The 72,089-nt window shown below is 40.3% G+C and overlaps 1 long non-coding RNA gene and 1 pseudogene across 2 annotated transcripts; both read left to right on the top strand.

The window, feature by feature from the left end:
• The first annotated feature begins 25,938 nt into the window (after positions 1–25,938).
• Positions 25,939–44,565, top strand: LOC122682913. 2 transcript variants are annotated; one of them, XR_006337567.1, is made up of 3 exons: positions 25,939–25,950; positions 39,821–39,823; positions 44,211–44,565. It is a non-coding gene; the product is annotated as an uncharacterized LOC122682913 (long non-coding RNA). The 2 variants fall into 2 exon arrangements; XR_006337568.1 differs by lacking the exon at positions 39,821–39,823 and adding an exon at positions 41,947–41,948.
• LOC122682912 lies at positions 43,558–44,565 on the top strand (annotated as a pseudogene).
• Positions 44,566–72,089: the final 27,524 nt, after the last annotated feature.

Here is a 72,089-nt window from a genome sequence, read left to right on the forward strand (position 1 = left end):
AATTAACATACAGACACTGACAGGTCACTTCTGGGATATTCCTGCCCAAGAGGCAGAGCCTGAACTCATTCACAGGGGACACCAGACCAATTCAAACTAACGGGCTGCCAAGGCCCCAAGGTCTAGAAGGACAAAGAAGGCTGAAGAACTGTTTCAGGGTAAGGGAGATGAAAGAGATTTGAGTCCTATATGAAACGTGTGATCCTAAATTGGGTCCCGGTCCAGGAGAAAAAAATAACTGTCAAAGATGGTGATACACTTAAATAAAATTTTTGATTATAAATTATGGATTAGATACTAGTGTTGTTTCAATATTAAATTTCCTGATTTTGACCTTTGTACTATATATGAGAGAACATATCTAAGTTAGGATTAGGGAACATACACTGAAATATTTAGGAGGAAAGAGCGGCCATTTTTACAACTGGATCTCAAATGTTACAGAAAACCAAGCAGAGAGGGAAAGTGGAAGAAAGCTGTGTATAGGGTGCACACAGTTTCCTTAAACTACCTTGTAATTTTTCTGAGTTTGAAATTGCATTACAAATGAACAAGTGAAATATTTCTACCACTTGAAAGGGGATAGTTCCCTGTGAAAGAAGAAAAAAAGTAAATGGCTTTGAAAATGGAAAGAACTGGGTAATATAAAAGCAAAGTAGAAACTAACATTTTTTTATTACCAAAATAACATAACCCTTTGTGGCGTAGCTATGACCAAAAGGGTTATTTAAACTTCTACTAAAGGTAAGGAGCCTGTCTGGAACTTCAAAACCCAGTCTTCAAATTCATATCTTCACAGGAAAACTGGAAATCCGTTAAAAGCAGCAGTATTTTCAGGCTAGTGAGAATTCCTAGGGCTCAGTATTTTCGTTGTGATAAACACTAGATAAAACCCAAGTAGCCTGTGGCAGTAATAATTGAGGAAGCCTTATCTTTGCCTTGTGTTAATGGGTGCCCTCATTTAGCGTAGTTGATGGGCAGGAGTTAGTCTTGTAGTAGATCAGCAAGAGAGGCCCTGCAATGGGAAGGATGGTCATTAGGCTCCTTCCACAAATAAAGTTCTGCTGCCAGAATTCTTCTCTTCATTTCTTGGAGTCTGACTTTTGTAATAATTTGCTTTCTTTTCTTGGTAAGTGAAAGGGGGCTAAGATTATTAAGCATGCCTCTTTTAGGCATTGATTCACTTAATCCCTGTAAGAATGCTGGGAGCTAGTTATTGGCACCCAGTTTTATAGATAAAGAAAGCAAGATTCCAAGTGTCTTTCCAGTAATCACACATAAAATAAACGACAACATATCTAAATCAAAATCCCTGCTCTTTCCACTGGATTGCCCTGCCTCTGTATAAAGACATTCTCCTTCTGAAGAGTCAATCAGGTTAAGTCAAGCCTCAGGAGCACCTTCTCTATTAGGAAGAGGGAATTATAGAGTGATGAGAAGGTGCTGGCCATGTGTGCACTAGAAGGGCTAGAAGTGGTAATTGAAGAGAACCAAAGATATAAATAAAAGTTCTGAAGTTTTTGTTTCATCAGCTGTATCAGTTTTCTTGCCACCCACTTAAAATTTCTTAATCACCCAGTTGCTCATTCGTTTTGCTTTTATGCTTTGAAATACCATCATGGATCTGAGAAGTGGGATGAAAAATCTTTGTTCCTAGTAAATATACATTTGGAAACTACCCAGCTGGGAAGTAATCCCATGAAAGCAGTTAGAGCTCTGCTGTGTGCTTAGTCACTCAGTTGTGTCCGACTCTTTGCGACCCCATGGACTGTAGCCCGCCAGGCTTCTCTGTCCATGGGGATTCTCTAGGTAAGAATACTGGAGTGGGTTCCCATGCCCTCCTCTAGGGGATCTTCACAACCCAGGGATCGAACCCAGGTCTCCTGTATTGCAGGCAGATTCAGTACCGTCTGAGCCACCAGGAAAGCCCAGTTATTAGGGCAGCCCACAGCAGATGGGCTAAAAGGGATGTTAGTTCCACGTTCCCTGGGTTTGATTTTGAATGTAAGAAATAGAGACTGTCTCTCTACATACCCCATACCCATAATGCACCCCCCGCCCCGTGCACACAAACACACACACACACACACACACACACACACACACACACACATGAGTAAAAATAACATACAGAAACTGACAGAACACAAATTCTAGAGTTTGATAGAAATAAATACAACTCTTGGCTTTTTACTCATAATGATTGTAACCCTAAGGAAATGACAGGAATTTCAGATGAGTCAAGAAATGAGAAATTATCTTCAGAAGGATAACAGGTGAGGCTTCTCTTCTGTCAAATGGGAATGAAATACCATTCTTGCTATATCAAGGATTATTGTTAAAAAAAAAAAAGAAGAATTATTGTGATATTAAAATCGAACACTGGATATTAAAGTGCTTGGGATACTATTAAAACCCATTAAAATATCAAGGGTGGTTTTCTAAGCAATATTTTCTCCAGTGTCAGTGAACCACTTGATGTTGAACAAAGGGCCAGCCTTTATAAGATGTAAAATAATTCACAGTGGCTCTCTATAATAATTCTCCCATTAGACTAATTCCCACAGGCAAGAACCATGTCTGGCATATCATATGCACTCAACAATAATAAATGTCTGGAGACAAAAGCAGAAGTGGAGACCAAAAGATTTTACTATACTGTATTGGTTCCTCAAAGTTATCTTTAAAACACCCACCCCTAACACAGTTCCTGACAAACAACTATGATCCTTAATTTTATGTGTTAATTTGGCTCATCATGGTGCTCAGATATTTGGCCAGACATTATTCTGAGTGTTTCTATGAGAGATATTTGGGGGTAAGATTAACAGTTAAATCAGCAGACATTAAGTAAAGCAGATTTCTCTCCATAATGTGGTGGCACCTCATCCAATAGATTGAAGGGCTTAAGAACAGAGCTTGACCTCCTTATGCAAGAAGGAATTCTGCCAGCAGACTGCCTTTGGACTCAAACTGCAGCTCTTCCCTGGGCCTCCAGCCTGCTGGTCTACCCTGGAGATTTTTGAATTTACCAATCCCAGAAGCCAATTCCTTAAGATAAATCTCTCTCTTTATAAATATATATCCTATTGATTCTGTTTCTCTGGAGAGCCCTAATACAGCCGTCAATGTCAATAGATATCAAGTTTTTTTAATCTCAAAACAAATTATTCTTTAGACTTCAAAGTATTCTACTCTAAAAGAATCTTTTTTGTTTTCCAAATAAAAGTGACTCCAAGAATGTTTCTGTATTCAGTTATCCATGTCTAACCAAATTGTTATTGACTCTCTTTATTTAATTGCTTACTAGTAAAAAGAAAGGAAGAAAAACTCTGCACAGAGCAAGTAGGGGTACCCCCAAATTTAGCAATGATGAGAGTCTAAAATACTGACAGATAAAAAATTTTAAAATTACCAAAAAATCAACAGAATTTTGTAGCACATCCTTATATTGTAAAGACCATTACTTGTTGAATAGAGTAACCATAAAGAAACATTTTCTCTGTAAAAATACTGGACTTAAAAAAATCAGTTGAAGTTGCATTCGTTTAATTCTACATCTAATGTAGAAAAATGGCAGTGAAATTCTGAAAGAAATGTGAAATTGCTGTACCTAAACGTGTCTATGAATAAAATAGATGAGAAGGAGAAAAATTTAACACCAAGAGTAATTTTCACCTTTCCTTCTTTGAAAAACATACCTGAAATGTCATGTGTTGTCATGGAAACAGTAAAATAAGGAATCTGTTTATGAATGCTTGAAGTTAGGTGTAAGCGTGTCAAATACAGACTGTTTGTATTGTCTCTTACAGAATAGAAAAAGACTGATAATGATAATGTAACCATCTTTCTATTGATTCCAAATCTTAGTTTGTGTTTTGTGTGTGTGCAGCTTCCTAAAGTTACTTCCTTTTCTTTCCTAGAATTTACAGAAAGAACCTTGCCCAGAACTTATTTGTAATGCCACTGGGTTAAAATCTAAAGTCTAGATTTCAAAGCTAAAGGTCAATTAAAAGAATTATTTATATTCAATAATTCTTAAAAAAAAAAAAAGAGTGAGTTAATTTCATTTTACAGTTTAGAAAACAGAAAAGTGAGGAGTTAAGTGTGTTGCCCAAGGTCACAGAGAAACAAAATGGAAGAACCAGGACTCAAACTCAGGAGAATGCAGGGGCCTTTCCAAATTCATGCACCCATACTCACAACACAAGTGAAGTTGTGAAAGACCAGTTGTTAGGGTAAGACATTCCCCTGACTTTGAGTCCTGGTTCTTCCATTTATTTACTTTGTGACCTTGGACAACATACTTAACTCCTTACTTTTCTGTTTTCTAAACTGTAAAACAAAATTAATTGACTCACTTTTTTTTTTTTTTAGAACTATTCAATATATATATTAAATAGTATAAATACCCAAAGCACAAATATTAGTCATTATTTCCTCCTTCTAGTTATTCATATTACAGAGCTTAGGTAACAGAAACTGACCTATAGTCTTCAAATCATTTCTATTGCTTTTGAGCCTATGCTTGTGTGCCTTCTCACCCTTCTTAGCCATGAACAGTGATTCCCACAAGTAGTGTAGAATTCTCTCTGACATTCAAGGATCTCTACATGTTACCAGAATGCTGCTACCCAATGCAATCTTCAATTGCATGCTACCAATCAACATACAGCCACTAAGCATTAAAGCTAGAAGAGACTTGAGTACCCCTATTTCATGGATGGGACGTAGACTCAAGGAGCAGAGTGTTCAGTTGTAGATCCCACTGTTGGTGAGGGTCAAAGCCCCATTTCCCAACTTCCTAACTCACAGCTCCAGACTTCCAGGCCCCAAATTCTGGCCTAAGAAGAGTCAGAATGTACTGCCCCTTCCATGGATACATGCGTGCTCAGTTGCTTCAGTCATGTACAGCTCTTCGCAACCGAGTGGACTGTAGCCCGCCAGGCTCCTCTGTCCATGGGATTCTTCAGGCACGAATACTGGTGTGGGTTGCCGTGCCCTCCTGCAAGGGATCTTCCCTACCCAGGGGTCAAACCCACCTCTCCTTCGTCTCCTGCATTGCAGGTGGATTCTCTACCCACTGAGTCACCTGTAAAACCCTGCCCCTTCCATACACTATGCTAATTTCTGTTCCTCTTTGCCTTGGAGAAAGTAGCTTTCTTCAAACTTAATATTAGTGTGAGTACTTTATCCTAAGGATTATAGGAGCAGGGATATTCTAAAGGAATCAGTTTCTAATTCTTCACTGTCTGTATCTTCTTTTAACTAAAACTGATCTTCCTGAGGACCTCTTCCACTTTATAAAAGAAATTTGTACCCTTCGTTCTTCCCACCATGTACTGTGATGCCTTTTCCCAGATTGAAAATCTTCCAAGCTAAGTGGAAGCCTCCTGTAGTTATTCATCAAGTCACCCCAAACCCTTTCCTGGTCTTAAGTCTATTTATAGTGACAGAGAAGAATGGAGTTTAAACAGGAGAATAGGTAACACCCAGATGTTCTTGAGAGGGGAGGAAGAAGCTTCCACTACCCTGTTTTCAGCTCTGACAGCTTTCCTCCTTTCTGTCTGTAATCCCTACTTTGCAGCTCTCTTGGATCACACTCTTTCCCGCTTTTGTCATAGCATTGCAGCAACCACTTCCATAACACTCTAGGCTTCACTGTTATTTCACATCCTTTGTCAGCAGATCCTTAGAGTAAATGACCCAGGGTCAGGTTCTCCATCTTCAATACAAACAACTTCTGGTCTTTTCCACCTTCTCCACCCCTCAACCCTGGAATCCTGCTTGCCTCTGCATTTTGGTCATGGCCAGAACTCAAACTGTGGGAGTGGCTGGAAGAGAGAAAAAAAAAAAATATATATATATATATATATATATATATATATGTCTACGGGGAGCCTGTGGGGTAAAGACATGATCATTCTGATCTTGGGGAGTCAAAAGAAACTGTCACTAATTAGACTTTTGGATCTTGAGGAGAAAAACTTAGAGGATATTCTTCCCTTAGGCAATCTTTACCTCTTGAGAGTATTTCTTTGAAGGCTAACTTATGGTCAATATCTAGAGGATAACTACACGGTCTGCACCATCAGCAGTTTTTCCTCTTGAAGTCCAGCAACGTTCTCCTTCAATGTTACCAGCCGCTAACAACTTAGGGGGAGAAACCACAGCCACGCAGAAAACCTGCACATTTAACAAACTTATCAGCAGAAACTATCCTAACTATGAACTTCCTGAAGTGAAAACATATGGCCGGGATAGGAGGGGACTCAGACGTTCGAGGCTAGGAGATTCTGGTTCAAGATGGTGAAGCAGGAGGCTGCTCAACTCACCTCCTCACAGGACACACAGGAGGTACAGCTGTGTATGGAGCAGCTTCCTCTGAGAGAAACGTGAAAAGCAGCTGAGTGGTTCCTATATGTCAGGTAAGCAAGAGAAACCCACTCTGAAGTCAGTAAGGTTGCGACACCATCTCACCACAAACCCTGTCCCCAGTGCAGCAGCTTGTAACTGGGAGGGAACTCATAACTCAGAGCTTCTCCCTGAGAAGGAAAGGACTTGCACCCCATATCTAGCACCCCAACTTTTGAGACCTGCACCTTAAAGACAGGACCCCAAAATGTCTAGCTGTGAAAGTCAATGGTGCTCGCATCCACGAGACTTACAAGGCTATAGAGAACTGAGAAAGGTTCTTTTTTTTTTAATTGATGTATAGTTGATTTACAATGTTGTGTTAATTTCTTCTCTATAGCAAAGTGATTCGGTTATATATATACATATATATAAGTACATATATATTTCACAGTCTTTTCCATTATGGTTTGTCACAGTATACTGAATATAATTCCCTGTGTTATGCATTATTTATCCATCCTATATATACTAGTTTGCCTCTGCTAATCTCAGACTCCCAACCCTTCACTCCTGTACTTCTCCACCCCCTTGAGAGCCCTAAGTATCTTCTCTACATCTGTGAATCTGTTTTTGTTTTACAGATGTGTTGATTTGTATCATATTTTAGATTCCACATATGAGTGATTATTTTGTTCAGTCACTAAGTCATGTCTGACTGTTTGCGACCCCATGAACTGCAGCACACCAGGCCTCCCTGTCCTTTACTATCTCCCAAAGCTTGCTCAAACTCATGTCCATTGAGTCAGTGATGCCATCCAACCATCTCATTTTCTGTGGCCTGCTTCTCCTCTTGCCCTCAATCTTTCCCAACACCAAGGTCTAGATTGAACCTGGGTCTCCTGCATTACAGGCAGATTCTTTACCATCTGATCCACCAGGGAAGCCCATATGAGTGATATATTTGTCTCTGTCTGACTTGCTTCACATAATATGATAATCTCTAGATCCATCCATGTTGCTGCAAATGGCATTATTTGATTCATTTTTATGGCAGAGTAATAGTCCATTGTATATATGTACCACATCTTCTCTATCCATTCGTCTGTTGATTGGCGTCTAGGTTGCTTCTGTGTCTTGGCTATTGTAAATAGTGCTACCATGAACATTGGGGTAGATGTATCTTTTTGAGGACTTCCCTGGTGGCTCAGATGGTAAAGCGTTATGGTTTTCTCCAGATGTATGCCCAGGAGTGGGATTGCTGGATCATATGACAACTCTATTTTTATTTTTTTGAAGAACCACCATATTATCTTCCACAGTAGCTGCATCAATTTACATTCCCACAAATAGTGTAGGAGGGTTCTTTTTTCTTCAGACCCTCTCTAAAATTTGTCATTTGTAGACTTTTTGATGATAACCATTCTGACTGGTTTAAGGTGTTTTGATTTGCATTTCTCTAATAATGAGCGATGTTGAGCATCTTTTCATGTGCCTATTGGCCATCTGTGTATCTCTTTGGAGAAATGTCTATTTAGGTCTTCTGTTCATTTTTTGATTGGGTTGTTCATTTTTGTTTTTGTTTGAGTTATATGAGCTGTTAGTATATTTTGGAAATTAAACCCCATTGGTCACATCATTTGCAAATATTTTCTCCCATTCCATAGGTGGCCTTTTTGTTTTGTTTATGGTTTTCTTTGCAAAAGCTTATAAGCTTGATTAGGTCCCATTTGTGAGAAATGATTCTTAAAGAGCTCATACAGACTTACCTGCCTATACCCAGGGCCCTGCACAGAGGTGAACACTTGAAATTTGCTATTCTTTCTATAAAAGAGGATTATTTGTTTAGCTTAGCAATTTTGGCCTGGGCAGGGGAGTAGGGGACAGGCATCTAATTTAAACACACATCTGGGGCTGACTGAAAAACCAAAGACCATGGAGGCCACTGGCTGCCTTCTTTATACTCTCCTGCCTAAAGGAGGTTGTGCATGTGTGCACCCCTGCTTTTTCTGCTGCCACTCAGGGTGATCCCTGGTGAGACCGAGTCTACGATGCGTCTTAGACTTAGTCTGAATCTAGTCACAGTCTAAGTCTAGGACCAGGCTGGGCCAAACTCCAGTCTAGAATGACATGAGCATTATGCTGGTCATGACAGCATTTAATAGTTACAACCTATGCATGAGTAATGAGTAATAAGTAACTAACCCAACATAAAGTCTTTGTAGTTTGTTGTGTATGTGTGCAAAGTAAACTGTATGTGTCCATCACTAAAGGAGGCCCCACCATTCCTGACATGTCTTATTATTGCCATCCACAAGTGTTTTGTTAAAATTATTACTGTATTTGACAATCTTGGCTATAGGAGTCCTAACGGGACACTGAAGTCAAAAGTCTGGTGCCCAGAGTGAGCAAACAAGGAACGAAATACAGTTTTTTAAAATTATACTTCGGTGAGGCTTCTCTGGTAGTCCACTGGCTAAGACGCTGCACTCCCAATGCAGGAGTACTGGGTTCAATCCCTGGTCAGGGAACTAGATCCCACATGTCGCAACTAAAGATTCAGCATGCTGCAACTAAAGATCCCACATGCCGCAGCTAAGACCTGGTGCGGCCAAATAAATACATATTTTAAAAACATGAATAGAAAATAAAATTGTGTTTTGGTGAATTCCAAGTAACATCACTAAAAACTTAAGACTCTTTTTTTCTTTCTAGTTGATTATCTTTGATCAGTTTAGATTATAAAGCTGCATTTCATTCCCACAGCATTGCCTTACTGATGCCCCTGGCACCAGTGGTGGCCCCAGTGATGCTCTGCATTCATTTCAGACCTGGCAGGAAATTCCGTCCGTGACATCTCCTAGTATTTACTGCCCATTTCCCTTTTTCACCTTCCCGTCTTTCCTATGCCTGAATACCACTCTGTATCATCATGTGGTATCTTTTCCCTTTATCTCATGCTTATTCATATTGAAATTTCACTTTTTGATCTTGAAGCTGGTATCAGAATTATCTAGGGTTGTTTTAGTCTTGAAATTTTAAAAATATATATTAGAGATAAAATAATAATTCCCAGGTTGAATATTACTCTGGTAGACCCTAATTCTTTGAAGTCTGGTTTGATGTTCAGCCTTACTAAGAAATATCTCCCCAACTGAAAAACTATTGAGCTATTTTTCAACATCATTTTAAATGTTGCCAGTGTCTTTTACTCTATAATAAAAGGGTAAAGCACATTGAGGGAAGAGTAATATTAGAATTCATATACACTGAAGAATAATCAATATGAAATTATTATCTACATGTATAATACTTATATACATGTATAATAATATTATATACATGTGTAATACTTACATATTACATGTATAAGTCATTGAGATCAGATTCATTTCTGTTCTTTGGGGAATGATGGGTAAATATAAATACAGAACATCTCAAAGAGGTTAAAAGATCCTATCAGATGAATATGTAGATATTGAAGTTGGTTTTACTAACATCATGATTTGCTTTCTCTTTAAATTTTCATTAAACTGGCAGACGTTCTTAATGAGGTTTTTTTGTACCATAGAATATTTTTTTACTTTATTTAAGCCTGCTGTTTAGTTCATTTAAGCCCTTTCTCAGAATACATTTTTAAAATTACTTACTTATTTTATTTTTGATTGTCCTGGGCCTTCATAGCTGCACGCAGTCTTTCTCTAGATGTGGGTAGTGGGGGCTACTCTTTAGTTGCAGTGCATGGGCTTGTCATTGCAGTGGCATCTCTTCTTTTGGAGCACAGGCTCTAGGCACACAAGCTCAATAGTTGCATTTCATGGTCTCTAGGGGGCAGGCTAAGTAGTGGGGTGCATGGACTTAGTTGCCTTTCTGCATGTGGAATTTTCCCGGACCAGGGATCAAACTCGTGTCTCCTTCAGTGGCAGGCACTTTCTAGACTACCAGAGGAGTCCTCAGAATAAATTTTTTAAATACATAGAACAAAATACATAGGATTACCAAGGAAAGAATACTGAAATAGTGATATAGTTGCCATTTATTGATGTGTATAATAAGACCTAATTGAAGATCTAATAAATAACATGCTTAGGAATGGTGTTGAGCATAAAAAATACTTTGAAATATCTTTAACAGTTGGATATATATAACAGATACATATTTCATTACAGAAAATCTTTATTCCAAAAGATTCTTTAAGTATCTGTCTATTCCACAGAGATACTTCCACATTTTTGTGTATTTGTTGAATGAACAAATGAGTGAATGAATAGGGTATATTTAAGGGTATATTGGAACCTTATAGTGGTGCAGGTAATGTTGTACCTAACAGTTCTCATAGGAACCACCAGATGGCAGATATTAAGTCTAAAAATGGCTATTTAACTATGAGGAAAACTCCAATGATGAAATGCATAATAGCTTTTGTTTTCTTGGTCCTTACTGCCTGAGTTTATGCCTGAGTTTATTAAATTCAAAGGGATTTTGTGAGTAAAAGAACTGGGGGATATTTTTAGGTCCTTTTGGCCTAGAAAAATAACTGTTTAGTGAATTGGTTTATAAAATTGAATTGGAAAGAGACAATAAACAATACTCTTCTCTCAGGAAGGAAAAATAATAATAGAAAAAGGATTTTCCAGGCTAAGTCATCCCCTTTTAGGGATTTCTACTCCTCAATCTCCAAATCAGTAAGAGAATGATTACAATCATGGAAGTCATTATATTTTACATATTATTGAAAGAAATAAAATGCATAAGAATCACACAGCACAATAGTTGCCTTTCTGTTTTTGCCACATGGAGATTAAACCTCAGTTGTCACCATAAGACAAGTCCCACAGTCATAGCAAAAAGGAGGTTTCTGATATCATGGCATCCCAACCACATATTGGATGGATCCATATGCCCTCAATACAATTGGTTGCATTTAATTCTGGGTGTAATGCCTTAAATAAAACACTGAGAAAGAGAGAGACAGGTCACCCAAAGGAGATTATCCAGAATAGAAACTAGGTCATACAGGGAACAGCTTCAGGAAGTGAAGGTGCTCAGTTGAGACGTGTGACGTAGGTGCCACCGAGGGCTCACGTGGGGAAGTCACACAAGCTACTTTTGCTCAGAATTAGGACAGTTGGGTTACAGAGAGTTGGAATTCTGCTTTTAAAAGTTTTTCTCAAAACTGAGGCAGACCACCTAGGGGATCTCTGAGGTTTCCTCAGTGGACTATTCCAGTAGAGGATCAGGTGTAATTCAGTGTATGAAAATCCACATAATCTACCTCCAGAGACCACATTCTCAGAAATAAGTAGAAACACATGAAAGCACGCTGCACGGGGCCTGGGTCATTGTACATGTTCAATAAATAGTACTTTTCTGTCTGTACATTTCCTTTTAGTTACTACCTTAGGTTTCTCATATAACCTCTTTTTGCCTGAAAAATAAGTCTTAGTTTATTTATCCATATAGCTGTTTATATAAGCTTATAACATTTCTTTGTTTATTGTCTGTGCTGAGTCTCTGTTTTGTGGCCTTTTCTCTAGTTGTGGTGAGCGGGGGCTGCTCTCTTGTTGTGGAGCACACAGGCTCTAGCGCATGTAGGGTCAGTAGTTGTGATTCCTGGGCTCTAAAGCACTGGCTCAGTCGTTGTGGCACACAGGAGTGGTTGCTCCATGGTATGTGGGATCCTCCCGAACTGGGATCAGACCCACGTCTCCTACATTGGCAGGCGGACGCTTTACCCCTGAGCCACCAGGGAAGTCCCATACATGCGTATAATAAAGATTATAGTACTTAATATTCACATATTACCTTTTAGTCTAACACACTTGTGTATATTTTATCAATTTATTTTATATAATGACCAGAGTGTAATTCTTGACACAAAATAAATACTCATCATGACTTTGTGAGTCATCAGTGATTATCCCCATTTTATACAAACTGAGTCTTAATGTGTAAGTCTCTACAGTTTATAAGTTGCAGAAACAGGAGTTAAATTTATAAATTTAATTTATAAATTGTTTTCCCCCCCACATTCCTTTTCACAATGCTGTATTAGCATATGTAAGAAAATGATAGCTATTCACAAATCCAAAAAAACTCCAACAGCACATATGTGTGTGCCTATGTGTGTATGAGAGAAAGAGAGAGAGAAAGATCCAGGAAAATCCAAATATACTGGGAAACAGTCCCAATTTAACATAAATTACATTGATCTGCCAGAGCTAATATATATGCATCCCTTGGGTTTAGACTAAAAATGTTCCTGATGATGAGTTTTGCTACTCATCAGAGAAGACCAATTTAGTTTCATAGCATAGATTTCTGTTGCTCCTGCCAAATATATTCACATTACATATGGTTTACTTAAGTGATGATTCACACCATGCCTGTGTGTATGTATGTGTGTGTGTATATATACATTTCCTGTACATACATGTGCATACTCAGATGTTTCCCAGTTAATAAGCAATTGGGCAATGGTGATCTGTCTCCATGCTGGCTAGGGCTATTGTGATACATGGCAGAAACTCTCCAGATAATATACAGAGCGGCATTAAAGTCAAAGACTAGGGTAAGGTTAATTAACACTGTTCTTGGAATTGTCAAGCGATCAGCAAGAACAGCATTAAATTGGGGTCACTGGGAGTTCCCCCTGCACTCACCATGCTGAGTAGCCCATTATGTTGTTCATAAGAATCTGTGCCAGCCTGTAATGGCTTGTATATTTATAGGCTATCCAATGACTTTTACAAAGTTTTAATTCAAGCACAGCCTTTCCTTTGTTTGGTGAATTTACTTGAAGCTTTTGTTATGAGTCAAACATCATGCAGAGACATTATGCGTTATGCAATTTGCACATATCATTTCATTTAATAACTCAATAAATATTTAATTATAAACTCCATTTTATAGGTTTGTAAACTGAGTCCCAGAGAGGATAAAAAACTGGCAGTGGACCAGTCTTTGAACCAGGCAGTCTGCCTCTTGAATCATCTAACCTTGCACACTTAGACTGAGCACCACGGAGAGACAATAAGAGTAGGTACTGTTGAGGGGAGGCCCTGGCAGCCTGGGTCGGTCAGACCAGCCCTAAGAGCAGTAAATAGGTTCCTCAAGTAGGATGGCTACGGGGAAGCCATGCAGGTGGGAAGTGACACAGTTAGAGCCCAGAGGGACGCTGGGGATCAGGGTTAGTTCCTGAGCCACCACGATGACAGGGAGAGAGTTACAGAAAGACACAAGAAACACAGACTGGGGCAAGAGAAGGCCTCGGAGCTGCAGACAGACTCCCAGAAGAGCATACCTGAGGTACACGAAAGCCTGGTCCTCCCCTGGCCACAAGGGCTCCCCTGTCCGTGCTGCGGGCACACAGCTCACTTCAGCTAGTCTACCTCCCCAAACGACAGGATTGCCCATAGACAAAGGTAAATAAACAGCAGTGGTTCTAGTTTAGCACGTAGAATTTCAGGAAAATCTCCAGTGCAAGTATAAGATTCCATTACCAGTGAAGAAACTGTGTTCACCTTTTCATCCTCATCCTTTCTCCCTTCTTCCCCCCTCCTCCCTCTCCTTCCCCACTCTCCCCACCCCCTCCTCACACATGTACAACAGTCCCCGGTGATGCTGTCATATGAGACTGGGCCACCCCTCATCCAGCACACGAGATGAACGCCTCTGACAGTAAGGTAGCCTGCTGAGGGAATGCCACAGTGACACATGGCCAAAATGAAGATGCTGATTCAGCCAGGAAAGCGCTAAGGTGGCATATAAAAAAAGTTGACTGCCACCTATGATTTTTAAAGAATACACTGGAGCATGCTCAGACCCTGGAGGTGACCTTGTAGTCTGTTCTTATTAACAGGCCAGTTGAGAATTCCAGGAGTCTCCAATGTCAAACAGCCATCTTCTGAGGAAAGATGCCCTCTAGTGGCCATTGAGCCACTTTCTATTGGCAAAAAAAATTAATATGCATTTATGCATTTCATTTGACTTTTAATATTCAGGGTCTTAAAGGAATGGCGGCAGCTAAATATGAAATGCACATGAGAAAGGACAGTTATTCTGAAAGTCATTGGTGCAGACTCTGTTGTAGCAATACTCCATACCCAGTGGTGTCCAGGCACTCCGGTCAGATGACTGCCTGGGGGAAATACCAGTTAAAGGTGGGCAAAAACACAGCAGAGCACTGAGCTCAAGGTTGCATAGTGCCAAGTACAATTTTCTTCATCCACATTGAGCTGGGGACCTGGGACCCAGGAGAACTCTGTCACCGATTTTCTTTCTGCCCAACATTCATTCACCATATACATGAGCAAGTCACTCCTTTGTGTCAGTCACTTATGCAGAAATTAAAGACTTAGCGGAATGACACTGACAGGACCAGGAGAATTGCCCTTGTAGATCTTATATTCTAGTGGAGAGAAAGACAATATACATTGAATAAGGAATGTTTTCATTTTAGATGGTGGTAGATTCCACCATCAGGAAAATACAAGCAGGTACTATTTGCCTAGGAGGAGGAGCTGCTTTAGATATTGTGATGGATGGAAATATCCTAGAGAAATTATAGCTCAAATGGTATGTGGGCTCAGTAAACAATGTGAAATACTTGACCATGTAAAGATCTGGAAAGTGGGAACACACTTAAGTATGCTAACGTATTCCAGAAGCAGCAAGACGGACAGTGTCAGGAGAGTGTGTCAGGAGAGGAGCATGGCAAAAGAGAATTCATGGAGCTAGATCATGGAGAGCCTCCTAGACCCTGTCACTGAGTTTGGGGTCAACCTCTGAGCAGGTTATAGAGCAGCTGGAGGATTTTAAACAGATTTCTCCTGTAAAGAATCTGCCTGCAATGCAGGAGATCCGGGTTTAATCCCTGGGTTGGAAGATCACCTGGAGAAGGGAATGGCAACCCCCTTCGGTATTCTTGCCTGGAAAATCCCATGGACAGAGGAGCCTGGCAGGCTAGTCTATGAGGTTACAAAGAGTCAGACATGACTGAGCAACTCAGCACACACATACACATGAAAACTTTACCCTGGGCCGTGTGGAAAGTGGATGGTGGGGAGGAAAGTGAAGCAGAAAATCCCCTGAGGAGGTTCTTCTTGGAAAGGCCAAGTGATCAGCAGGCAACATTAAATTCAAATCACTGGGAGTTTCTGATATATTCAGCTTTGTGAATAACCTATTATAATATTCATATTTTTTTTCTAAACCCCAGATATGTAAGGACTTAAGTATCTTCAGGGTATTCTGAGAAAGTTTACTGAGTCAAACATTGTTCTTGTTTTTGCTGTTATTGTTGTTAGGCTTTTGCCCTAGTTTTCCTTTTGTTGACAGACAGGTTTTCAGGTGACAGAAAACTGGAAGATGAGCCTTTAACCTCCAGCTCAACTACCATTCGCTGGGGGACCTTGAGCATTATCTCTGAGCCACTTTGGGTCATAGTCTCTTTATCCAAGAATGAATGGGGTCAGTATAGGTTCATCTGGCTCTGAAATTATATCATTGTTCAGATCATAGAAGTAATTAGAGTGTGGCCTCAATTAGCTTTGTCATTTATTACTCAGAAAGAAAAGGTAATTGACCATGAGCCCAGTGACCTAAACATTGCTTGTGCATTTGTGCTGGCTTCAAATGATAGTTTCATTTCCTTTATTGCGCTTATCATTCTCTGAAACTATCTAGCGTATTTGTTTTTGACTCCTCCATTATAATGGCTGTTTCACGAGAGGAAAGACCTTGTCCATATTTTTTTTCAAGCCAGCCTCTAAAAGAGTACTTAGAATATAGTAGATGTCCAATATATACTAGTTGAATGAATGAATGATTTGCTACCTTGATAGGAATTTCTATGTACTAGTAGGTATAGCAATTCAACAGACTAACATAAAACCAAGTTTTGTTTATGGCAAAGTTATGTTGTAGACAAGTACTTTTCACAATTTTCTAAGTCTTAGAATCCTTTAATTAAAATCTTGGAAAAAAACAAAGTATGAAAGCATATGAAAACCTGGCTCTGATTAAAGGCTAGATGGAAAGCCCAGAGTTTTGCCCAAATGCCTTTGTTTCTCAGTTCCTTCACAAGCAACTACCAAGGTACCTCCATATGCAGTTTGAAAACTACAGGAGCCCTTAACTACCAAGATCTTTACAATTTCATAGAAGCTGGAGCGTATTAAACCTCTGTTGCTTGTTAGCCCAGTCCCATGCCCAGCACCCCATTCAACAGCCAAGTCTATGCCCATCATCTCCAGGGAAAGGAATTTGCACCCTTTCATATTTAAATACCTATACTAGAAAATCCTGCATTTATATGGCCAAAATCTGTCTCAACTCTCAGGCATCTAGACAATCAGTTGGTTCTGTTTTCCTCAGAACAAAATTTTAACAATTGGAAGGAAACTTTCTCTCATTCTGCCCTCCATCCTGAACATTCTCCACTTCTTTTTGTTTTAATATTGATATGCCATACTCATGGTCTCCCCAACTTCAACAATCAAAAGTTTTCATCTCTTGTTCAGCCACAGTTTGACAATGTGCTATGGAAAAGTTGGTACGCTGATTAAAACCCAGATATCCTGGTAAAAGCTGTTCAGTCAGAGTGGACAAGACCATCTTCTCCCTTTTTTCTGTTCACAGAAATTTTGTTAATACAGAATAGTCTCCACTGACTATGAGGAACATCATACTGGGATTTGCCCACAAGCTTTCTTCATTCCTGTTTCCACTATCTGCTCTGGGACTCCTTTCTCTCCAGCATAAACTGAAGTGTCCAGGAAACTATTCCACATTTTGTTCCCTTCAACACAACACAGCATTTTAAGAAATTTACTGTAGTCCTTACTGAGCAGAAAAGGAAATATAAATGCAACGAACAATAGAGAGGTAACAAAGAGTCCAAAAATCTCAGAAGGTCCTTAAGAAGGTGTCTCTGGGCTAGGATGAAGTATGGATGCCCCCATCCTTCTCAGAGTATCTCCTGATTTCCTTGTGTGTCTAGATAGCCTGAGGATTGTTGCCGTTGCTGTTCAGTCGTGTCTGACTCTGTGACCCCGTGGACTGCAGCATACCAGGCTTCCCTGTCCTTTGCTATCTCCTGGAGCTGCCCTGAGAATATATCTTTCAAAAGAGCATGGGCTTCGGAGGGATATGGACAGGGGTTTAAATGCTGCCTCTATAACGGAATCAGCTAGAAATTCTGTCAAATAACTCCTCACCAGGGGCATCATTGGAGAAGGCAATGGCACCCCACTCCAGTACCCTTGCCTGGAAGATCCCATGGACAGAGGAACCTGGAGGAGCCTGGCGGGCTGCAGTCCATGGGGTCGCAAAGAGTCAGACACAACTGAGTGACTTCACTTTCACTTGTCACTTTCATGCATTGGAGAAGGCAATGGCAATCCACTCCAGTATTCTTGCCTGGACAATCCCAGGGACGAGGGAGCCTGGTGAGCTGCGTGTATGAGGTCTCACAGAGTCGGACACGACTGAAGTGACTTAGCAGCAGCAGCAGCAGGGGCATCATTTCCTCACTTATGAAGTGAAAATACCAAGTCATACAGCGATTGTGGAGAATAACTTCCATAATGAAAGTGAAAGTCATTTACTCATGTCTGACTCTTTGTGACCCCATGGACTATACAGTCCATGGAATTCTCCAGGCCAGAATACTGGAGTGGGTAGCCTATCCCTTCACCAGGGGATCTTCCCAACCCAGGGATCAAACCCAGGTCTCCTACATTGCAGGCGGATTCTTTACCAGCTGAGCCACCAGGGAAGCCCAAAGATGTGCTTCCCTGACCAGCAATCAAAGCCGGGCCGCAGCAGAGAGAGCACCTAATCCTAACCACTAGATCACAAGGGAACTTGACCTCCATAATGGCTTAGTATAAATTAAGCAGAAGTGTCTCTCTCTTTAAATCATTTTCTGGGTATTACCTCCGTCATTGTAGTCCAGGGATGAAAACTTCTTTCATGGGACTGTACAAAAAAGAAGCCAAAATGTGGGGAATGGTAACATAGACTTTAAATGGACAGAGAGACTCAGTCTATGAAGCCTTGATTAATGGCAAAGCTTTGCTCAAATAAACATCTCAGGTAGGACTTATTACCAAGGTGTACTTTCCTTCTAAGGTTGCTGCACTGAGTCCTTGTTGCTACAGATTCTGCCAAAACAACACCAAATTGTTATGGAAATTAGACCAAAGACCTGGTTATTTTGAAATTTTTTTCTTTTACTCAAGTTCTGCATGTTAAAAAAAAAAGGTGGGTGGGGGGCAGTAGCCAACAGCTAGAAGCCATTCTAACTTTTTCTGCTGAGCTTCTAATGTATCAGAATTATCTTTTTCCTTGTGTAAATGACTACAACCCAAAATCCACCCCCATCCATCTCCCTAGGAATTTGTGGAGTGGGGGGCGTGGTATTCTAATGTTATATGGCTGATATTGGAAAAGAGATTCAAGAGTACATTTTGAAAGCAGAAGGAGTTACAGTAATAAGGTAACTCATATACCTGGAAGGAGATTCAGAGAAACATTTGAAAAGAAAAAGGGTCATAGAAGAACTGAGGGAAATGGACGTTAAAGACTGTTTTGCTTAGTTGAGATTTTTAACTTGCAGAAGAAGTAACATAAATTCCTGTTGATGATGAAACGCTGATTTCATCATCACTTGTCATAATTCTCTCCTTTTTCTCATGTATTAAGCTGTCTTTTCCCATCTGCAAACTGTGATTCACATGCCCACAATGAGCTCAGTTGCCTCATTTTCTGTGAATCCATAGGAGGCATTCACTCTCTTCCCTCAGCTCCTAAATACTAGATTCATGTATCAATTGGGTCTCTTCTGCCATATTTAGAATCTGTAATGCTCTGTCTCTCTGATCACTAGGCTATTATGTCATAAAAGGTAAGAATCACATCCCATACATCTTGATTCTTCCAAATACTTACCACTGCCTTAGAACATAGTAAATGTTCAGTAAATGTTAGGGTTTTGGGGAGAAGGGGGGTAAATGATGGAAAAAGTAATGTGTTTCCATCTGAACTCCTTCACATTTCTCTTTTTCCAGTGTTGGTTTCTAACTTTGATCTTCCTCAAGGTGTTCAATTAACATAGGTAATTTTTTCTAAACCTCAGGAATTCCTGTTTTTTTTTTTTCCTATTCACTCTAATACCGTAGCTTTCCATATATCTTTCCAGATGTTAGCATCTACCTGCTCTTTGGAATTACATTGCTTCCAAATTCCAGATATACATAACATACCTTAAACTCAGTTGTGATAAATCAGTAGCAAATGTCTGCAGTGAATTTCTAAAGCCTATGCAATGATTTTCTCTTCCAGAAATTCTCTTGTACATTTTGCTATATTTCCCTTGTGTAGCCTTTTGTGACCACCAAGAGGACATTTCATAAGTATTATTTTTCTTGGCCTAGATTTATCAAACTAATTTAGCAGCATTCTCCTGTGCCCATCTACAAAAAGGTCAAATGAAGGGACTCTGTCTATACCCCATTTCCATGTCCAGTTTGCTCAGTTTTGAGCATAGTGGTTTGTGTCTGGTGGACCTGCAAGAGACAGAATTTCCATAATTGAACCAGCAAATTCTGCCTTTCTCTTGACCTCTTTGTCTAGCTTCATGTAAATCTTCTAAAATAATGCCTTCACTCCTATGCCCAACTCAAATTTTCTAGCATGATAGTTTGTCCTTTTGAACCAGGCCACTTAAATTCTAACCTGAATTGTTTCCATAAATCCTTTTACACAATTTTGACTCATCTATAATTAATCATAATAATAAAATTGTTAAATTCCATTTATTTCTAATACCATAAATCTTTCATACCTGGTAATTTGTGGTATGCCATGACTAACAGAATAGCCTCATTAGCACAATCCAGAGACCTAGAGCATGACCTTGTTTGAATTCTGTTAGTCCTCCTTATCTTGTTTTCAGTAACTCCAATAGATTAGGAAGGCTGTTGCTCACAGGCAAGTCTTTCCTTTATGGCTCTTTTCCTGAGAGCCATATTAAAGTAGGGAGTGTCTCTCCTAATATGTCTTCTAGTTTTTCTCACTTTTTTTTTAAAGTATAATAATTTATTGAAGTATAATTACTTACAATGTTTCAGGTACACAGAAAGGTGATTCAGTTATACAAATGTGCATATATTGTTTTTGAAATTATTTTCCATCATAGGTTACAAGATACTGACTATAGTTCCCTATGCTATACAGTAAACCTTTGTTGCTTGTTGCATATCAGTTTTTTTATTAGAAATCTAGTATTCTATTCATACTAAGTCAAACAAGTGGAATCAAAATGTCATAATTATTTTAGTTAGGTAAAAATTCATAAGGTTTCTAAAGTATGTATGTTATACATATTTTTATATATATATACATATGTATATGTATACAAAAGCTTCTACTATTGAAAAGGCTTGAGAAAGAGCATCAAAAAAAAAAAAAAGAAGAGATGGAGAAATTGGAGAGCATAAACTAAATGAAATGGGAGCACTGACTATGAAATAGAAAAAGTGAAACAAACTAGGTAAAAAAGATCATCATATAGTCCAGTTGTTTTTAAACATGACTGCTCATTAGAAACATATCTGGAGCTCTGGCGAAAAATGCAGTACCTGAGCATTTGTATTTTTCAAAAAATTTCAAGATAATTCTGATATGCATCTGGATTTTAAAAAGCAACTACAGGTTTTTCTATTAGATTCTAGTTTTGATGATATAGGTTTCTATGATTTTTCTGTTGACCAACCATTATACAATGGTATTAAGTGAGTAATAGTTACACAATCACAATACTAAAATATGTTTATCAGTTTTCACAATCAATAACCAGACTAAAAATAAAAGATAGTTACAATAGCAAGCCATAATGGGAACATGATTAACTTAACAATATAAAATAATTACATACAATTTAGCAGGGGTCAAGCAGAGTGATGTGGTAAGTGAAAGGGCATACATGCACATGTTCTCATCCACCCAGCCAGTCTATGTCTTTTGGTTGGTGCATTTAATCCATTTACATTGAAGGTGATTATTGATATGTATGATCCTATTGCCATTTTCTTAATTTTGGGGGGTTTATTTTCTGTAGGTGTTTTCCTTATCTTATGTTTCAGCCTAGAGAAGTTCCTTTAGCATTTGTTGTAAAGCTAGCTTGGTGGTGCTGAAATGTCTTAACTTTTGCTTGTCTGGAAAGCTTTTGATTTCTCCATCAAATCTGAAGGAGAGTCTTGCTGGATAGAATATTCTTCGTTGTAGGTTCTTCCCTTTCATCACCTTAAATATATCATGCCATTCCCTTCTGGCTTGCAGAGTTTCTGTTAAGAAATCAGTTGTTAGCCTGATGGGAGTTCCCTTGTATGCTATTAGTGTTATTTTTCCCTGTTGCCTTTAATATTTTATCTCTGACTTTAATTTTTGTCAGTTTGATTACTGTATGTCTCAGTGTGTTCCTCCTTGGGTTTATCGTTCCCTGGATTTTCTCTGCTTCCTGGGCTTGGTTGACTATTTCCTTTCCCATGTTCAGGAAGTTTTCAGCTATTATCTCTTGAAATATTTTCACAGGTCCTTTCTCTCTCTCTTCTCCTGGGACCACTATAATATGAATGTTGGTGCATTTAATGTTGTCCCAAAGGTCTCTTCGGCTGTCTTCATTTCTTTTCATTCTTTTTGCTATATTCTGTTCTGCAGCAGGGATTTCCACCATTCTGTCCTCCACGTCATTTATTCATTCTTCTGCCTCAGTTATTCTGCTACTGATTCCTTCTAGTGTATTATTCATCTCTGTCTGTTTGTTTTTTAGTTCTTCTAAGTCTTTGGTAAACATTTCTTGCATCTTCTCAATCTTTGTCTCCTTTCTTTTCCCGAGATCCTGGATCAGCTTCACTAGCATTATCCTGAATTCTTCTTCTGCAACATAGCCCACCTCAACTTCATTTAGTTGTTTTTCTGAGATTTTATCTTGTCCCTTCATCTGGGACATTACTTTCTGGTTTTTCACCGTGGTTAACTTTGTGTAATGTGGTTTTTGTTTGAACCGCTGTGAGACTGTGCTTCTTTGTGCTTCTTCTGTCTGCCCACTGATGGATGAGACTAAGAGGCTTATGTGAGCTTCCTGATGGGAGGGACTGGCCATGGGAAAAACTGGGTCTTGTTCTGGTGGGCAGGGCCTTGCTCTGTAAAGCTTTAATCCAATTATCTGCTGATGGGTGGGATTGAACTCCCTCCTTGGTAGTTGTTTGGCCTGAGGCGAACCAACCCTGAGTCTAGGGCTCTCAGTTCAGTTCAGTCACTCACTAAGTTGTGTCTGACTCTTTCAGACCCCATGGACTGCAGCACTCCAGGCTTCCCTGTCCATCAGCAACTCCTGGAGCTTTCTCAAACTCATATTTATTGAGTCAGTGATGCCATCCAACCATCTCATCCTCTCTCGTTCCCTTAGCCTTCAGCCTTCAATCTTTACCAGCATTAGGGGCTTTTCCAATGAGTCAGTTCTTTGCATCAGGTGGCCAAAGTATTGGAGTTTCAGCTTCAGCATCAGTCCTTCCAATGAATATTCAGGACTGATTTCCTTTAGGATGTACTGGTTGGATCTCCTTGCAGTCCAAGAGACTCTCAAGAGTCTTCACCAACACCACAGTTCAAAAGCATGAATTCTTTGGTGCTCAGCTTTGTTTATATACAACTCTCACATCCATACATGACTACTGGAAAAACCATAGCTTTGACTAGATGGATCTTTGTTGGCAAAGTAATGTCTTTGTTTTTTAATATGCTGTCTAGGTTAGTCATAACTTTTCTTCCAAGGAATAAGCGTCTTTTGATTTCATGGCTGCAATCACCATCTGCAGTGATTTTGGAGCCCCAAAAAATAAAGTCTCTCACTGTTTCCACTGTCTCCCCATCTATTTGCCATGAAGCGATGGGACCAGATGCCATGATCTTAGTTTTCTGAATGTTGAGCTGTCAGCCAATTTTTTCACTCTCCTCCTTCACTTTCATCAAGAGTCTCTTTAGTTCCTCTTCACTTTCTGCTATAAGGGTGGTGTCATAGGCATATCTGAGGTTATTGATATTTCTCCCAGCAATCTGGATTCCAGCTTTGCTTCATCCATCCCAGCATTTCCCATGACGTACTCTGCATATAAGCTAAATAAGCAGGGTGACAATATACAGCCTTGACGTACTCCTTTCCCAATTTGGAACCAGTCTGTTGTTCCATGTCCAGTTCTAACTGTTGCTTCCTGACCTGCATACAGATTTCTCAAGAGGCAGGTCAGGTGATCTGGTATTCCCATTTCTTGAAGAATTTTCCACAGTTTGTTGTGATTGACACAGTGAAAGGCTTTGGCGTAGTCAATAAAGCAGAAATAAGATGTTTTTCTGGAACTCTCTTGCTTTTTCGATGATCCAGCAAATGTTGGCAATTTGATCTCTGATTCCTCTGCCTTTTCTAAAACCAGCTTGAACATCTGGAAGTTCTCAGTTCACATACTGTTGAAGCCTGGCTTGGAGAATTTTGAGCATTACTTTACTAGTGTGGGGGATGAGTACAATTGTGTGGTAGTTTGAGCATTCTTTGGCATTGCCTTTCTTCAGGATTGGAATGAAAACTGACCTTTTCGAGTCCTGTGGCCATTGCTGAGTTTTCCAAATTTGCTGGCATATTGAGTGCAGCACTTTCACAGCATCATCTTTTAGGATTTAAAATAGCTCAACTGGAATTCCATCACCTCCACTAGCTTTGTTCGTAGTGCTGCTTTCTAAGGCCCACTTGACTTCACATTCCAGGATGTCTGGCTCTAGGTGAATAATCACACCATCATGGTTATCTGGGTCATGAAGACCTTTTTTGTACAGTTCTTCTTTATGTTCTTGCCACCTCTTCTTAATATCTTCTGCTTCTGTTAGGTCCATACCATTTCTGTCCTTTATTGTGCCCATCTTTGCATGAAATGTTCCCTTGGTATCTCTAATTTTCTTGAAGAGATCTCTAGTCTTTCCCATTCTATTGTTTTCCTCTATTTCTTTGCATTGATCACTGTGGAAGGCTTTCTTTTTTTTTTTTTCATTGATATGAATCAGCCATGGATTTACATGTATTCCCAATCCCGATCCCCCCTCCCACTCTCTCCTTTTGATTCTTTGGAACTCTTCATTCAAATGGGTATATCTTTCCTCTTCTCCCTTGCCTTTCTTATCTTTTCTTTTCTCAGCTATTTGTAAGGCCTCCTTGGACAACCATTTTGCCTTTTTCCATTTTTTTTCTTGGGGATGGTCTTGATCTGTCAGGAACCTCCACCCATAATTCTTCAGGCATTCTGTCTATCAGATCTAATCCCTTTAATCTATGTGTCACTTCCACTGTATAATTGTAAAGGATTTGATTTAGGTCATACCTGAATGGTCTAATGGTTTTGCCCACTTTCTTCAATTTAAGTCTGAATTTGGCAATAAGGAGCCCTACCTAGGACTCTATGGTAGGGTTAATGGGGAACTCCAAGGTTTACTCCAAGGGGGTCTTTCCAGTGCCCTCGTCCCTTTGATGAGCCGCTGGCGACCCATGCCTTCACAGGAGGCCCTCCAAGACTAGCAGGTAGTTTTGTTTCTGTCTCCTGTGGGGTCACTGGTCCTCTCCCCTGGGTATTGGTGTACCCAAAATTTTTGTTTTTGTCCTCCAAGACTGGAGTCTCTGTTTCTCTCAGTCCTCTGAAAGCCCTATAATCAAATCCCACTGGCCCGCAAGGCCAGATTCCCTGGGGATTCCCAGTTCCTTTGTTGGATCTCCAGGCTAGGAAGCCTGACGTGGGGTTCAGAACCTTCACAATAGTGTGAGAACTTCTTTGTTATTACTGTTCTCCAGTCTTCGGGTCACCCGCCTGGTAGGTATGGGATTTGAATTTATCATGATTACGCCCCCCTACTGTCTTGCTGCAGCTTCTTCTTTGTCTTTGGATATGGGGTATATTTTTTTTGGAGGGCTCCAGCATCCTCCTGTCAATGGTTGTTCAACAGCTAGTTGCAATTTTGGTGCTCTTGCAGGAGGAGATGAGCATGCATCTTTACTCTGCCATCTTGAACCAGAAGTTCCCACTCTTTTGATTTATAGGTTTAAGTGCAATTAAGTAAAATGATAGTTGAATTTAAGTATACACAGCATTTCATAAAATGTTTTTATATATAGTTAGTACATCTGATAATTTCTTATAAAAGTCCATTATATAATCGATGCAAGCTGCTGGGTCTCAATGCAGCTAGACCTAGAAGAACACTGTCACTTTCAGTGCATTCTCTGGGTCAGAGCTATGGCCAGCTACGTGAACCTGTGACCTGTACAGACATCCCATGCTTAGAAAAAAGCTCTGTGCTTGGTTTAACGTTCTGCCATTGCCATCTTGAAATTTTTAATAACTTTTGAACAGGAGGCCCCACATTTTAATTTTGCACTGTATAATTAAACAATATGGTGTTTTGGATAAGAGAATTTCTGTTGTGAAATATTGCCCAAATACTACAGGATGTAGCATCCTTGGCCCTACAGACTAAGTGCCAGTGCTCTCCCGAGTTAGGATGACAACCAAACTGCTCCCGAACTTTTCCAAACACTCCTAAGGGAGCAGCAACTCCCACTCTTCCCCCCACTGCAAACCCACTGATTGAATCAGATCCTCTCCCCTGCTATAATCATGCTATCCTGTGTATATTTCCTTTAGAACTTTTAAAAAGCATTATCTATTCATTGATATACCTTGCACATTGAAATGTAATTTCTTAGTGTATTTGACCAGATGGCATCACAGTGCTATAAAATCATTGTTTAATCATTATAATAGTAGTAAACAACCTTACTTATTTAACACAGTGCTTAAGTTTTCTCATCTGTAACATAGAAATAATAATAGTTACTTTATTCTGAGACTTGAATAGCTTTAAATGGCTTGACTTGAATGGCTTTAAAGCTATTAACACACTGCCTGAAATTAGAAAGATTCAACCCAGTAGTAGTATTATAAAGTTACTCACTGTATAATGATGGAGGAGGTAGAAATCATCGAAGTCTAACCCCAAAATGGTTTCAGTGTTGGAGTCCTGAAGCCTCGTCAAGGGGGATGTGGCATTTACCCAGGATGGTCTGAGATCACAGTCAGGAAGAGACATATCACAGCTGAAGCACGTTCAAGTTTATATCTGGATAGTGTTCGATGCCATTCAGAGGATACAGGAAAGAATTGAGTATGCCAGCTGGCAGTCTAGAGTGAGGGCAGTTGCAGTGCTTGGGAGGGGGTGGGTTTCCTCCTTGTCCTGTGTATTCTTTGTACTCCCCCTCCCACCTTAAGGGCATCCTGGGGGGCACCAGGTGTGAAATAAGAAGGAAGGAAGCGTCTCTGAGTCAGTATAGACCCAGAGTCTCTAAACTGTTTTGCTTGACTCAAGTCCTCCCTCAGGCTTCTTAATGGAAAGGTCAAAAGAGCCAGATGTCAGTTGAGATGACAAGGAAGAGATCTCAGGGGAGAATGCCGGAGATAAAACCTCTGCTCTGATTTCTTTTAAAGTCAGTGACACAAAGACAAGGGACAGAATGAGACGAGCAGTCCCATTTTTCTTTCGGCTACAAGAATACTCGCATTAACAATAGCAGCAGCCCCAGCTATTAGCCACTCTTTGTTCAAAGAGCCATCCAACAATCATACTAAACGTCGTTTCCTCAGCTTCCTGTGTGTCAGGCTGGGGACTACTTAGTGTCACTAGGAATTCCGGCTTTGGCATTTTCTTCAGAGTGATGGGCAATACTTTATCTCATGCCTCATCCACCACACATGGGAATCTGTGTGCATGTGTTTGTGGTTGCAATAGTCATTGGAGCATAAAAAAGATACAAATGTTCATGCTGTTTAATAGCAGCATCAATGTTCCATCTGTTTAATGGTTGACAATCACTAAATGGAAGAGTAGGGAATTGAACATGAGTTTGTTGAAATCAATGTCTCTGTTGACCAGTATATTAAAATTCTGACTGCCAATGTGCTATTTTACTATTTCATTTTAAAATCGTATTTGTTATCACCTTTTAGGGAGGTTCTGATGGAATTTATAAATGGGCCAGTGTCAGAGCTCAGCATTAATGACTTTTTAACCTACTGAATTCAGTCCAAATTTCTTAGCTTTTTTCCACTAACGTCTGACTGCTCTGTGGCTCTTTTCCCACCCATTCTCTGTAGTTTATGCACCCTTCATGTTCTCCTAGGTGAGTTATTCTGTTCCTCACGAGCATCCCATGTTTCCATCCAATGAAATAGTACAGTGGAGCAGTTGAGAACCCACAGTCTGAACCCTGCCTGCTTACTTTCAAATTCCAGCTCCTGTATTTACTAGCTCTGTGACCTTGGGAAAGTATAATCACTTAACCTCTCTGTGCCCCAGTTATGCCAATTATATCCATAAAATTAGGTAATAAAAGTATTTCGCTTATAGAATGAATTTCAGAGTAAGATTAGTTAATATGTATAGATTTAGAACAAAAGTCTGGCAAGCAGTACCATACAGATGCTTGTTGTTATTTTATCAGCTGCTGTGATGGCCTCTTCATTTTTACCTACCCATGTCTTCTCATCTATCCACGCATATGCAGTGTGCCTCTCATTTGTTATGCTGTCTAGTACCTGGGATGTAATCTTTTCTGCCTTAAAACCCCCATAATATTTAGGCTTTTACTTAGCATAGAATTGTTTATTTTGCAAATTATAAGGAGTAAATGGATGTTTCTATTGAAATTATATGGGAAAGCATTTTCTTTTCAACATGCATTTGAAAAGTTTCTACAGATGTGTGTTACTTTCTAGGTGGTGGTACAGTGGGAGGACTTGCTACTCAAAGTGTGGTGCATGGACCAACAGCAACTATGTCACCTGAGGCCTAGTCAGAAATTCAGGAACGCAAGCCCCTCCCCAGACCTACTTCACGAGGATCTGCATTTTACAAGTTCCTCACACACTGAAGTACTAGTGTAAAGCTTTAGAACTTGGCCTAGATAAATTGGATCCAGCTATGTGGTTTGGTGACAAGCAAGATCTATGTAATCATGAAAGCTACATGATACTAAGAAACCTCTTTTAATATATAACAAAGTTGAAATATGAATCCAGGTCTCTGAATCCAAAACCTTAACCATTAATCCATTAATCTATAATCTATGTAATCTTGACTAGATCTATTGCTTACCCTTTCATAATAGTATGATGTTTACAGTGTTAATGTCAACATGGGGCTCAAGTCCCAGCTTTACCACATACTAGTGTTAATAGAGGAAACTCATGTTTTTAGGAGCTTCCGCTGGCTTAAGGATGCATGAAGAGTTCGCTTACTTGCTTTGGGTCAGTGACTGCTGGATCTCTGGTTTACAAGGGAAAGGCAGCAGAGAGGGAGCTGGGGAAGGATGAAGGTCGTGTCACCCACACTCGCCCTTTACTCTCTTCAAAGGTATAGATGCAGTTACTCTGTTTATTTTTTTTAATTAATTTATTTGTTTGGCTGTGCCGGATCTTCCTTGTTGCGTGGCGGACTTTCTCTAGTTGCAGTTACTCTCTAGTTGTGGTACTTGAGCTTCTTTCTGCATTGGCATTTCTTGTTGCAGAGCATGGGCTCTAGGCACATGGGCTTCAGTAGCTGTGGTTCACGGGCTTAGTTGCTCTGTGGCACGTGAAATCTTCCAGGACCAGGGATCGGACCTGTGTGCCCTGCATTGGCAGGCGGATTCTAACCACTGAGCCACCAAGGAAGTCTGCAGTTACTCTTAAGGATTGGACAACTATTTATTTTGAAGTACACCAAAGATTGAATTTCTATTAAGGTATTTTGCTTGAGAAAAAAAAAAGATTTTAATTTATTGTTTACTAAAACTTATTAATTTTGATTTCTTGCATTTTGTGAAAGTCTTAGTTTTTCTTCTGATATTTCAAAATGCTGCTGAGCTCCATAGGCTTAAATAATGTTTGTTCTTTACATTGTGTTTCATGCTGTATTTGTTGCTTTTGAAGTTGGCTTACCTAGGAGGAAAAACAAAGAGATTACTCAACATTTCCTAATTTTAATGCTCAGAATGAACCCTCTAGCACTCCAGTACACAGGAACATGAAAAAAGGCTGGCAAAGAAACATACTTTGCTTCCTTGGAGGGCAGTGGCTTAGTGAAACTGCTGGTGCTCATCAGAGTGGCCTTGGTTTAGGGGAACCGCTGGTACTAATCAGAGTGTGGCCTTGGTTTAGCGGGTGGCAGGGAGAGGGCTTAGGGGGGAATTTTCAGGGTAGGTTCAGAGTGCTCAGTCAGTCAATCATGTCTGACTCTTTGCGACCCCCTGGACTGTAGTCTACCGGGCTCCACTGTCCATGGGATTTTCCAGGCAAGAACACTGGAGTTGGTTGCCATTTCCTTCTCCAGGGATCAGAGTAGGATGTTTAAAAAGCATCACATTTCATTTTAAAGCTGGATGTGACCATGAAAATCAGGTAGACCCACCTTCTCACTTCTCCAAGGGGGCAAAGGAGGCCTAGAGAGTTTACCAAAGTCTTGGATCTAAATATGACTCCAAATTTCCTGCATGGCTGGCACTAAAGTGGATTTGAGCAACAACTGATGCCTCTGGGATCATACAGGAATCCAAGAGAGTTACTCAAGTATCTCCCATGTATATAGGAGTTATATATGTTATTAAACTTCTGTTTGTTTAAAAAGAAAATCTTGGAGCCCTCTACAAAGTCTCCCAAATGGGATAAGGACTGTTTTGTCTTGGGATCTGGAGTCTCTCAAAACCATCAAACATGTTGACACAGAGCTAAACTCAGACATGGGAATGAATCTCCTTGATACTGGAGCCCACAGACCTCGGGTAAAGCCTTTGATGGGCACCACGCACTCTATTGGGCTCCAGCCTGGGGCCCCAAAGCTGTACTATGCACAGGCCCCAAACCCAGTCCTCCCAGACTGGAGGGAAATACCCCGTCTCTCATGTCTCTTTTGCTTTATATTATCCAAACCCACACCTATGAGGGACTGCTCTGGGAGTTCAGACTTTCATAGGTAGGTGGGATGGTTAACATTCATCAGTGTCTCTGTTATACTCTGACAAAAAGCCGTGAGGTAGGAATGTTAAGGATCTGGCAACTTCCCTGAAACAGAAGAGGGAAAATACAGGAAACACAGTACACAGAGCTCTGCATTGGCCTAATGGCTCTCAATGGCAGAAAAGATAAAACCCAATTAAAATGTCAGGAAATGATTATACTGCATGGGCTAAGATTATTTCCCATTTAAACTTCACATTGAATATCTAAAATGTCATCAGTGCTAAGTTTATTCAGGCCACCTCCACAGGCTTCTCTAGGAGATGTATGGTGGATAAGTTTGAGAAGCATGCAAGTAGGCCAATGTCCTCCTTTTGTGGATGAAGGAAATGAGGCCCAGGCCTGCTCTCTGCGGTTGTGAATATCATCAGTGGCAGATCCAGGTCACAGTTGAGTGGATGAAGGCCCCAGAGTTTGCAGTGAGCTTGGGGAAACCACAGCACTTACTTCAGGGCATAAAAGGAGGCCCCTGGAGCCCAGTGTGCACCTGAACACATTGGGCTTCCCCACCCCAGCCAGAGCCTGCTGTTCATGGCTCAGTCCTTGTAGCCACATCACCTGTCCCACCAACTTCAGCAACACAAGAGACCGGGCCTGAGTCGAATGCTGCAGTTAGAACTAGTTATTTACCTTTCCCTTTGCCACCAGGACAAATCCTTTCATCCTTAAATACCCATCACCTTTCAACCACCAGGTCATCCTTTAACACTGGGACATTTCCTCATAGGGCTCTGTATGTCCGTAACCTAACAAATTCCAACTCTTTTTAAAAAAATATTTTTATTTAGTTAATTAGTTAGTTGGCTGGACTGGATCTCAGTTGCAGCCTGTGGGATCTTTTAACTGTAGCATGAGAACTCTTAGTTCTGGCATGTAGGGTCTAGTTCCCTGAACGTGGGCCCCCTGCATTGGAAGCGTAGAGTCTAAGCCACTGGACTATCAAGCAAGTTCCAACAAATTTCCACTCTTTACCAAGTTCCCAAACCTTTCTATCATGCTTTCTGGAATAGTCTATCTGACATCAACAAAAGTCCTTATCTTCTCAAACCTGTTCTTTAAGATCTCCTTAGTCTCTCAGATTCACTGGCACCCTGACCTGCTCCATGGAGATTGTTTATTTGGGACCCCTTTGAATGGCACCTACTTTTCTCTCTCACAACCTGAGTACCACAGGCTCTTGGGGAAGGCTCAATGGCATCCTTGATGCTTAGTGCTCTCTCTTTACTTTTCTCCAAGACCCACAGAAAAATATCTTTCAATGCACATGCCATCAGACCATACAATCCACTACCCTTCTGCTTAGGCCTGAATATTTATGTGTCCCAAATTTTTATCTGTTAAAATTCCAAAGGCTGAATGATGGTATTAGGAGGCAGGACCTTTGGGAGGTGCTTAGGTAGTGAGGGTGGAGCCCTCCTGAATGGCATTAGCGTCTTCATGAAAAAGACCCCACAGGGCTCCCAAGACCCTTCTGCCCAGTGAGGACACAACAAGAAACTGGCAGCCAGAAGAGGGCCTTCACCAGAACCTGAGCATGCTGACTCCCTGATCCTGGGCATCTAACCTCCAGAACTGTGAGAACGTTCCGTTGTTTAGAAGCCACTCAGTTTCTGGTACTTGTAATAGCAGCCTGAACACACTAAGACACCTTCCTGGTTTTCGTTTTTTCTGACTCCTGGCCACTGCCTTCAGTGGAAGATATTTAGGAAGTGGCACATCACCAAGTATTGCTGTCATTCTTTTTGATGGTTTTATAACCTATCAGAATAAAAGAAAATCACAAAGTAAGGGAAAGGGGAGAGGGACAGAGAAAATGGAGGATAAATAACAAGCACCTTAATTGATGGAACAGGGACGGCTAAATACAGCTTGAGCTGGTGGTGATGGCGCTGAGGTGATGGCTAGGGTATGAAGACCAAAAGAAGCAAACTCATTCCTGCCACAACCACATCCTATCTCCAAATGCAGACAATCTTGTTGCATCAGGTACTTCTGAAGTTGGGGGAGCCAGATGTCAGTAAAAACAGTGAACTTAGTTGAAAGCTTGATTAAGAAACAGTGAGAAATGTGGATCTTCCCATCTTTCCTACAAAGCTGGGTGACTTGCCTTTCCCTCTCCATGGAAGACTGGATGTTGACTCTGTCAAGATCTTAAGTTTAAAAAGACCGTGCCTTCAGAATGTGAGGCATGAACAAGGTTAGGAGTGATAATCTGGGGCTGAAAGCGAGAGACTAAGCAGCAATTTGCCTGTTAAAAAGGGAGCCCCCAGCTCCCTATCCCTGTTCAACTCCCAAACCTGTAAATCAGCTTTATATAACATACTGGTATTCCTCTCTAGGGTAACAAGCCTGCTCAAGATAAAAAAATCTCCAAGACCTATCGCCATTGACTTTCAGAGGTCCCACATGTCAGTGGCCCAGCCTCCGCCTGGTCAGTTTATAAGGAAGTGCATATGATGATAAGTGCTCCTGCTCCACCATCACCATCATCCCCTGGAAAACACAAGGTGAGTTTCCAAATAGTTTAATGTATGTTGCTAAGAACCAAAGATGGCAAAGTATTTAGGAAGACATTTAGTATGGACAGAAATAAAATTCAAAAAACAGAGAAAACAATGTAGACGAAAAAAAGACCACACTTAGAGCTGGAAAAAACAAAGAATTAATTAATGATGAAAAATGTTTTATTATTTCTGTTATTTTCCAAGTAGATGTAATAATAGAAAGACTGTGGAGAGGAAGAAATATCAGAGATAAAAATGATAATAACATAAACTTTAAATGCAGGAGACATACTTAAAGATAAGGAAGCACACAGAAGGGATTAACATTAGGAGGAAGAAATCAGAGATGTGTCTCACGTCTGTTAAGGGTAAGCACTATGGCAGTAATGCCACACACAGAAAGCACACGGTGGCTAAAGACCAAGCTCTGGATGGCAGTCACCTTATGAACATTGTTAACTCATTCATTCCTTATGCTCCTGATCACATTTAAATATGAAAAGTCAATTTGTAAGAATTTTTCTTTCTTTTTTCCAGTGACCTTTAGTCCAAGTATACTAGTTTACCACAATATTTGACATCATGTGAATTGTGTTCCTCATATCTCCATGCTGATGGTAGAATGGTCACAGTAATGGACTTAAAATTCAAATAAGTTTTTCAGTTTTCCTTTGTAAACATGTCTAATTCAGGCAAAAGTCCTTTACTAGTCAAATAATCAATATTAATAATTTTAAATCTCTGTGCTGTGTGCATTGGAGTAAATATGTGTGTTAAGTACTTTTGTCGAGATTCAATATCTTGTGTCTGCTTATGTTAGAGACAGATTGACAACTCAGAAGCAATGAAAACAATCAAATAAATTTATTCATTTAGAAATATATTTTATCTTATTCTTCTCTATTTAAAGATTAGTTGTATTTTAAAAGAAATTGTGGGTATTGCCATTTATTTAATAATAGATTAATAGAACCAAAGAGGGATTTGCAGACAAGATAAATGGGGTATTGGTGAAGTAATTGCCCCCTTGTGGCTCAATCATTAAAGACTCTAAGCCAATGAGCTGTGTGAAGGTTTACCATTGATGCTTTTCTAGGCACTAAATTTGCATGTGATATAAACATCCTATTTATAGCATATGATTACTGGAGGCTCAATGAGCCATTTGAATGGCAAACAGTTAATAGATTACTTTCTGTCCGTCTGTTTTACTCATGTGGTATTTGTTAGGAAAAGTTTAATTGCTGCAGTGTTCTTTTAAAAATTAAATTGCTTGTTTGCTGTATTTGCCCCTGATAAAAAGAATGGCTGAAAGTAATTCATTGTGAAGTTGAGTAATAGCCATGACTTTGTGTTACAGGAACATAACTACCTTGGAAATTTTTTAATATTCTATTTCAGTTCAATTCAAGTTGAGTAAATAGAGTATCAGTAGGGGGCAAACATGTTGTGCTACTATAGTTTCCCACACTATATTCTCAGTACCATCAGTTATTTCAAAGCTGAGATTCTTAAAAGTTCAGATATCTTTCTTGAACCAAAGTTTCTTCTGAGAAACAAGCCCTCCTAGACAAATATGACAGATTATGAGTGGTCTTAGGGGACAGGGAAGCCATCTGAGTCACTGCCACATCATCTCATGGTTGGGCAGAGATTTAATGAGTTCCAACAAGATGAGTAAGATGAGTGCTTTTGAAACAGAGGATGTGACAGCCCACTGGGGATCAGGACACTCATCAGAGATGTGCTCCCAGGTCATCAGAGCAGATATCAGCATCTGCTTATGTCTAATCTCCTAAAAGATTTTCTTCTCAAGTTATCATCTATCCATTATCGTGTCAAGGACGGAGCACCATCACTTTCTTCTTAGCTAGATCTTTCCAGGAATGTTGTGAGGATTAAACTCATTCGTTCATCTACACATTCATTAATATAAAATTATCATTGACTGCCCAACCTGGGCCAGTCATTATTCTAGGTGCTCGTAATTTAAACAAATGTAAATAGAGTCCCCCCACTCCACCCAATGCTAACACTCAGGGGCTCAGAGTAAGAGTACAGATGGGATATGTCTAGATAGTAAATGGTTAGACATCAAGTTAACAAATGCCTGAATATGTGTGTTTTATCATCCTCCCTGCAAATATACCTTTATGATATTCACATTCGAATTTAGAATTCTGAAACTCCCTGCTAGAACACGGCAATGCAGGGAGAGAATCCTGCCCCAGCCTCTGGCCCCACCTGGAGCCCACCTTCCCCTCCAGTCACCCCTGCCTCCCATTGCCCCACAGTGTTCTCCTGCCACTGTGTGGGATCTTCTGAGCTTGTCCAAGTTCAGTCTATACTTTCTGACAACAGCTCTTGAACATAAGGGTATAATCAGAATGACACCCATATCGGCCTTGGTAGCAAGTTCAGGATCACTTGAAAAAGGAATTCCAAGGTCCTCACGCCTGGAGAATGGTCTAGAAAGGGAGACTTGATTCTCTGGGTAAGCAGAGAACCCTTTAGCACACCAGGGGTCAGTCATCATTGGAGCCTGCAGCTCCAATAGGGCAGATCCTGAAGCTCCAATAGGGCAGATCCTGATTGAATAACCATGGGTGGGGGGACCAATTAACAAAATGGGTCTCCTACCCTAGTGGACCTTTCTTGCCAGTCTTGTAGACTTTGCCTTTTCTTCTATGCTAATGAAGCCATCTGAGCCTGGAGTTTTCCTTTTAGGGTTGTTTTTTTTTTTTTTTTGGTACTATGAGTTCAGTTTTTCCAGTAGGTACAGTTATGTTCAGGTTATCTATTTATCCTTAGTGAGTTTGGGTAGTTCATGACTTTCAAAGAATTACTCCGTTTTGTTTAATTGTTGGATTTATGTGCTTAGAATTAGTCATAATATTTTCTTGTGCTTAGTTACTCAGTCATATCCAACTCTTTTGAGATCCCATGGACTGTAGCCCGCCAGGCTCCTCTGTCCATGGGATTATTCAGGTGAGAATTCTGGAGTGGTGGCCATCTCCTCCTCCAGGGTATATTCCTGACCCAGGGGTCGAACCCACATCTTCTGTCTCCTGCATTGCAGGCGGATTCTTTACCCGTTTCTTACTATCCTTTTTAATATATTGTGAGGTCTCTAGTGATATTCTTTCTCATTGCTGATGATGGTAATTTGCATATTCTCGTTTTTGCTTTGTGAGTCTGGCTACAGGTATATCAGTTTTATTTATCTTTGCCAAAATAAGAGTTTGGTTTCATTGTTTTTCTCTGTTGTTACTGTTTTTCATTTAATTGACTTTTGCTCTTATCTATATGATTGCCTTACTTCCTCTTTTGTTTTTCTTTTTTTAGTTTCTTCATATAGAAATTTAGGTTGTTGATTTGAAATCTTCTTTTATAATACAAGCTGACATGAGTTGAAGTGTGTTCCCCCAAAATTCATATACTAAAATTCTAACCCCTGGTACCTCAGAATGTGACCTTATTTGGAAATAGGCTTTGCAGATGTAATTAGTTGAGGCAGGATGAACTCATTCTGGAGTAGGATGGGATCCCTAAGTCAATATGGTGCTGTCCTGATGGAAGGGAAGTTTGGATATATACCTGCATACAGGGAGAGCGTTGTTATGAACACAAAATTACCCATCTACTAGACAAGGAGTGAAGCCGGGAACAGATCCCTCCCTCACAGCCCTCAGGAGGAACCAATCCTGAGAACTTCTTGACTTCCTATATCCAAAAGGAAAGCCCTCAACACTGACAATGAACTTCTCTTGTTTAACCCACTCAGTTTGTGCTACTTTGTTACAATAGCCCTAGCAAACTGAACATTAACTTTTAACACTATAAACTTTCTTCTAAAGTACTATTTTAGCAAATTTTGCTATTTTTAATTTTTATTTTTGTTCTGACAAAATATTTTCTGATTTTCCTTGAGACTTCCTCTTTGGTCCCTGGATTATTTAGAAGTGTGCTTAAACAAAAAGTGTGCTTTCCAAAAAATTCTATTTTTTTTTTCAGTTAACTTTCTATTATTTATTTCATTATTCACAGTAAACTTAGAGAACAAAATTTATAAGATTTCAGTTCTTCAAAAATTTTTGATTTGTTTCATGATGCAGGATGACTCCTAGTTAAGTGTTCCATTTGAACTGAAAAAGACTATGTAGTCTGCTCTTGTTGGGTACAATGGTTTGTAAGTTTCAATTAAATTCAAGTTTGTTAAGGGTGTGCCTTTTACCTCTTGCTGATTTTTCCCTCACTTGCACTATTGATTATTTAGAAAATAAAATTTCAAAACTCTGCAACTCAAATTGTAGATCTGATCTATCCATTTTGCATTTCAGTTCTGTCAGCTTCTGCTTCATGAATTTTTGAAGCACTCTTAATAAGGGTACATGCATTTGAAAATACTATGTCTTTCTGGTGAATTGACTCTTGTCACTATGTAATATACCTCTTATTTCTGTTAACTTTCTAAGTTCTAAGCTGACATTGATATTAATATACCTACTGCAGCTTATTTATTATTAGTGTTGCTTGGTATATCTTTTTCAACCCTTTGACTTTTAATCTACTGAAACCATTCTGCTTAAAGATTTTGGAAGGGATTCTACTGCCAGTGTAATTGTTAAGTTTCTGGTATGAACCCGGTGCTTTCTCAATGCTTCAAACATAGCATGGAGACCACACATTTTTTATGAAGTCCAAAGAGAAAATTTACTTGTTACATAAAATATGTATTCTGAAGTCTACTTTAACGTCATAAAGTTACCATATATTTATGATATCTCATATTTATCTCTCCTATAAGGTGAGACTGGTGATCTGAACAGGTACTTTTTCTTCAGGGTTTGACTACAGAGGAGACCAGGGGACAGATACTAGCATCCAAAAGTTAAATGCCGATAATGAGCTTTATCTGGCTGGACCTGGCAGCCATGCAATTTTCTGCAGGAATCAAACTGTGTCTAAAGAGCTTTTCTCCCACCAGACTCTTCTTTGTTGTCATTCCATTCTGGCCAGCAGTTTCCCAATAGTAGTTTCTAACATATAACACCTTTCCATGTGTCAGTTTCCAAAATCACAGCTTGTTTTGTGATGATTACAGCTTAGAGGGTTGTTTCCTCTTTCTTAACACTGTCGGTCTGAAAATCACCCTGTAATAAAGGCTGTTTCTGTGGAGGCTCCTGCAGATGGCTAATTTTTTAGAGAGACTTATCTGTATTTTCACACTGTACCATTTCCCCAGCCTCATCCTAGACACCAGAATCCATATAGCCTATGAGAGGAAAGGTGTTGGGCAGAGAGAGAACTTGGACTGTGATGCAGTGTCAACAAAGGCCCCAGGTGATGCCGAAGGACTTCTGAGTCTGGGGTGATCCTTCCTAAGTGTCCCATGGTGAGAGAAGTGTCCACACCATTATGTCCTGGCCTCAGTCGCTAATGGCATATAAACTGCCCTGGGAACGGGGTGTGAGTATGGAAAAGGCTGCTCTGTAGAATTGAGATATTGTCTGCTGGCAGAACTCTTAGGAGCTGGGAGAATAAGTCCTTTAATCCTGCCAGCAGATCTGGATGGTCTGTCACAAAATCCACTGAGGGATATGTTGAGAACTTGGTCACAAATGTTAGGTGGAAGACCCTGCCTTAGCTGAAACTCAGCTTCAGAACTGGCCAGGGCAAAGAAAATGCCCTCTGATACTCTGTTAATCTGTGATCCTTTAACCTTTCTCCTTCAGTTTTCTGGAAGCATGATTGGTATGAGCACAGGGATGGGCAAACCCTGTGAATGGTGAGATGTGGTCTGTGGCCCTGGCTGTGGGAGTTTCAGGGCTATGAGCACAGAGTCAGAAGAAATCATTAGAGAGATTCCTCAAGACCCTGCTGTGGACAGCTGCCACCTTAATGATAGCATATAAAATGCTCTTCTGTTTAAGAATACACATGTCCTTTCACTAGATGTATTGTTAGCTAATTGTTAACTCACTAATTCATCTATTCATCATTCATGTATTCAGGACACATTTACAGAGCACTGTCTGCCTAGTACTGTATTATATGACAAAAATAAAGAAACAAAATTAGACACAGGCACCGCCTTTAAGTGTCTTACATTGCACTCAGCACATACGGACAAAGTTATCTATGGGGTTACGTGACCACACTAGGGAGAAAATGGTAAATGACACCAGGAAGATCAGAAAAGTTTTCTTAGTTGAGATACCACTTGCCTTCTAATACCTGTGTCAGAAGACAGTAAGCAAAGAATAAGAGAGGGGGATCTTTGTGCTTCTAATACTCATGCATTACATACCTGCCTTGAATGCTGGGGCAATATAAAATCCTGTAAAGATGTGGTAGCAACAGAGATCCATAAAATTTTGTGATAATTTAGGCCAAGGACTGTGCAAATGTTATATTAATACCTAAATTAATCCTCACGGTATCTAAATCTGAGAAGTGTTATTAATCCCATTAATAAAGAAGCTGAGCCTAACTAAATAGGTACCATTTATTGATACAAGGGCTTCCCTTGTGGCTCAACTGGTAAAGAATCCACCTGCAGTGAGGGAGACCTGGGTTCGATCCCTGGGTTGGGAAGCTCCCTGGGAGAAGGGAAAGGCTACCCACTCCAGTATTCTTGCCTAGAGAATTCCATGGACTGTATAGTCCATGGGGTTGCAAAGAGTCAGACACAGCTGAGTGACTTTCACTTTCACTTTTCCTTGATACAAGAACCAGGATGCAGGGGCACAGGTTATTGGAAATGAGATCACATTTAGGATACATTGGCATCTCAAGTTCTCATTTTCCTAGTCTGTTGATGTAGTTCTCGGTGTTAACAGCAGCCATAGCTTCATTTGCCCTAGAGTGAACTGTGGGCCTTGGTCTGGGAGCCTGCGGGAATCATTGCCTCACCTGCCAGCTTGGCTGACTTGGGATCTCATCATTGTGTACACAGTGTCTTGGCAAGAGTCTTCTGAATGTTTCGCATAACTGGTACTGCAAATGGAATGTCTTTTCTTTGCTCCCTCCAGGACCTATTTCTACAGTCAGATATGGCTTTTCCCCAGACAGAATACATCTAGTCTTCGCATTGTGTTATCATTCAAGAACACAGCCCACTTCTTTGGGCTTTCACTAAACAGTAGTAAGAAAAGCTACCAGAGAAATAGTTTTCTGTGTATGGTTGATTGTGAGGTTGAGCATAGAGAGGAGAGAAAAAATAGCTTTTAGGTTTTATTTTTGAGATTGAGGGAGAAATATTTGGAAATGCCTAGAGACAAAAACATCATGCAATATTTGGTAAGATGTTAGGAGGTATCATAGGTATGGCTAGAAAAATAAAATGTAAGTGGCTTTTATGGTAAAGGATGTGAAAAGAGAAGTACATTGCACTCATGTCATTAAAAACCACATGGGCAATAATAAAGACTTTCCCCTGAAGTCCACGGGAATATTTTGAAGTATTTCAAATAGAAAATCAGACTGCTCAAACCATAGAGATTGTTGGATGGAAGTGGGGCAGGACTTCTGATAGGAAGGCCGGTTAAAACATGTTGCAGCAATTCACATAAAAGAGAATTTGTGCTAAAAAGGCTTTATGAAACCTTCTAACTCTGCTTCAAACACAACACAGCTTCTGGATGAAGAATGCAGCAAAGGAGACCCTAGGATTTCTTGTATCCTTGGAAACACAGCTTTTGGTATCAAACACAAGAACTTTGAAACATTTATTTAGGATGTTCCTTCGGGTTCTCTAAGTGACAAATCATTGCTAAATTTTTGAGGGGCTTAGGAATAATTGCCTTAAAACAGCAAAATGAATTTTTCAAATGCCAAACTTAAAATGTAAACAAAGTTTGAGATATTTGAGTGAATAGGCAGTTGAGAATAATTCAGCCCCAGTTCTCACAAGACTTTGATTTCTGAAGTTTGAGGTTATGATTTTTCAAATTACCCGAAACTGTATATATTTAAAGGTGAAAGTAATATGAGATATCACCAGGCAGTCCCTGATGCAAACAGAAACACCCCCCCCACACACACACCTGGTATCTCCTGCATGGCCCACTTCTGGGTTCTGGTTCCAGACTCCAGCTCTCCCTCCAGCCAGAGGAGACATCCCGAAACACCAACCTACTCATGCCAGACACCTGCTTAAAGATCTCTGGTGCCCACTTGTTGCCCCCAGGACACAATCTCAATATGTTGATAAGGTCCTCAGAGTCCTCTCTGAACTGACCCCTGAGGCATTTGCAGCTTTAGCTCTGCCTTCCCGGTGCTGCAAAGGACCAAACCCTGGTGCCCCTCTGACTGGTGCACGCGGCCTTCTGTTGGCCCCTCACGTTCCTCACCTCTCTAAAATGATGGCGTATCCTACCACTCCATTTTTTCCCTGTCCTATTAGCCTTCTGACACTCGCCTCATGTTTCTCTAAGTGGAGAAGCTTCCAGGAGCCTCTCCTCAGACCTCCCCATCATGGAGCAGGTAGAGGAGAGAACAGTACTGAGAGTCACTCAAGGAGGGAGTGGCGCAGATCAGCCCTAACCCAGGTGGAGGCACCGGTGGGGGCTCCAGGTGACGCCACTCGGAGGAAGACTGCCCCCACATGCTCCTCAGCTCAAAGTTCAGAGGGGGCAACCACAAACAACTGAAATTGCTTTACGTTGACTCCACTGATCAGCCTGCTCAAGGATAGTGCCCAGACTGCCCTCTCCGACAGCTGCCAATGAATCAGTTTATAAAAAAAAAAAAAGGCCCAGAACCAAAGAAGTACGAACAAGGTTCATTGTGCCCTGATTGCCTGAATTTTGCCTTTTCTCGTCTCTCTGCTCTTTCTCATCAATCCTGATTTAAACTTTGTTTCTCACTCAAACTACAACTGACCTCCTCAAGTGTGAATGCAGTTCAGTTCAGTTCAGTTCAGTTCAGTCGCTCAGTCGTGTCCGACTCTTTGCGACCCCATGAACCACAGCACGCCAGGCCTCCCTGTCCATCACCAACTCCCGGAGTCCACCCAAACCCATGTCCATTCAGTCGGTCATGCCATCCAACCATCTCATCCTCTGTCATTCCTTCTTCTCCTGCCCTCAATCTTTCCCAGCATCAGGATCTTTTCAAATGAGTCAGCTCCTTACATCAGGTGGTCAAAGTATTGGAGTTTCAGCTTCAACATCAGTCCTTCCAGTGAACACCCAGGACTGATCTCCTTTAGCATGGACTGGTTGGATGCAGTAGTAGCCCCCCTGTCTGCAGGGGCTGCATCCCAAGCCCCCCAGTAGATGCCTGAAACCACACATGCTATCAAACCCTGCATGCGTGCATGCTAAGTCACTTCAGTCGTGTCTGACTCTTTGCGACCTTATAAACTGTAGCCCGCCAGGCTTCTCTGTCCATGGGAATTCTCCAGGCAAGAATACTGGAGTGGGTTGCCCTGCCCTCTTCCAGGGAATCTTTCTGACCCAGGGATAGAACCAACATCTCTTGCATCTCCTGCATTGACAGGCAGGTTCTTTACCACTAGTGCCAGCTGGAAAGCCCCAAATGCTGCAATACTGTTTTTTCTATACATATTTAACTATGATAAAGTTTAATTTATGTTAGGCACATCAAGAGATTAGCAGTAATAACGAACAATAAGATATAACAAGCATAACAATATGTGCAATATAAGTTACATGAATTGGGTCTCTCTCTTTCAAAATGTCTTATTGTACTCTACCCACCTTTCTTCTTGTAAGATGATAAAATGCCTATGATGAGATGAAGTGAGGCAACTGACACAGTGTTGGGCTACTATTAACCTCCTGACAGGAAGTCAGAAGGATCTTCTGCTTTGGATGATCCTGGCTCATGGAGCAGTGATAATGTTGATGGTTGGGTGTCAGAAGCAGATAGTGTAGTCAGTTGGGGATCCCTGGTCAGAAGGAGGCACATGGCACAAGGTTTCATCATGTAACTCAGAATGGTGGGCAGTTTAAAACTTAGGCGTTATTCATTTCTGAAGTTTTACATTTAATATTTTCAGACCACAGTTGACCACAGGTAACTGAAATTGGAAAGCAAAGTAAAACAGCAGTTCACAGGGGACAACTATAATATCCATGCAAATAGCTAAATGACATGCAAAATAGCTTTCTAAAAGTGTCTGAATAATTCTCTGATAGTAGCAAACACACAGTAGAGAGGTATTGTCAGTCCTTTTTTTAGTCAGTACTTTTAAAATAAATTAGTTAAAGCTGCAAACTCCAACTAGACACATCTTAATTAGTTAGCAAGAAACTTTTCTCTCGCCAATTCCTAAAGAATAGGAAATTTGCTTTAAGAAAATAATAACTGACTTCAGTAACTCTCTAATTTGTAATTTCTTTTAACTTGTCAAGATTTTGCTTGCTATTATGTTTCATATTTACTGGTAGGAGAGGTATTACAATGGAACAGAAGAAAATGTGAATTTAGAGTTTAAATCAAATTTTTTTGAATTGCGCTTCTGCCATCTTTCCAGCCCTCAGTCAGACGGGCGTGGAGACGCTTCTGGAAGTAACATCACGATGGCTGCCCAAGGAGAACCCCAAGTTCAGTTCAAACTTGTTTTGGTTGGTGATGATGGTACTGGAAAAAACTACATTCGTGAAGCGTCATCTGACTGGTGAATTTGAGAAGAAGTATGTAGCTACCTTGGGTGTGGAGGTCCATCCTCTTGTATTCCATACCAACAGAGGACCTATTAAGTTCAGTGTATGGGATACAGCCGGTCAGGAGAAGTTTGGTGGACTGAGAGATGGCTATGATATACAAGCTTGGTGTGCCATTATAATGTTTGACGTAACATCAGGAGTTACTTACAAGAATGTGCCTAACTGGCATAGAGATCTGGTACGAGTGTGTGAGAACATCCCAATTGTGTTGTGTGGCAACAAAGTGGATATTAAGGACAGAAAGGTTAAGGCAAGGTCAATTGTCTTCCACTGAAAGAAGAATCTTCGGTACTATGACATTTCTGCCAAAAATAACTACAACTTTGAAAAGCCCTTCCTCTGGCTTGCTAGAAAATTGATTGGAGACCCTAACTTGGAGTTTGTCGCCATGCCTGCTCTTGCCCCGCCAGAGGTGGTCATGGACCCAGCCTTGGCAGCACAGTACGAGCACGATTTAGAGGTTGCTCAGACAACTGCTCTCCCGGATGGAGATGATGACCTGTGAGAAAGTGAAGCTGGGGCCCAGCGTCAGAAGTCTAGTTTTATAGGCAACTGTCCTGTGATGTCAGTGGTGCAGCATGTTTGCCACTTTATTATATAGCTAAGCAGAACATGTGCTTAATCTTTGGATGCTGAAGGAGATGGATGGGCTTTGGAGTGAATATGGCAGTTTAAAAAAAAAATACCTTCATTTTTTGGGCCTGCATATTTAGGTGTTTTGGAACACAGTTTTTTCCTCCTTGAGTTTCAAATATAAGACTGCTATAGTCACATGACAATATTGAGAGGTGGAATCTTGTTTGTTACTGTCATTCCCATTCCTTTTCGTTTAGAATCAGAATAAAGTTGTATTTCAAATATATATAAAAAAAAAAGAGTTTAAATCAGTCTCTCATCATAAGTCTAAGTTTTCTCATAAAATGAGCATAATAATTATAACTATATAAAATTAGATCAAACCAGTTAACTCTGAATATTCATTGGAAGGACTGATGTTCAAGCTCCAATACTTTGGCCACCTGATGCAAAGAGCCAACTCATTGGAAAAGACCCTGAGGCTGGGAAAGATTGAGGGCAGGAGAAGATGAGAGTGACGGAGGCTGAGATGATTCGATGGCATCACTGACTCAATGGACATAAATTTGACTAAACTCCAGGAGACAGTGAGGGACAGGGAAGCCTGATATGCTGCAGTCCATGGGGTTGCAAAGTGTTGGACTAGACTTAGTGACTGAACAACAACAAAAAGTTATTTTGAGTGTAAAATAAAATTAGCATGTAAACTCTTTGAGAATATGATTGAGACTTCTGTTCTCTGTCTTTGGCAGGATATTCTTATTCTTTAAAGCCACCACCTTGCTTCAGTTCAGTTCAGTTTAGTAGCTCAGTCGTGTCCGACTCTTTGCGACCCCGTAGACTGCAGCACGCCAGGCCTCCCTGTCCATCACCAACTCCCAGAGTTTACTCAAACTCATGTTCATTGAGTCAGTGATGCCATCCAGCCATCTCATCCTCTGTCGTCCCCTTCTCTTTCTGCCTTCAATCTTCCCAGCATCAGGGTCTTTTCCAGTGAGTTGACTCTTTGCATCAGGTGGCCAAAATATTGGAGCTTCAGCTTCAGCATCAGTCCTTCCAATGAATATTCAGGACTGATTTCCTTTAGGATTGACTGGTTGGATCTCTTTGCTGTCCAAGGGACTCTCAAGAGTCTTCTCCAACACCACAGTTCAAAAGCATCAATTCTTCAGTGCTCAGCTTTCCTTATAGTCCAACTCTCACATCCATACATGACTCCTGGAAAAACCATAGCTTTGACCAGATGGACCTTTGTTGGCAAAGTAATGTCTCTGCTTTTTAATACGCTGTCTAGGTTGGTCATAACTTCTCTTCCAAGGAGCAAGCATCTTTTAATTTCATGGCTATAGTCACCATCCACAGTGATTTTGGAGCCCCCTAAAATAGTCTGTCACTGTTTCCATTGTTTCTCCATCTATTTGCCACGAAGTGATGGGACCAGATGCTATAATCTTAGCTTTCTGAATGTTGAGTTTTAAGCCAACTTTTTCACTCTCCTCTTTCACTTTCATCAAGAGTCTCTTTAGTTCTTCTTTGCTTTCTGCCATAAGTGTGGTATCATCTGCATATCTGAAGTTATTGATATTTCTCCCGGCAATCTTGATTCCAGCTTGTGCTTCTTCCAGCCCAGCATTTCTCATGATGTACTCTGCTGCTGCTGCTTCTGCTAAGTCCCTTCAGTCGTGTCCGACTCTGTGCGACCCCATAGACGGCAGCCCACCAGGCTCCACCGTCCCTGGGATTCTCTGGGCAAGAACACTGGAGTGGGTTGCCATTTCCTTCTCCAATGCATGAAAGTGAAAGTGAAGTCACCCAGTTGTGTCTGACTCTTAGCGACCCCATGGACTCCAGCCTACCAGGCTCCTCCGTCCGTGGGATTTTCCAGGCAAGAGTACTGTAGTGGGGTGCCATTGCCTTCTCCGATGATGTACTCTGCATTTAAGTTAAATAAGCAGGGTGACAATATACAGCCTTGACGTACTCCTTTCCCAGTTTGGAACCAGTCTGTTGTTCCATGCCCAGTTCTAACTGTTGCTTCATGACCTGCATACAGATTTCTCAGGAGGCAGGTCAAGTGGTCTGGTATTCCCATCTCTTTAAGAATTTTCCACAGTTTGTTGTGATCCACACAGTCAAAGGCTTTGGCGTGGTCAATAAAGCAGAAATAGATGTTTTTCTGGAACTCTCTTGCTTTTTTGATGATCCAACAGATGTTGGCAATTTGATCTCTGGTTCCTCTGCCTTTTCACCTTGCTTACATACAATCTATGCATGTTCCTAAGAAAGATGGAACCTTTGTGAGCTACAGTGTCCCCTGGAGCCCCCAATATTTAATGCCCCAAGCTGAAAAAGAGTTAATTCATATTATACAGAGGATGACCACAGGTCATATGGTCACACAAGAAAGGATGGAAAGAGGTCACATGTGCCATGTTGCTATGATACCAGCTGTTCCAATATTCTGATTAATAGACCAGGAGAACAAGCCATAAACATAACTTTTAACTTTTAAATACTGAAGAGTTGGAAAGAAGACTAGGACACTGTTACTTCACTTAAAATTAGATCTTCAAGCACCCCATCAATAGAACTCTGGTGTCAGGTCAGTACTGTCACTCCTTTGCAAGTCTATGAGAGTCTCTATTTATTTCAGTGGTCCTTTAAAAGCCAATTAAGAGGTCAATATTTTCCAAAGCAATTCTTTCAAGCCCAGCAGATAATACTAGAGGATAACAACATAGCACAAATGCTCTATAGATTAAAAAGTCAGAGAAAATGAAGAGGACTCAAAATTTAAAACTTGAAGGCCCTTAAAGATGTTCTTAGTCTAGTAACATCATTTTATCAATGAAGATGTTAAATCCCAGGCCAAAGGAGTGATTTACATGAAATCACAAAAAGTGAAAGCCGGAGCACAGTCTTCCTAATGGCTATGGGAATAGTCAGTAGAAAAAAGCAAAGCAAATAAACTAGGCTTAGAAACAAGCCATCTTATAGCAGAAATTAGGTTATATCTTATTTTCAGTATGATGAGGCTATAAGGAAATGATTCTCTTGAATCAAATTCACAATAAGTAGATTATCAGGACAAAAATGTAAAAACAAAAACAGTGGTGATGCCTTAATAATCAGAACTCTCTAGAAGATATGACCTAAGGAAAAATAATTCTGTTGGGTCCGGGATGTCTGTGAATTAAAACATCTATTTTGAAATATTATCATACATGTATGTCACTACTACATGTGACTACAGTAGTCACTACTGAAATTAAAAAGACATTAACATTTTACCATATTGGGTTCAGATTTCTCTTTTAATTTTTTAAAAATTATTAAATAAATATCTAAATAAACAGTTAAATATATACAGCCACACTTCTCTCTTATCCCTTCCCCATGCTCCTTCCCTCCATGCTCAAGCATGTTTTTGTATCTCTACTATGTATCTGTAAACCAATAGGGTTAACAGTTTACGTAAATTATATTCTAATACATTCATCATATTATAGCTTCCTTTGTCCCCCTTGACTTTAAGTTGAGAGATTGACTTTGATACAAAGCATCTAATTCATTTATAATTTCAGTTTGAATTAACCTTACAACTGAGAGACAACTGGAGTTCTTATTTTTGTACTATTGTAATCCCTGTTAAAATTAATATTCTTCTATTTGTCTTCTGGGCACATTTCTTTGTGTGCTCATGTGTGAGAGTTCTTTAGATGTAGCCACTGAGAAAGATTGTTGATAAGTTGAAAGATGTTCTTCAGCATCACTAAATACACCCAACTGCCCATTGGAGTAGTGGTACCAATTTACATTTCCAAAACAAAAGTATTATAATTTCCCCCACAGCCTCCTCATTACGTGATACAATTAGTAGGCTGAATAATGGACCTCCACATATGTCCATGCCAAGTTCCTGGAACATCACCTTATAACTGCAAAAGGTACTTTTGATGTAGTTTTGAGATGGGGAGATACTCCTGCATTAATCCATGTGGGCCCAGTGTCATCACAGGAGTCCTTAGAATGAGGACTCGGGAGTCAGAGAAAGAGATGTGAGGATGGAAGAGGTCAGAGGGTCAGAGACTTGAAGATTGTACACTGCTGACTTTGAAGATGGAGGAAAGAGCTACTAGCCAAGGCCACACCTAGAAGCTGGAAAAAGCAAAATAGATTCTCCTCTGGAGCCTTCAGAAGGAACCAGCCATGCCAGTACCCTCACTTTCCCCTAGTGAGATGGGTCTTGGGCAACTGACCTCCCAAACAGTAAAAGAAGACACTGTGTTTTTTGAAACCACTAAGTTTTTGATGATTTGTTACAACAGCAATAGGTAAACACCACATGTAATGTTGTAAGACTTGGTGTTTTTTGTTTGTTTGTTTGTTTTGTTTTTGCCAAAGTGAGGGTTGTGATGATCTGCATCTGCCTACCTACTAGTTTCCAGCAAAGGTCCGTATAGTCAAAGCTATAGTTTTTTCGGTAGTCATGTACAGATGTGAGAATTGGACGATAAAGAAAGTTGAGCACCGAAGAATTGATGCTTTCGAACTATGGTGCTGGAGCAGACTCTTGAGAGTCCCATGGACTGCAAGGAGATCAAACCAGTCAATCCTAAAGTAAATCAACTCTGAACATTCATTGGAAGGACTAATGCTGAAGCTGAAGCTCCAATACTTTGGCCACATGATGCAAAGAGCTGACTCATTGGAAAAGACCCTGATGCTGGGAAAGATTGAGGGCCATAGGAAAAGGGGGCAACAGAGGGTGAGATAGTTGTATGGTGTCAACGACTCAATGGACATGAGTTTGAGCAAACCCCAGGAGATAGTGAAGGACAGGGAAGTTTGATGTGCTACAGTTCATGGGGTCACGAAGAATCAGACATCACTTAGTGACCGAACAACAAGTTTGTTTGAGACTCTTTTGATACATGTGTTAATCATTTGAGTTTCTCAGACTCAGCACCATTTGCATTTTGAGCCAGGTACTTCTTTGTCATGTGGGCTGTCTGTGCACTGTAGGACGTTTAGCAGCATCCCTGCCCTCTGTGGGCCAAATGACTGCCCTCCTGCGGTTTTGATGACCTAATGTCATCAGACATTTACAGGATTCCTCAGAGGACAAAATCATCCCCAGTTGAAAACCAATACTCTGTATTTTTCTAAGCTGAATATTTTATATGCTAATCTGTGGCCACTTATTCTTTTCTAAGATGATGGTTTCTTAAATATTTTGTGTTTTAAATATTAGTATGGGCATTTTATCAACCTTTCATCTTCTGGCTTGTTTTCCCTATGTTGTTTAGGAAGTGTTATCTCTCCCACTGGTCCTCACACGAAACGTGTGTAACACCCATCTGGAAGGCTTTTAAAATAAGAATAGGTGGGTACTGCCTCTGGAGTTTCTTTGGATGTGGTCCAGAAGTTTGCATTTCTAACAAATTCTCTGAGGATATTGATCCTGGGGGTCAAGGGACCACAATTTGATAGGATCATGTGTCATAAAGAGTCTTTAAAAAGTTTTTATAGCTGCAAGTTTTCCACATATAGGCCTCTATTTCATCAGCTTTTCCTTTAGTGTGTGGGTTTAGGTAGGTTTCTTGTTTCATCTGCTTTTTCTCCATACAGATAAGCAGTTACACAGCGCCACTTCCTGAATTATCAATTCCTTTGATTTTTTATGTTATGGAAGGTTTTTAATTACTGGCTTATATTTTTTAAACAATTTTATGTTAAAATAATTTATGTTTACAGAAAACTTGTGAAAATAGTATAGATAGTTCCTGTATAACCCATCTAGTTTTCCCTATTGTTAACATTTTCAATTAGTAGGGAACAGTTTTCACAATTAATGAACCAATGTTGATATAGTATTTTTAACTAAAGTCTATAATGTGTGCATATTTCCTTGTTTTCTAAGGTTCTGTTTCTATTCCAGAACCCTATCATATCACATGTATTTGTCACGTCTTTTTAGACTCCTCTTGCCTGTGACAGTTTCTCGGACTGTTTTCGATGACCTTGACAGTTTTGAGGAATATAGGACAGGTATTTTGTGGAATGGCCTTCCTGTGGGATTTAGCTGATGTTTTTCTCATAATTGGACTGGGGCTGTAAAGTTTTGGTGGGAAGATCATTGAGGTAAAGTGTCTTTCTTGTCCCATCTATCGAGGGTACATACTTACCATTCTCGGTATTAGCCTTGATCATCTGGCTGCTGCAGTTTTGTCAGATTTCTCCACTGTAAAGTTAATCTTCTTCCACTTTCCACACTCTACTTTTTGGAAGAAAGTCTTAGTGTGCACACTTGGATGTGGGAATTTATATTCCCTCCTGGAGGACAGAGCATCTACATGTATATTTGGAATTTTATGGCACAGGAGATGTATCTTCTTTCTCATTTATTTATTAGTTCAATCACTTATTTATATAGGTATGGATCACAGATATTTATTTTATACCTTGGGTTTTATTCCAATACTACTTCATTTATTTTGTTTTCCTTAAATTGTTCCAGCTTTGGTCACTGTAAGCTCTTTTAGTAGGCTTCTGTGGCCTTTGTTAGCAACCAATCTGTCAGTCCATCCCTCTTTATTCTCTTGCAGTCTTACCTGGTATTTACTAAGTTCTTAACAATAAATCAATGAATACAGTCACAGCTACTCCATATTCTCTTTTATTCATCATTGGAACAGGAATATCTTCCCTCTGGGGTGCCAGAGGAAGTAAAATCTATCTGGCAGTCCTTGTCATTATCGATTCTACTTCTCAGGGGAAAACCATCTCAATGAGTGACTTCTCTCAATGTGCACAAACGGCTGTATGAGGCTTAGGAATGTGTGTTTCCTTGATAGCTGTCAGGAGGGTGCATTGTTGATTGAACTAGGAAAACAAGAACCTTACTGAGAGGATGTTCACCTACTCTGCTACAGTGAATGGGTGTGACTTTTGCATTTCATATCATAAAAATAGTATTCTGTAATTTGCATAATAAATTAAGGCTCTATTTGTACATTAGTAAGGAATAAATATGCTGATTAACTGTTGCTCTGTCAAAGGTAAGTACATCAGGCAGAGGGGACTGGATATGTAAAACATGTGGTCCATGTGACAGGGCTGTATAGAGATGCTGCAGTGGAAAAAGAGCTTCTGGATCCTCATTCAAATGGGACGGTTGTATGACACTCGTTGCCAAAGACCAATCAAAGATAGGAGAACCTAGAAATCAGAGCTCCTGAGGCAGCAAGGCAGAGTTTGAAATAAGTAAGAACTATAGGAACAAATTATTCTAGTTTTAAGGGGATCTGGCTGTTTACTGCCTCTCACGAATCCAAAACATACCTTTGTCATCATGAATCATGTTACTTGTGGACGTGTGCAGCCCTTGCTCAGCTGCCAGAGCTCTGCTGTTTGTCACCTGTGAGGTGGAGAACAAACTCAACCGCCCTTCACAAAATGATAATTTTGACTGAATTGCAACCTGTGGAAGCTTGAAAATTCTGTCTAATGCTTTACCCTCTTCTCCTTTGCGGAAATGGCATTTTCAATGAAGAATGCATGCTCATTGTCTCTTTGTTAGAGGTCTGAGATTGCTTTTCCCTGAACATCTGCTGCCTAACGATCACTTTGGAAAGTAGGTTGTTTTGTCCCTATTATACAAATGAAAAATAGCTCAGAGAGCTTAGTTCCTGGCTCAGGGACCCACAGGTGGTAACTGGCAGCGTTTTCTTCCCTCTGAGTTCCCTTGACTAAGCTTCTCCAGTCTCAGCGATGCCTCTCTCCACTGCCTGGTGAGCTCTGATGAGCCCTTCTTCCTGGAGAGGAAATGCTCACTTGATGAGTCTTCTTAGGGCAGCTGGTCAGATTTAGCAGAGGAAAATACAAGATAACTAAGGATTAACTTTTAGTGTAAGTACATCCCAAGAAATATTTGTATCTCACGTTTCATCTGGCAGTACTGTTTTAGCTAGAACTACAAAGGTACTCATGCAGGCTCTCCTTAAAGGGAATGACTATGTAGGAATAATTTCTATGTCTCTGGCAGGGAAATTTTTACATGTAGAAATATTCAATCATGTGTTGAATGCATTTCCTAAAGTTAAGATAGAATTATCCTTGTCTGTATATTATACTAAAATCACTTACAAGGATATTTATAACAGAAAAATAACATATTAGAAGTAGATATGAAATAAAAAGGAAATGAAAAGATGGCAGTGAAAATGAACTTGAAACAATGAATACAAAAATCTGAACCTTGAAGACCTTTGCTGCATATAAGAATGGAAGTAACATCTAGTTTTACCACATTCTTTGCTTGAGAATCTTGCCTTTTTTCTAACCTAGGCCTGTTACTACCTGTAAATAGCAAATATCCCATCTGCCCCTCTCGTCTTTGCTTTCAGGACTGCAAAGATCAGCTCTGATCAGGTTCAGGGACAGGCCTGACCTGAAACCTCAGAAGCCCAGTTCCATCTTCTGGTGACTCAACCTCACCTGAAGGGCTGCTTTCCTAGATCTGGACATTGTATCCTGGCTTTGACATCCTGGCAGGCACTCACAGTGCCCTAGATGGGACACTTTAACCTGTGTTCTCAGCAGTCCCATTCAGGACTGGACCCTGTCTGGAACCCAGCGGGTAGCACCACCTTCCTGCTCCAACACGGCCACACTTCATGGGCAGCATGAAGCATCATGTTGCCTTCTCTATGACCTCTACTTCCTTATGCTGCTTATTAGTCAAGATGTTTTTGTCACCTTTTTTTGGGTACTACTGTTTTAGTACACAATTGGGTTGCTCTATTTGGATTCCTTTTATCATTTTTGTACACATATCTCCCTTCAGTGCCCTTTTATTTCCAGTACTAATGCCCACTTCAAAGAGGACTGTCCTCAGGCTTTTGTAGACTCACTCACCCATACCAAGAAGACCCAGAGTGTCTAGGAATTTACATTCCCTATATTCCTGGACAGCCTGCCAGGTCAACCTAGTCTCCCATTCATTGAAATATTCTTGTGGTATAACTCCCCTGTGGTATGGCTTACAATCCAGAACTCTTCTGTGGGATCAGGCTGAGAACTACCCTGTAAGACTTTGCTTGGTTTTCTTCCCTCTTTGCTTCCCACTACCTTACTGGTTTCCTCTAGAGGCACTTCCTTAATGAATCACTCACACTTAATCAATCACTCATGAATCCTTCCTTGGGTTCTACTTCCGGGGAATCCAACCTAAGGCACTCCACTTCCTCTGTACTTGGACTGTCACCTGCTACCTTCTTGGCATGAAGTAGGACAAGTCTAGAATCCTCTGGCATGGACCTTCCCAAGTAGAAGGTTTAGTTACAAATCAAGGCAATTTCCAGGCTTCCTAGGTGGCACTAGTGGTAAAGAACTGGCCTGCCAAGGCAGGAGACGTAAGAAACTTATGGGTTCAGTGTTTGAGTCAGGAAGATCCCCTGGAGGAGGGCATGGCAACCCAGTCCAGTATTCTTGCCTGGAGAACCCAATGGACAGAGGAGCCTGGTGGGCTATAGACCATAGAGTCACAAAGAGTTGGACACAACTGTAGTAACTTAGCATGCACAAGGTGATTTCCACTTACTGCAGAGGTTTGGTGAGCCCTGATGATGATACAGAGCAGCTTGTAATCCATAGCCTGGGCTCTTCTTTAACCGGAGATGCCACCAGCCTTGTGAGGCCACACTTATCTCCATGCAGTCAGCAAGCTCTTCCCCATTTGGGATGCTGAGCTTTTCACCAAACATTATTAGTATTGGAGGTATGCTATAGACTCTGCTATTTGAAATTGTTCTTAGAACACTGATTTACTAGCTGTCATTTTACTGCCATATATTTATAATAAGATACCTGAATTTTATTATTCCTCCCTTTTAAATTCCCAAGACATTCAGGGAGGAAAAAAAATGAGAAGAGTACATTGTCCTGCCAGTGGACTTGATTCTCAAAGAATTGTAGCATTTTATTTTTCATAAATATTGTGCTCTATGGCAGTGAAATCTTGAGATGGAGGACTCAGAGAAGAAATAGTTACCTCCCATTAGAAGCTAGATAAGAAAGGATGCAAAAAGCAAGACTTGATCAAGGCCATCCAGGGAGGCAGTGACAAGGCAAAGAGGAAAAGCTTCTCAAAGCTGTGTAACATTCAGCTAAGCAGAACCTCCCTCTGGATTGAATGTGTATTTATCCAAGTGTCACCTCTCTCTAAATCTTGCCCAAACAAAAGGAAGATTAATCATCTTCTGTGTCTCCACACCCCACTACTGGAGCTGGTGGGAGCAATTGATTGCAAGAGATAAGAGTTTCCAATGCTAACCTGAATCCCTTGGAGGCTGGCACTGCCTCATTTGTCTCTTATTTCTAGTGCCAAGCAGTGAACCATTTTCATAGTGGTGGTCTAAAAAATATGTATTAAGTAAAACATAGGTGCTTCCCTCAAAATATTATAGACTAGGAAAGGAATGAGAAGAATGGAAGTGATTAAATAATCAAGCCCCAATGTGTATGTCCCCACAGAATCCATATATTTAAATCCTAATGCATAAGAATCAGCATATGGATTTGGCGGGCACAGCGCATGGCTTGGCCACTCACTGTTTTAAAAAGTTTCTAAATTACTTTGTGTTTCTAAACAAGATTATCAATAATCAAAGAGATAGGGAAGACCAAATCTGCACTAGCATCCTTGACCTGAGTGGAGGCGTGAATGCTGGAGCTGGCGGCAGCTGAAACCAGGCCCTAATGAGGACACGGGAGTGGGTGGTTGCTTCTGGTCTGCCTCTTGCTCGGTGCCTTCAAGTTTGTACACATGGTCCAAAGTGATTTATGTGCCATCTCTATAGAAAAGGAATTTCTGTCCTTAAATCCCTCAAAATCAAAGCAAAGCAGGGTAAAAGACAGAAACAGAAGAAAAATAAATGTGTCCCACTGAGAATTCATAAATCAAAAAGAAAACATAGCCATTTCTCAAGAAACTATTAGCGACTACATTCACTGTAGTACTGAACGAGGCAGCCGGGGGGATACAAACGTGGGTGAGGCTGGATCCCAGCCTCTGAAGAATCTGTACTCTAATCTAGGAGCTGCTAATTAATTAAATCTAATGAGAAGAGACAGGAAGATGAAACTGCAAGAGATTTATATAAAGTGCATCACACAGTGTATATTTGTAGTTAAGCCTAGCACTTGAATACCATGGATATCTTTCACATTCTAGCGAAAAGTGCTGATCCTTCATCCCAGAAATACATACATACATACAATAGCACACATGCATTTAAGGTCAGGAGTGCACTGAAGCCCAGATTCAGAACCTTGGCTTCAGTATCAAGGAATATATGTTTGGACTCAGACTATGCAATTACTTTTCATTTGAATATTTTTGGTTGAAATCAGCTGACAAGAATGGCACGTAAATAGAGACCCGTGTCAGAGACCTAAAGATACAGAGTTTATATCAGGGAGTAGAAGCAACTAAGAGTTAAATTGATGGTGGTGGTTTACTCGCTAAGTTGTGTCTGCCTCTTGCAATCCTGTGGACTGTAACCTGCCAGGCTCCTCTGTCCATGGGCTTCTCCAAGCAAGAATACTGGAGTGGGTTGCCAATTCCTTCTCCAGGGGATCTTCCTGACCCAGGAATTTAACCTGGGTCTCCTGCATTGCAGGCAGATTAAGTTAAATTAGACAAAGAATGAAAGTGGTAAATTGAAATACATTTATAAAGTTAAACAGCCACTAATAAAAATATGCCAAAGAAGCTGAAGTTGACCAGTTCTGTGAAGACCAATAAGACTTCTAGAATTGACGCCAAAAAAAAGATGTCCTTTTCATCATAGGGGATTGGAATGCAAAAGAAGTAAGTCAAGAGATACCTGGAATAACAGGCAGGTTTGGTCTTAGAGTACAAAATGAAGGGGGGCCAAGACTAACAGCATTTTGCCCAGAGAACACACTGGTCATAGCAAACACCCTTTTCCAACAACACAAGAGACAACTCTACACATGAAAATCAGCAAATGGTCAACACCAAAATCAAATTGATTATATTCCTTGCAGCTGATGATGGAGAAGCTCTATACAGTCAGCCAAAACAAGACCAGGAGCTAACTGTGGTTCAGATCATGAGCTCCTTATTGCACAATTTAGGCTTAAATTGAAGAAAGTAGGGTAAGCCATTCAAGTATGATCTAAATCAAATTCCTTATGCTTATACAGTAGAGGTGATAAATAGATTTAAAGGATTAGATCTAGTAGACAGTGTCTGAAGAACTATGGACAGAGGTCTGTAACATTATATAGGAGGTAGTGACCAAAACCAGCTTAAAGAAAAAGAAGTGCAAGAAGGGAAAGTGGTTGTCTGAGGAGACTTTGCAAATAACTGAGGAAAGAAGAGAAGTTGAAAGGCAAGGGAGAAAGGGAAAGATACACCAAACTGAATACAGAGTTCCAAAGAATAGCAAGGAGAGAGAAAAAGATCTTCTTAAATAAATAATACAAAGAATAGAGAAAAACAATAGAATGGGAAAGACTAGAGATCTCTATAAGAAAACTGGAGATATCAAGGGAACATTTCATGCAAGGATAGGTATTACAAAGAACAGAAATGGCAAGGACCTAACAGAAGCAGAAGAGATTAAGAGCAAGTGGCAGGAATAAGAGTACACAGAAGAACTATACAAAAATGGTCTTAATGACCCAGATAACCATGATGGTGTGGTCACTCAGCTAAAGCTGGACATCCTGAAATGTAAAGTCAAGTGGACCTTAGGAAGCATCACTACAAATAAAGCTAGTGGAGGTGATGGAATTCCAGCTGAGTTATTTCAAATCCTAAAAGATGATGCTACTGAAATGCTGTACTCAGTATACCAGCAAATTTGGAAAACTCAGTGGCTACAGGACTGGAAAACATCAGTTTTCATTGCAGTCCCAAAGAAGGGCAATGCCAAAGAATGTTCAAACTACCTATAATTTTGCTCATTTCACATGCTAGTAAGGTTATGCTAAAAATCCTCCAAGTTATGCCCTAGCAGTATGTAAACCAAGAACTTCCAGATGTACCAGGCTGGGTTTAGAAAAGGCAGAGGAACCAGGGATCAAATTGCCAACATCCACTGGATCATAGAGAAAGCAGGGATTCCAGGAAAACATCTGCTTCTGCTTCATTGACTACGCTAAAGGCTTTGACTGTGTGGATTACAACACACTGTGGAAAATTCTTAAATAGATGGGAATACCAGACCACCTTACCTGTCTCCTGAGAAACCTGTATGCAAATCAAGAACGAACAGTTGGAACTGGACATGGAACAACTGACTGGTCTCAAATTGGGAAAGGAGTATAACAAAGCTGTATATTGTCACCGCCCTGCTCGTTTAACTATGTGGAGTGCATCATGTGAGTGAATCACTGGAATCAGAATATGATGGATGAATCACAAGCTGGAATCAAGATTGCCAGGAGAAATATCAACAACCTCAGATATGCAGATGATGCCACTCTAATGATAGAAAGTAAAGGAAAACTTAAGAGCCTCTTGATGAGGGTGAAAGAGGAGAGGGGGAAATCTGGCTCAAAATTCAACATTCAAAAAGTTAAGATCATGGCATCTTACTTCATAGCAAATAGAAGGGGGAAAAGTGAAAGCAGTGACAGATTTTATTTTGGGGGGCTCCGAAATCACTGTGGACAGTGACTGTGGCCATGAAATTAAAAGACACTTGCTCCTTGGAAGAAAAGCTATGACAAACCCAGACAGTGTACTAAAAAGCAGAGACATCACTTTGTCTACAAAGATCCATACAAAGCTATGGTTTTTCCAGTAATCATGTGTAGATGTGAGAGTTGAACCATAAAGAAGGTTGAGTGCTAAAGAATTGATGTTTTCAAATTGTTGTGCTGGATAAAACTCATAAGAGTCCCTTGGACTGAATGGAGATCAAGCCAGTGAATCCTAAAGGAAATCAACCCTGAATATTCTTTGGAAGGACTGATGCTGAAGCTCTAGAACTTTGACCACCTGATGCAAAGAGCTAACTCCTTGGAAAAGACCCTGATGTTGGGAAAGATTGAGGGCAAGACGAGAAGGGGATGACAGAGGATGAGATGGTTGGATGGCATCACTGACTCAATGGACATGAGTTTGAGCAAATTCCAGGAGATAGTGGACAGGGGATCCTGGTATGCTGCAGTCCACGGGATGATGGCAAAGAGTTGGACACAACTTAGTGACGGAACAACAATAAAAATATGAAAGATATTTTATGAAAATCTTGAGGGAACAAGCAATGGGCAGAAGAAAATTTCTGACCTCACTATATGGAAGGCATATTTTATAAATATAATAGTATATTTACACAAGCATATTACATTTACATAAGAAATTTATTCAAGGATACATGGAACAAATTAGCAGTTACTATGGAGGAGAGCGAGGGAGCAGAACACATACTTTTCACATGATTTATTTTGTATAATTGAATCTTTATCAGGAGTGTGTTGTATCTGGGACAAGAAGACACAGTGTACACTACAATTACTCCTGATGCACACAGAATCCACCTGTGCTCTTGCTTAAGCCACTGCAACACCCACAACTGTGCATTAGGAACACTGTACAATTTGAGCACTTTGAGTTTCCCAGAAGCAGACCCTGAACCAAGGATTTAGGAGCAAATGCTTTATTTAGAAAGAGATTCGAGGAGAACTCAGCAAGTCAGTAGAAGAATTAAGACAGGGAAAGAAATAATCCAAGCAACAGACAATCTTAGGCCAACACCAAGTCTCAGCCTGATCCAACAGGGAGCTTTGGAGTGTAAGTCACACCTCAGAATGCCTTGCATGGAGACAAAAGAACTTGGAGTTTGTCCTTCCACACTAATCTTTGGTAGACTCTATGCGTCTACTCAAGGCTATGGTTTTTCCAGTGGTCATGTATGGATGTGAGAGTTGGACTGTGAAGAAAGCTGAATGCTGAAAAATTGATGCTTTTGAACTGTGGTGTTGGAGAAGACTCTTGAGAGTACCTTGGACTGTAAGGAGATCCAACCAGTCCATCCTAAAGGAGATAAGTCCTGGGTGTTCATTGGAAGGACTGATGCTGAAGCTGAAACTCCAGTACTTTGGCCACCTCATGAGAAGAGTTGACTCATTGGAAAAGACCCTGATGCTTGGAGGGATTGGGGGCAGGAGGAGAAGGGGACGACAGAGGGTGAGATGGCTGGATGGCATCACTGACTCTATGGGCATGAGTTTGAGTAAACTCCAGGAGTTTGTGATGGACAGGGAGACCTGGCGTGCTGCAATTCATGGGGTTGCAAAGAGTCGGACATGACTGAGCAACTGAACTGAACTGAACTGAACTGATGGGTCTCCTGTTGTCTGGGAGTTGGAAACATATAAAATTCCTGGACACTTCCAGCTATATGTACCATTAAGGAGAGCCCAGTGTGCCAGAGCAGTCCTGTGTCCTCTGAAGGATGAAGGTATAACTGTTGTCAGCTAAGCATTGAGAAGCTGGGGATGTGTGCACAGACAGGATAAAAAGGATCTGAAAGGAACTAGTCATGGCTCCACCCACACATCCACACTCAGCAGATTGTAGCTTCCTTGCAGTCAACAGATATTTATTGACAATCTACAATTGTCCTGCCTATTGGTCATTTGAAAAGCGTCTAGTCCACAAAGAGTTATGCTCTAAGTGTAAAATAAACACGATTCTGAAGACTCAGTAAGAAAGAAAGGGAATGCACAGCTCACTAATAATTGTTTTCTACTGATTACATGTTGAAATGATAATATTAAATATATATTATAGAGTAAATAAAATACATTGTTAAAATAAGTTTACCTATTTCCCTGTACTTTTTTAATATGGCTCCCAGAATATTTTAAATTATGTACATGGCTCATATTAAGTTTCTGTTATCAGCACTTGTCTATAATATGTCTAATACTGTGCTAATTATTGGGATACTGCATGATTAAGAGAGACTTGGCCTCTGCCTTCATGATGTCTACAGTGCAGTGGTTGTAAAAGACAGTGATAAGATGATACCATTTGTTTTAAATATGATGGTGGAAATAACAGAGTAGACAACTGTGAGGAACTGACATCAGTGAGACTCATCAGGAAAGATGTCTCTAAATAAATGTCTTTTAGACTCAAAGACTAGGACAGGAAGTACTGTGAAAATATCTTGAAGGGAGATGCGAGGCAAGAGTTGAAATGTTTTAAGGATGTTCCAGGCCAGAGGAACATCATCAGGTGGTAGGAAAAAGCATCAAAGCTTAGCTGTTTGATTATATTAGTGTAAGTTGTCTTAAGAAAAACCACTAAAGTGGTAGAAATAACATAAAGTCTAACTCAGGTAAGATAGTTTTTTGGGACACTAGTCCACCTTCTTCTTGATCTGCTGGCTTTCTGAATCAAGCCGCTATTCCTTGCCCCAACAACTCATCTGTCAGTTTATTAGCCTGTTGTGCAGCAAGCAACTCGCGTTTGGACTCAGTAACATACAATCTATACCCAACAAACATTTCCTGAGTCAAAGCCCATTGTTAGCTACTGTAACTGTAAATGGATTCCATCCTGTGATCTGTGATTTCATCGGAAGCTGAGGGAGAATGCAGCATGACCCAGTGTGGCGAATACGCTAACAGAGATGTCTCTAGAACACTGGAAAAGAAAGTACAGCACAGTGACTTTCTCTGAATGAGGAGAATCCGAGAAGTCTTCAAGGAGAAGGTGATATTTGACCTGGACCATGAAGGAAGAGTAAAGCTTTTATAAATACAAGGCAAAGAAAAGCATTCCTAGCAGAGGCACTATTACAGGAAAAGCCACACGAGGGTGAAACTGTCCAGGACTCAGACTGTGAAACTTATTAGAGTGTGGTAAGGAGGTGTGTGTGTCTATAGCCTTAGAGTAGAGAAGGTGGCTTTGGACCAAAATGCTGTGAGAAAGAGCTGGGAATTTATTCTTGATTTCTTTTTCCTTTTTCTTCACAAACTATACATGCAAGTTTTTGTGCTTGTTCTCCAGCTCTGTTTGAAAAAGAGCAAATAAGAAATAGCCAATCTTTATATCTTAGCTTTTCTGATCACAAGCTTCATTCATTCTCCACAGTTTACAAACTTTTTATTGTCTTTGTTCTCTCTGAGTTTCATTAGGATGATTATTGATTTATGAGCAGTCTTAATGTGGCTCTTTCAGGCATCCTGAATCACTCTGACAGCAGCTCTGTAAATAGATCAATTTCTTTCTGTAAAATTTAGTTTCGTATCCTAACAAACCATTATTTTGGCTAAACTCAAATTGAGGAATTCTTCATACTTGGCAAAGTATCACTAAATTAGTCTCTAAACAGGTGAGGTAATATTATTCTTATGTCAAGTGGAAGTAATCAGCATGTTGGACTTCACTAAAGGTCACTTGTTTACCAAGGTAGTTCTCCTGCCCAGTAAACAATGGGATGCATTTAATCAGTAACCTTGGGTAACTGTGTTATTACCTGAATTTAGGAGGGAAAGAGCAAGAGTCCTGATCATCATCCCCATAAGTCACCCCCTCTTAACCTTTCAGAAACCTCCTGTGAGCAGTTCTTTACATATCTAAAAGGTGAGCACTCTTTCAGAGGGAGAAGGAATTTCTTGGTCCTTCTTGCATTTGCTTCTCCTTGCCACGACCACATACCACTAGCAAACACATACTTTTTCAGCCTTTTCATTTCTTAGGAAAAAAGGCTGGCTGTGTGTATGCTCAGTCGCTTACCTGCATGCATGCAAGTCTCTTGAGTTGTGCCCAACTCTTTATGGCCCCATGGACTGTAGCCTGCCTGGCTCCTCTGCCCATGGAATTTTCCAGGCAAGAATACTGGAGTGGGTTGCCATTTCCTACTCCAGGGGATCTTTCGGACCCAAGGATCGAACCCAAGTCTTTTGTGTCTCCTGCATTGGCAAGTGGATTCTTTATCACTAGCGCCACCTGGTTAAAGAGGTTGACTTGCTGGAAATAGAAATGAGTTTACAGCCAAGATATATTGATTCTTAAGTCTTTGCACCTCTACTTAACTAGTTTTATGGCATTAGGCCAAAGATCAGTTAGTGTTATGAAAATTTTCTCTCCTTTATAAAACAAAGCACAACATGTCCTACTTTAGAGGTCATTGCAAAGGATGGCGTAATGCATATAATAGTTACTTGTATATCATGCAAATATCTTTATTTTTATAAAGATAAGATTTTGCCACCACTCATTTTTACCTTGAAATTCTAAAAGGGTCAGAAAACTCAACTATGCAAATATCACCACTCTAAAACTTCCATCAATTACAGTTGTCTATGTGTTCAAAGAATATGGAGCTGCTGTGTCCCTGTGAATCCTGTCTGGGGCCCCTAGAAGAAGAATAGGCAGGTATAAATCCAACAGACTCTCCAAGGTCAAAGCATTCTCTCTCCAGTCTTAGCCATGTGGTAAGTGGTGCTCAATCTCATTTGTTACCAGATAAATGCAAAGTACGGCAATGTTTGCATACTCAATGGATTATAACCTCCTTGAGCTTAAACTATGTCTGCTTCTCTCTTGGGAGTAAGGCTACTCAGAGCTCCATGAAGAGTTTCACAGAGTCAATAACAGACTTGCAAAAATAAAATAAAATAACAGACTTGCATATGGGGAATCCTTGGGTTGCCCAGTGATGGCAGTAACTATGGCAAAATCTCTGATTCTTGGGTTTATATTAGGAAGCTCAGCTGCTTGCACATGTTAACATAAAGCACATTCTGAACTGTTTTTTTTATCAGCTGAGAAAAAATAATTGTGTTATTTTGATCTCTACTTGAATCCTTTCTGTTTATTAATGAGTCATTTATGTGGTTCCTCTCAAACCCCAAATCTAAGCAATGGATTATGAATCTTAAAAAAGAGAGAGTATCAGTTAGGAATAGCAAAGGAACAATAGGCCTTAAGACTTTTTGTGGAGCTGGGCTTGTGGGTTTCTGATCTTGATGACTTGTGACAGCTCAGATTGTGTGTAGCTGGATTTCATCTCACAGAGGCTAGATAGAAGCGGTAAGTTACCCTGAGCAAGCGTTGGCCTTGGTTAGTCACCGCAGCTTGTGATTGCATTGTCCTGGGGAGAGAAGCTGAGACAGGGCACAAGGAAGACACAGTCTACTCAGGCCTTAAGCAAATACCTGCAGCTTCCCTGAAGCTTTGACAAAGAAGGCGGGCCAGGCCAGGGTCTTAGGGTACGGCTGCTGCTGCAGCTTGACCTTGAACCAGAGAGTCGCAGCTTCACCTGGTTTCAAAGGGGAGTTGAAGGTGGGATTAAATTATTTTAGTATTATGAGGCTGACTCTGGTGCTTTCAATTTGCTAGACACTATGGTTGATGGGGTCGCAAAGAGTCAGACACGACTGAGCGACTGAACTGAACTGAAGTGAATGGGTTTAGGACTACAAAAAGAGTTTGTGTGTGGCTTGTCCATGGGTCGAAAGAAACTGCCCATAGCACATATGCAACGTGACTTTGGACTCATTTTTTGCCTTAGATTTCGGATACCCAAATGGAGACCTCACCCATAGAAAGATGGTCAGTTTTATTTAAAACACAAAGTTTTTTTAAAAAAATGAGAGTCCTTATTTTAGAAATAATATGCCATCTTTTAGGGATAAGAAAAATATTTTTAGGAAGTTATTACAGACTAATAGATTCTAAATAATATTATAAGCCTGTGTGAAACAGTAAGATTAATCAAGAAATTAAGCAATAATAAACATTTTAAAAGTTCATCTTGTGACATTCATCTTGTGACAAAATAAGGAAAGATAGATTGATTAAGCTGGAAGAAAAAAAGAGCTATTCTTTAAATAAAGGTTACAATGTTATAACATTCCCTGGTAGCTCAGACAGTAAAGAGTCTGCTTGCAATGCGGGAGACCTGGGTTCCAGCCCTGGGTTGGGAAGATCCTCTGGAGAAGGAAATGTCAACCCACTCCAGTATCCTTGCCTGGACAATCCCATGGATGGAAGAGCCTGGCAGGCAACAGTCCATGGGGTCACAGAGTCGGACACGACTGAGTGACTTCACTTTCTTTCACAATGTTATAATCTAGGCAAATATCATGGAGGAAATTGGACATTAAAGGGAAGTTTCCTAGGTGGCACCATGGTAAAGAGTCTGCCTGCCAATGCAGGAGACTCAAGAGACTCAGGTTTTGATCCTTGGGTCAGGAAGATCGCCTGAAGTAGGATCAACCTAGCAATGGCAACCTGTTCCAGTATTCTCACCTGGAGAATTCCTTGGCCAAAGGAGGCTGGTGGACTGCAGTCCATGGGGTCACAAAGAGTCAGACACAACAGAGCAACTGAGCACCGCACACACAGATACTTAAGGACACAGTGGGTGCAAATAAGAGAGAAAAGAAAATATGCCTAGGCACAGCTCCTCTTAAGGAGGGACTCAGAAGAAATATGAGTTGTCTTAACTGTGAAGAAGTTTCAAACAGTGACCAGAGCCCAGAGGAATGTCATGGAGGAGAGAGACCAAAGCAGATTGAAGTGTCTCCACCAGGGACAATCAGGATCCAACATCCTAAGAAAACATGGCCTGAAAAAGCTGCTGATGGAAAGACCTTGGGGACCATGGGACCTCACATTAAAGGTGGGGGCAGCTCTACCAGGCAGTTACAGAAAATCTGTGCAGACTTGAGACAATAAGCCCAAAATCCCAAACACGTTACAAGGAAAGCTTTAAGGTGGCACAGCCATTGTAGGTGGAAATGCAAGAATTGTCTCTATCCTCAGTATAGTCATCTCCACAAATGCCTTCCCAAACTAGACGGATGCAATCTTTGGGCCCCCAAAGGTATTTTTGCTACCCTGGGATTAAACCAGAAATGAAACAATACTCTAGATCTGTCAAATCTTGCTTTTATTTTAACCAAAACATATTTCTAGCCTCACAGAAGAGAAATAGCTACTTTCTCAGAAAAATAATGCCAAATTTTTAGACAGTAAAAGCTCACTTGTCCTTAAAAGATTATAAATAATAAAAGTTCTATAACTGAGAGTCTGTGGTCATAAAACCAGCAAAATGGACCCTTTTTATGAGGCATCAGAGGATTCAGAGAAATTGGCATTGATCTGTTCAGACAAACAGACTTGATTTGGGCCTTAATGAAACAAAAGATAAAATAAGCATGTTTATGTAATAAAAGCACTGGTAACAGCAGAACTTTCCACAAGATGTGAGTCTGAACAGAAGATTTGCCATTTTCTCTCAATTTTTAATATAGTTTTTTTTTTTTTTTTTTTGCCCTGCCACACTGTTTGCAGGATCTTGGTGCCCTTGGCAGTGAAAGTTTGGAGTCCTAACCTCTGGACCAAGTTCCCTCACATTTTTAGTTTAAAGGAAACTCAGTTCATCTGCATAGTACAGGAAAAGTAGATGGATCCCCTTCTTTCCACCTTCACCCTCCCATTCTGCATTTCCCTTACAGGTATTCTGAGGAATGTTCTCTGGCTAAACCTGCAAAGCCATTCATTCATTCTTTTACTCAAAAATTGTTGTTAATTTGAATATTACTCAATTATCAGACGTTTATTGAGGGACCAGGATACAGAACAAATATTGTTCACTAGAACATGGTTATAGCACTTCCCAAAAGAGTAAAATTCATATTATGTGAAATGGTATAAAACTGACAATGAAGTATAAGAGATGAAATCTGATTCAAAGGTGATATCATCTATCAAGTGATTCAGGTGATCAAACTAGGAGCCATTTTGATTAGACCCTAATATATTTTCAGAAATTTTTTCATCTCAACTTTCTAAACTAAAAGCCTTTAAGAAATGTGAAGTATTTACATTTTCCTCCTATGCCTAGATTTGGCATAGTAATCTATAGAAATAAACATTTTTTAGTGAATTCTGATTATTTCACTGTGCAGTTTTGGGTGATTTTTTTTATTGTCAATTTGAACATTTTGCCTCTGATATCTAGCCGCTATGTAGACTTATAGATTTTTGCTACACAGAAAAAAGATAGAAAATGCAGGGAAATATGGGGAAATAAAGGCAATAAACATCCTTGGAAGTGAAAGTCTCTCAGTCGTGTACGACTCTTTGCGACCCCATGAACTATATATACAGTCCATAGAATTCTCCAGGCCAGAATACTGGAGTGGGTACCCTTTCCCTTCTCCAGGGAATCTTCCCAACCAGGGATCAAACCCAAGTCTCCCGCATTGCAGAGGATTCTTTACCAACTGAGTCACAAGGGAAGCCCAAGAATACTGGAGTAGGTAGCCTATCCCTTCTCCAGGGACCTGGTCAACCCAGGAATCGAACCGGGGTCTCCTGCATTGCAGGTGGATTATTTACCAACTGAACTATCAGGGAAGCCCAAACATCGTTGAAATATCTATTTGCCTATAGTTTTTTCTGATTTGAGTAGCAAAACATACTGGGTATATAGAATGCCAACTTCTTTAATTTTCATCTTTAAACAAACAAACATTGAGTCTCTGATGTATATCCAGCCCTGTGCCATTACATGAAGAGGACAAATGACTCTCCTCTCCAAGAAGGGGCTTCCCAGATGGCTCAGTGATAAAGAATCTACCTGCCAATGCAGGAGACATGGGTTCGATCCCTGAGCTGGGAAGGTCCCCTGGAGAAGGAAATGGCAACCTGCTACAGTGTTCTTGCCTGGAGAGTTCCACAGACAGAGGAGCCTGACGGGCTGCAGTCCACAGGGTCCCAAAGAGTCGGACATGACTTAATGACTAAACAACAATTACTCTCCAGGAAGGTAGTGGAAAGAGCATGTTCTAAAATCAGGCAAAGCAGGTGTTACACTGTCTCAGTAACTACGATTTTAGGAAGCTCTTTTTGGAGACCAGTCATGGACTTTGGGATGAGGTAAAACTTGAGTTCAAATTCCAGATTTTCCACTTACTGTCTGTGTGATCTTGAATAAGTACTTAATGTCTCTGAGCTCCAGTTTTCTCAGCTTTAAATAAGGATGAAGAAGTTGTGAGGATGAAATGCAGTAAAAAACCTGTAATGTGTGTATAGCTCAGTCCCTAGGTCATGTGAAATATTCAGTGAGTGCTACACTCATTCCCTGTCTACCTGTGCCTTTGCTTCCAGCTGTGTCTCTGGAGTCAAAAAGGATAATGGGGAGAAAAGAATCAACCTCAGTCAAAAATCTGAGATGATTCCTGGCATGTATCACTTATTCGGAAGGATAGAATGTTTACTGTGAGTGAAAACCACAGCTGTTGACTGATGACTTAACAATGGAAATCTCTGGTTGTGATTGTTGGTCAGTAACAGGATGTTACCAACTCCATAAACTCAATGACTTGAGAAAGCCAAGGGATGGTTAATTTTCCACTTTCTGCGAAAGGACACGTAGCACTTGCTGTAGCAGGAGCTGAAGGTTAGTTTCAACCAGATCAACATTTTCACCATCTGTTCGTGGAAAGATAAAACCCTTCTTCCTGCATAATAGATCAACAAGGATTTAAAGAAAAGGGGATTGCCTCAATTGCAACATCAAATGGCTGTGTTTATGTGAGCAAAAATTGCACACAGGAAACAAAAAGAGATCAGTCAGTAAAATAGAGCAATATAAACTTTGAAATGCCTTTCTGAATCTCTCAGAAGCATTCATTTGTTTTTCATGGAAGAGTGTAATGCACCAGTGAAAAACATACTTAATTGAGTCCCAGATAGTTCAAGTCAATTTTACTATTTCAAGCCTCCAGCCTACAAAGTGCTATTTTTATCCCTTCCAGTATTCAAAATCCTTCCAGATCTTAGTGAGTTTTGTACTGTGCACATAGGATAAAATTTTTGTGTAATATTTTATATATGATTAAGCAATCAATGTGTATTTAGAAACAGTAAAGATGCCTCTATCCTCCTGTCTTCCCTGAAACCGATGAAAGAGGACAATAAAAAGCAAAAAAAAAATAGAATAAGATCTTTGATAAGCTAGAATGCAGCCACACTGATGAACTTTTCTATGAAGAAGGGCTTCATAATGCCATAAATATTGAGTCTGGGAAGCAGAAACTGAGAGGAGGCTGCATTGACTAGATTTGGCAAAGGAAGCAGGAGCTTCACCAAACCTCCCCAGGGAGGGATTCTACCTGCTACTGAAGATTGATAAGGCAGAAAGATGAACAGCAATACAAGGCAGATGCCAGACATTGTTATGTGAAGGAAGGAAGGAGAGAAGGAGGGGATAAGAAAAAAAATAAGTGGGTGTCAAACACCTGTACAAGTGCTGTAGAGAAATAAACAATATGTGAAAATGAAAGTGTTACTCAGTCGTGTCTAACTCATTGCGACCCAGTAGACCAAAGCCCATTAGGCTGCTCTAGCCATGGGATTTCTTAGGCAAGAATATTGGAGTGGGTTGCCATTCCCTTCTCCAGGGGATCTTCCCAACCCAGGGATCAAATCCAGGTCTCCTGCATTGCAGGCAGATGTTTTACCTAAGGCACCAGGGCTACTCAAAATTACTTGTAGCACCAAGAAGTCTTTCTCTGAGCTTAAGGCAAAAGAATGACAGAGGATGAGATGGTTGTAGGTATCACCAACACAATGGACACAAGTCTGATCAAACTCCAGGAGAGATTGAAGTACAGGGAAGCCTGGTGTACTCCAGTCCATTGGGTTACAGAGTTGGACATAACTTAGTGACCAAATAGCAACAAAGGCAAACAAATTACTTATATGAAAAATAATAAGTTATGCCATGAGACTTAATGGATAAACACATCTTTATAAAATTATTCAAAAAATAGACACAGCCTCTATGAAATAAGACTTCAAAGAGGAAATACAAAGGTTCAAAATAGAGATAATAAAGGAAAAGAATAACAGGAGGCTTTGACAGCAGAGGCACCCCAAATAACTCTCAAAATTCCCCAAATGTCTCCAGGAAAAAAACAGAAAAAACAACTGGAAAGCAAAAAGACAAAACTCAGATAATCCAAACAAATCTAAAACCTGTTAGAACTAATAAGTGAATTTAGCAAAATCATTGGGTACAATATCAATGTATCACACCAATTTTATTTCCAAGTGATGAATTAGAAAATAAAATGTGGTGAATGATATAATTCAACATATTTCAAAACATATCAGATACCTAGACATCAGTCTAATTGATTTGTAATATCACTCCACTGAAAGCTACAAAACATTTTCAAGAGGACCTAGCACCTAAATAAATAGGGCTATACAAATTTATGGATATGAAGATTCATGTTGCAAAGACTTAAATTACCTTTTCTGCTGCTGCTGCTAAGTTGCTTCAGTCATGACCAACCCTTTGCTACCCTACAGACTGTAGCCTGCCAGGCTCTTCTGTCCATGGGATTCTCCAGGCGAGAATACTGGAGTGGGTTGGCATGCCCTCCTCCAGGGGATCTTCCTGACCCAGGGATTGAACCCACGTCTCTTGTCTCCTGCATTAGCGATTGGGTTCTTTACCACTAGCGCCACCTGGAACACCTTTAAATTGATCTAAAGACTAAGAAGTTCCAGTCAAAATCTAAGCAGGTTGTGTTTGTTTGTTTGTTTTTTTTTTTTTCAGTTGACAAGCTAATTCTAATAATTAGATGAAAATCCAAAGAACTAAAAGTGCCTATGACAGTCTTGAGGGGGAAATTCTGAGAGTGAGAACCTACACTGCCACACATCAGGACTTACTACTAAGCCCAGTGATTGAGGATCTTCCTGGTGACTCAGATGGTAAAGAGTCCGCCTGCCAACAGGAGCCCCAGTTTCCATCCCTGGGTAGGGAAGATACTTGGAAAAGGGTAAGGCAACCCACTCCAGTATTCTTGCCTGGAGAATCCCATGGACAGAGGAGCCTGGTGGACTACAGTCCACAGGATCGCAAAGAGTTGGACACAACTGACCAACTATTTTCGTTTTGCAATAATTGAGATAGTGTGGTATGGAAGTAAGACATACAAAAAGGCAAATAGAACAGAGTATTCTAGAAACAGACAAATATATGAATATTTGATTTAAGTAAAAGAAGTTCTTTCAGAACAGTGAGAGAAAGGTAGTTGTCTCAAAAAAATAATGCCATGTCAATTACATATTCATACAGAAAAATGAATTTTGATGCCTAACTTAAAAATCAATACTAGAGATATTTAATCTAAATATGAAAGGTAAAATAATAATAGTTTTAGAAGAAAATTATTATAGTTTATTAATGACTTTGGAATAGAAAAAGTTTTCTTGAACAGGAAACAAAGAGCACTTACCAAAAAGTAAAAAATTAATAGATTAGAATAAAATTAAGAACTTTTGTCCATAAAATTATTTTATTAAGATATTGGAAGGGCATCCCAAAGAATGGGAGAAGGTATCTAGAATAGATACATAAAAGAGACTCAGACATATGCTGCAAATATTTTTTTTATTTTTTAAATTAATTTGTTTTAATTGGAGGCTAATACTTTACAATATTGTGGTGGTTTTTGCCATACATTGACATGAACCAGCCACGGGTATATATACATCACCATCCCAAACCCCCCCTTCCACCTCCCTCCCCATCCCCTGCCCCAGGGTTGTCCCAGTGCACTGGCTTTGAGTGCCCTGTTTCATTCATCAAACTTGGAATGGACATCTGTTTCACATATGATAATATACATGTTTCAATGCTGTTGTCTCAAATCATCCCACCCTTACCTCCCACAGAGTCCAAAAGTTTGTTCTTTACATCTGTGTCTCTTTTGCTGTCTTGCAAATAAGACCATCATTACCGTCTTTTTAATTTCCATATATGTGCATTAAAATATGCATACCTATGCATATATTGCATATTGGTGTTTTTCTTTCTGACTTACTTCACTCTGAATCATAGGCTCCAGTTTCATCCACCTCATTAGAACTGACTCAAATGTGTTCTTTTAATAGCTGAGTAATATTCCATTGTATATATGTACCACAGCTTTCTTATCCATTCATCTGCTGATGGACATCTATGTTTCCAGGTCCTAGCTATTGTAAACAGTGCTACAATGAACATTGGGGTACATGTGTCTCTTTCAGTTCTGGTTTCTTCAATGTGTATGCCCAGCAGTGGGATTGCTGGGTCGTATGGCAGTTCTATTTCCAGTTTTTTAAGAAATCTCCACACTGTTCTCCATAGTTCAGATCAGCTCAGTTCAGTTCAGTCGCTCAGTCGTGTCCGACTCTTTGCAACCCCATGAACCGCAGCACTCCAGGCCTCCCTGTCCATCACCAATTCCCAGAGTTCACCAAACCCATGTCCATCGAGTCGGTGATGCCATTCAACCATCTCATCCTCTGTCATCCCCTTCTCCTCCTGTCCTCAATCTTGCCCAGCATCAGGGTCTTTTCAAATGAGTCAGCTCTTCACATCAGGTGGCCAAAGTATTGGAGTTTCAGCTTCAGCATCAGTCCTTCCAATGAACACCTAGGACTGCTCTCCTTTAGGATGGACTGGTTGGATCTCCTTGAGACTCTCAAGAGTCTTCTCCAACACCACAGTTCAAAAGTATCAATTCTTCAGCCCTCAGCTTTCTTTATAGTCCAACTCTCACATCCATACATGACTACTGGAAAAACCATAGCCTTGACTAGACAGACTTTTGTTGGCAAAGTAATGTCTCTGCTTTTTAATATGCTGTCTTGGTTGGTCATAACTTTTCTTTGAAGGAGTGTCTTTTTTTTTTTTTTTTTGAAGGAGTGTCTTTTAATTTCATGGCTTACAGTCACC

This window comes from Cervus elaphus, chromosome 24, assembly GCF_910594005.1.
Source record: "Cervus elaphus chromosome 24, mCerEla1.1, whole genome shotgun sequence".
Lineage (NCBI taxonomy): Eukaryota > Metazoa > Chordata > Mammalia > Artiodactyla > Cervidae > Cervus > Cervus elaphus.